General features: G+C 46.3%; 1 protein-coding gene and 1 long non-coding RNA gene across 2 annotated transcripts; one reads left to right on the forward strand and one right to left on the reverse strand.

The window, feature by feature from the left end:
* Positions 1 to 24,643: 24,643 nt before the first annotated feature.
* On the reverse strand, positions 24,644 to 29,005 carry PPP1R3C (protein phosphatase 1 regulatory subunit 3C). The gene is made up of 2 exons (XM_006267634.4): positions 28,873 to 29,005; positions 24,644 to 27,359 (listed from the first exon to the last, which is right to left on the reverse strand). The coding sequence occupies exon 2, from the start codon at positions 27,356 to 27,358 to the stop codon at positions 26,411 to 26,413; it is 948 nt and encodes a 315-aa protein (XP_006267696.1). The 5' UTR covers position 27,359; positions 28,873 to 29,005; the 3' UTR covers positions 24,644 to 26,410.
* On the forward strand, positions 28,483 to 59,242 carry LOC132251188 (uncharacterized). Its single transcript, XR_009463077.1, has 2 exons — positions 28,483 to 28,881; positions 58,740 to 59,242. It is a non-coding gene; the product is annotated as an uncharacterized LOC132251188 (long non-coding RNA).
* The last annotated feature ends 2,620 nt before the right edge of the window (positions 59,243 to 61,862 follow it).

Raw genomic sequence — 61,862 nt, forward strand, 5'->3', positions numbered from 1 at the left:
CTACCAGACAAGAATGCTAATCAGTTTAGGCTGTGTATGTTAAAGTTTGGAATTTTAAAAGTGACTAAAGCAGCCTGACAATTTCTAGGTACCCTATGCTAGAAATATATACTTCAGTTGAATCTATTTGGAATTAGTATTGCAAATGCCTCAATAACTTCTTATAAACTAGTAGCTGCTATATATGATTATAGCATGAATCTTAGCTCAGTTGTACTAATGCATGTTTCTCTGAATAACTAGGCTTTCTAGGGGAAAGAAATCAGTGAAGAGGTACAGATTGTTCCTCATTTCCTTCCCCTTCCACAATCCAGAGGAAGTTAACTCCTCTTCTTCAGCCTTTTTCAAGGTCAGTGGGTCTGTGCAGTGAACAGACATCCCAGCCCCTGGCCTCCAGCCCCCAAGCTAGCCAGACACCGCTTTGTACATTCCTCTGGAAGGAATGTACAGAGGCCACTGAAGGGTGAGCTACACTCCTGAAGGGAGCTACAGATCCCTCCTGCACAGCCTTCCTCTTTCTTGGTCCTATTCCAAGCAGCAGTTCCACACTTATTTGGCTCTTCCACTGTTGTACAGGGGCAGCTGGGATGTATGACTTGCTCTCACAGTGTGGCAGCTAATGGCAATGGACCCATTCCAGTTCCAAGTTCCTTGGAACAAAGCAAGCTAGTATATTTTGGAGGAGTGCAACAGCAGAGACAGAGAAGCAAGCTTACTAACAGAGGAAATTATGATACAATTGAAAGGGAGATTTGCTCCAGTTCAGGACACAGTGATACATGGGAGTGGGGTGCTCTAATGATGTTTAGAATTTTAAGAGCATTGCTTGGGCATGCAGGGATGAAGTTAGGAAGGACAAAGCACAATTGGAGTTGCAGCTAGCAGGGAACATGATGGGTAATAAGAAGGGATTCTACAAGTATGTCAGTAGCAAGAGGAGGATCAGGGAAAGTGTGCGTCCCTTACTGAATAGGGAAGGCAACTTTATGACAGAAGATGCAGAAAAGGCTGAAGTGCCCAATGCCTTCTTCACTTCAGTCTACACAGGCAAGGTCAGGTCTCAGACTAGTTACACAGCATCACAGTTTGGGATTGCAGTGAGCAGCCAACAGTGGTAAAAGAACAGGTTAGGGACTATTTAGAAAAGCTGGACATATACAAGTTCATGGGGCTAGATGGGATGCACCCAAGGGTGCTGAGGGAGTTGTCTGTTGGCTGATTAGATTGGGAGTTGGCTGATAAGATTGCAAAGCCATTGGCCATCAAAGCCATTGGTGGTTCTGGATGATTGGAAAAGGGCAAATGTAGTGCCTGTATTTAAGAAAGGAAAAAAGGAAGATTCAGGGAACTACAGAGCAGTCAGCCTGACCTCAGCTCCTGGAAAAATCATGGAGCAGATCCTCAATGAATTCATTTCTAAGCACTTGGAGGAGAAGATGATTACGAATAGTCAGCATGGATTCACCAAAGGCAAGTCATGCAGGACCAACCTGACTGCCTTCTATTACAAGGTGACTTGGATGCAGAGAGACCAGTGGATGTGGTACAACTTCACTTTAACAAGGCCTTCGATACTGTCTCCCACAACATTCTTGCAGGCAAGCTAATGCTGCATGAAGGGACTGTAAGGTGGATAGAAAACTGGCTGCAGCATCAGGCTTAGAGGGTAGTAATCAATGGCTTGATGTCTAGTTAGCAGCTGGTATCAAGTGGAGTGCCCCAGGAGTCGGTCCTGGGGCTGGTTTTGTTCAATATCTTCATCAATGACCTGGAAGATGGCACCCTCAGCAAGTTTGCAGATGACACCAAGCTGGGGGGAGTAGTAGATATGCTGGAGCGTAGGGCTAGGATTCAGTGATATCTAGACAAATTGGAAGATTGGGCCAAAAGGAATCTCATGAGGTTCAACAAATACAAGTGCAAAGTCCTGCACTTAAGACGCAACAATCTCATGTACCAACACAGGCTGGGGACTGACTGGCTGGGTGGCAGCTCTGCAGTAAAGGACCTGGGGGTTACATTGGATAACAAGCTGGATTTGAGCCAACAGCGTGCCCTTGTTGCCAAGAAGGCTAACAGCATACTGGGCCACATCAGTAGTAGTGTTGCCAGCAGGTCAAGGGAAGTTATAATTGCCCTGTATTCGGCACTGGTGAGGCCACATCTGGAGTACTGTGTTCAGTTTTGGGCCCCCCACTACAGAAAGGATGTGGACAAATTGGAGAGGGTCCAGCAGAGGGCAAGAAAAATGGTGAGGGGCTGGGGGACATGATTTATGAGGAGTGGCTGAGGGGGCGTATTTAATCTAGAGGAGAGGCTGAGGGGATTTAATAGCCTTCAACTACCTGAAGGATGGTTCCGAAGTGGATGGAACTGAACTGTTCACAATGGTGGCAGATGACAGAACAAGGAGCAACGGTCTCAAGTTGCAGCAGTGGAAGGTTAGGTTACATATTAGGAAGAATTTTCTTACTAGGAGGATAGGAAAATGCTGGAACAGGTTACCCAGAGAGGTGGTGGAAGCTCCATCCTTAGAGGTTTGTAGGACCCAGCTAGACAAAGCTTTGGCTGGGATGATCTAGCTGTGGATGGTGCTGCTTTGGGCAAGGGGTTGGACTTGATGTGACCTCCTGAGGCCCTTCCAACCCTCATTTTCTTTGATACTATTATTCTAATTCAGAGCCTTCTAACTCCAATAAGGATTATTACATAATTTTTGCCAGGAGCAGATGGGGCTTTTTAATGCTGATGTGAAAGAATTAAATTATTTTTTCAAATGTAATTTTACTAGACTTATAATACTGGCTATAAATAAGGTTTGCCATGGAACAGTTATCTAACCTCCCTTCTAAATTAGTTCTGTGGAAATGTTAAACCAGAGATTTACAACCCCCAAGGAATTCTGAATGAACACACCCCTAGCAGTATTAGCTGTTTTCCCTGGCAGACATGATACAGTCTCTTGTTGTGAGATTACATTGCATTGTGTATAATGTGTCATGTTTTGGGGGAACATCAGAGAGCTCTGTAATCTGTTACAGAGATGAGTAAAAAATACATCTGTGTTAAATGGTCCTTACTTTTCATCTAAATGAACCATGACTTCTGTTTCAATAACACTATTGCTATTATGTATGGAAGGTAGCTGTCTGTCTTGAGCACATCATGTAAAGTTTGAAGGGTTTTTACCATTTTCTCAAATGAAACCATTTTTTATTTGAGCAACTGTTCCCCACAGCCCTTGTACCTACTGCCATCTAGTAAAGATGTTGGTAGCCTGCTACTGATGGCTGTTTTCACAGGCATCTGGTTGTCTTCCTACTCTTTCTCCCAAAGCTTCTTGAGGAAGGAAGATCAAATGATGGATAGATCCATATATTCCTCAACAATCTTAAACTAAAAGCAATGGAGTTGGTAAGTGTTCAGTACTTAAACATCTGATCACAAAGGCCAAGATACAAGAAGGCCTACATGCCAAAAGTGAAACTTTGGCAAGGTTTGGGTGATACTGAACCCCCACCCCTTACTTAGCTGCTGCCTAAACCCAGAGGAACCTCAAGTCTGTATGAGTCTCAGTTTTCAGCATTAAAGTTCCTCAGAAATACTTCAGTCATGACTGGCCTGAGCAACTTAAACCCTACCTCACACAACTTTATTAGTATTCATAAACTAGGTGTTTCTCTGCCTCTGGCCAGCTCCAAGGTCTGTTTATGCATTTTATTTGATGACTTTTATGTAAAATTTATCAGCAGTCCTTGGAGAATACTGGAACCTCAGATTCCTGCCACCGACTCAGGTGACAGCCCTGATGACTGCTGTAGGAACTCTACACTCATGCATGGTTGTGTCTTCTTGCTCTCTCTCTTTATCTTCTCTTTGCAACAAAAAGTGAACCAGTTCACAAAATGTGAATCAGACAGAATCAGGGTCCTTCTGTGACTAGCTCCAGCCAGGCCATCACCCTGGATCACATTCAGGGACTGACCTTGTACACTGACCCCAGATTGGATCTGGCCTGCAAGCCACCCCACCCAAAGAATCCAGTCTGCAGACCAGCTCCACACTGCTCATCTGACCCACAGGATCAAAGGTTGAGCACTGCTGCCTTCTATTATTAACAGCAGTGTTTTAAGAGTTGCACTTCCTAGTGATAGCTCAGCATTAGCCAAGTAGATTGCACAGTCCAGAACTAACTGTTCCTCTTTTCCAGAATACTTGGCACCCAGTTCTGTTTGTTTTTGTTTTTAAACTTGCAGCCAGACCCTTTTTTCCTACCAGGAGTAGATTAATCGTGTGGTACCTTAATTATGTAATACCTCAATCTGTTCTGTTCGGGGGCAGATAGGAGATGTCATGCTACAGTTTGCCATCAGAATGGCCTGTCTCTGTGATGCCTGACTGCCCCTCTCTGAATCTTGCCCAAGTCACATAAGTTAAAGAGCAAGTAATAGGAGAAAACTTATTTTAGCTGTTAATAGTCTAGGAGGCATGCCAGCCAGCTAAAAAGGCTTAACTGCTAATGACTCTGTTATATCAGGATACTGATGTCTCCTGACCCACTAAAATAAACTGCTTTCTAATTATACTCTCATATACTTGCAAAACAGAGACAGCTAGTAAGTGTGCAAAACCATGAAGATGATTCACAGCACCTAGGATACAAACATATGGGCTAGGGATAAAAGTTTCACATAAACTGGTTCAAGTGATTAGAAACCAATTTAAACCTATAACAAAGCAGAAGTTCAGTGTACATAAACCACTTTCAAAATGTCTGAAACTAATTTAAGATAAACCTGGTAGGTTGTAGTATTAAACTTAACGGACTTAGGTCAAACCAGTCTATGGAACTTCTGTCCCAAATTCCCTCCTGTGCCCCCCCCCCCCCTTTGCTCAAGCTGGCAGGGATGGGAAAAGCCTCTGAGGGAAAAGCCTCACCAGGAAGACTTCAGCTGGTGTCAATGCAGACACCGGCGCTCACACCCCATCTCTCCGTTTGAGCAAGGAGGGGGAGGAAAGCTTTTGAGGGCTTCCCTCCCAGCTTCCCCACCTTCAGCAGTGGCTGGCAGGCTGGGAGGCATGCTCTAGCACGCCCTGCCTTCTGGCCTGAGCCACTGCAGGCATGTGGCCACATTTCTGGAATCAAAAGTGAATGTCTGTTCACTTGCTTGTCAGTTCAATCTGTGTAGTTTAGACTAACCTGCAAAGATTGAATTGATTCAGCCTTGGGCTTTTTGACTATGTGTACTTCACCCAGAAGTTCAGTTCACATAAACCACTTTCAAAATGGCCAAAACCAGTTTAAGATAAACCTGGATGAATGTAGCATCAGACTGAACTGATATAGTTTAAATTGGTTTATTGAACTTCTGTCCCAGATTCCTTTCAGATTCATGTTAACTCTGTCCCCCAGCATCCCAGGATGCTTTGCACCTCCCCCACAGACCCCCTTCCCCCCCACACTTTGCAGGGTGGGCAGGCTAGCCTTGACAAGCTGTCTTCTCCAGTCAAGCAGGGAACCATGCTCTAGTGCCCCTGGCTTCTGGCCTGCCACTGTGGGCATGTGGCAGTATTTCTGGAATCAAAAAAGAATGTCTGTTCTCATGCCTGTTGGTTCAATCTACACCACTGATAGACTGATCATTTCAAAAGATTGAGTCTATTCAACCTTGGGATTTTTGACTGTCCATACTCAGCCCCAAGAAATGTATCAGGGGGTGGAAGGAGGCAGGGATTTACTGTGTATCACTTGTTCCATAGTAACTACCTATGTGCACAGTCTTACCTCATGGGAAATGAAAACTTCTGGGATAAGCTACTACAGTGTAGCTCTCGCTTACTGCAGAATGAGAGTGTATGCCCTGGCAATTATCCTGGGGAAATAAAGCCCTGCCCCCCTTTCACCCAGCAGTAAATTGTTCACATGTCTATATGAGGGACAGTCCCTGCTTTTCCCTAATATTGTTTGCAGTTTGTACCTGTAACAAGGCAAGCTATTTGGCCTAGGAGAGGATTTAGAGACCTACTTCTGGGTCATCATGAACTTTCATAAAGACATAGAGTAATGACTGCTGACTCATGGCAGCAGGTGGCTCTTGTCAGCTCCAGTCAGGATAGAAGATGGCAAGTTGTTGCTCGCTAGGAGTATTGGAAATTAAAGGCCCCATGGAAGACCCAGCAATAAATAAATAGGAAAGTAAGGAAGCTTCAGCTGAATTATGGTGTTACCTGGGTTATCCATAAAACCAAACCCCAGGAGCAAGGCAATCTGAACTTATTTACAGCATGTCACAAGAAAAAGGGTACTTTCTACTCCAGAAACAGACTGCCCTCAGGGTTGTTGCTATAACAACCTGTTTGACATATTTCAGCATGCCTGCAAGAACCTGGAAGTGAGCGAGAAGATGGAGATTAACTTAACCACACACAGCAGCCTCCTCCCACTTTTGTTTCCGATGAAATCCATACAGGATGTGCTGGCCCTTGCTGGAGGAAAGGAGCAAAACTGCTATGAAATACTGAGAAAAGGTAAATCTGTTTCTCAGACACATTTCTAAATCAGCAAAATTAGTCTGGGGCTCAGAATGATGTGTCCCTATCCGCCCTCTAGTATCAGAGCCTCTCCAGTCAGTCAGTCAGATTCTGCCAGGTTCAATGAAGAGCTATTACTGGTTCAGCATCTTGGGTGCATTGCAGCAGGGGCACAGGCTGCCCTGCTCCCCAGCCCACTCTTGCCTTCCCCTCACTGCAGTGCCTAGCAAATTTTACTCTGTTTTGTGTCTGGTGCGAGCAGAATTAGTGCTTGGCAGTCAGCGTGGGAAGAGAGAAGCTGGTGGTGAGTGTTAAGGGACAAGACACTGGAAGACTTCCAGAAGCTCTTGTCCACCCTCCATCATTCTTCACTGTCCTGTTACTTGCCAGTAGCAGAAGCAGTTACAGACATTCCCAATTTTTTACAGTACAGAGAGACTCAGTTTTAGCCATTGTGCAAAGGAATCTGCAATGCTGGGGGACATGATTTGGGATTGTAGTTTTTAAAGCAAGTGTTCTTTGTAGAAGAAAATCCTGGGCTGATAGTTTGAACACAACAAGCCAAAGTCACCCCTGTGGCATGTTACTGATTCAAAAGAAAATACTCCAGAGATTATTTTCCTCGTGTAATACTGGCAGTAGTGTCAATCAAGGGTTACTTATATACAAAAACAGCTAGCCACAATAACACAGTTACAGGAGCCAGAATCACCTTTAAAACCTTGCAAAGAAGCATAAGGATTTGGGCTGATGAAGAACAGATGCATACAGCATGGAAATGTGCTTTAAGGCCCCTTTGCAAAACTTGAGACTCAAAGCAAGAAAGGCAAGGAGAAAGTCTCTGACAAAAATGTACTTTACGCCAAAAGATTCCTGATAATGGCCATTCTGGATGAAAAAACTTTCACCAGTTTATTTTAATTCTGTGATGATCGTGCATGACCTAAAGCATAAGGCATGTGCTAAGGAAAATTACACTGCTCTTTTTTACCAAGAGGCTGTATAAAAACTAAAATATTAGCAGTTTATTCTGGTTTAGTCTTGCAGGGAGAGGCAGGAACCTAGCTGTCTACAGTGTGACCTCAAAAGATTTTTTTATGATAGTGGCTTTTTGTGCGAGTGCAGTTTTTAATAGCTTTGCTTTGCGGGGGCCAAAAGATGCTCAGTAAACAAGAAGAATTGGGAAAAAGGGTCAGTGGTGTCTGGACAGGGTCCACAAGGCCACTTCAGAAAGTGACACAGCAGAGCTCTTACTAACGTCCTGTTAGACTGGAGAGAACTGCAGCTCCAACTCTTAATCCTTTTTTAGCTTTAGCTAAAGCTTTTGCTTTAGAACCATCAGATGAAGAACCCAACATTTCTGCACTCCTTTATTCAGCTATTTCAGTTGCTGACAAATCATGAAAGCATTAGTTCAGACTTTTGCTGACTATAAAGTCAAAGATAGGAACTGTCTCCCTCTCACGTTCTTTATGCAGCACTTCAGAAATGGAGACCCCATGGACCCTTCATCCATCTGCATCTTTCTCCTACGTTAGTGACTTTGGCTCTGCAGGTACCCCTTGTCTTCCTGACAAATTAGGTGTTTCTTCCAACCTCACATGTAATTCTGAGCTGTGTCTTATGCTATCACTTGCTGCTGGGCCTCCACTGTATTGTTGTGTTCTGCCAACCTCCTACCCCTTAACAACAGAGCTGAATTTCTTAAGCAATCCTGGCCTATGTAAGGCACAGGAAGAGGAGGTCAGCCTAGAAGAGAAGGTAGCAAACATACTTTTTGATATAATCCAAAGCATAAGCATTGTGAGCTTTGAAAAGCCTCCCAAGAGAACCACGCAAGGAGCCAGCCTTAAGCACTGTGGGGGTAGAATAAGACAAGACAATTTGGGCTGCTCGTGGGAGACTAACTGTTCCTGTTTGCTACAAATTTGGCATTCACTATGCATGAGTCTTGCTGTATTAATGACTTACATGCCTTTCCTTAATTGTCCCTTTTGATGACATTAGCATTCCCCATGCTCTACATGGGCAGCTAGGAAAGATTTTGTGATGTATCTGTTAGCTGTAGATGTTCCAGGCTAAAGTCCTACCTCTCCAATGGATTCTTCAGCTCAGGGAAAATGGGTGGTAACTTAAAACAACCTAGACAAAGAAGACACCCCCCAACACACACACAGATGCACAGGTAGAGAACAAAAACTTTCCAGTTCAAAATAAGTAATATAGGAACCTGACTTCCACCAAGGGAGATAGTTTCTTTTTTTGTTAATATAACCTCCCTTTCGCAGGGCCAGCAGGCTACCCTTAGCTTGCACTCGTCGTCTGCTCTGGACAAGCACCAGGGTGGCCCCCCTGCCAGGCTGTCACAAAGCCTCTGCTCACCAGCCCAGCATCCTGCCTGCCCCTGTCAGCCAGGCCAGGAAGTGGAAAGGGGTGGGAAAGGCCCCCTCCCTGCCCCCACCCAAGCCACCACAGCTGGGGGGGAGGGCATGCATTGGGGCTTTCCCTGCTGCCTGACCCAGTGCTGTCAGTGGTGGGGGGGATATGGGGGGAAGCGAGACCCCTGGCACATTCTGACTGGGTCAGGGGGGCTGGGTCTGCATGGCAAGGGCTTCCTCTCTGCTCCCCCCCACTGCTGACAGGTGTTGGGGGTGGGCTGGGGAGAGAAGCCAGGCTGATCAGAGGCAGCAGGGGAAGGGGAGAAGCCCCCGCCATGCATTCCCCCCCACCCCCCAAGCTGTGCTGACTGGAGAGGGGACCCAGGTGGGGACAGGGGGCAGGGGCCTCCACTTTCCCAACTCCCCCACTGCTGGCAGCCAGCCACTGGTGGAGGGCAGGGCCAGGGAGAGATTCTGTTCTGGGTCCCACTCCCTGCACCCGATAGCAGAGGGTTGGAGGCATGTGCTGGGCAGCCAGCTGGAAGTGGCCAGCCACTTGGCTGCATTTGGCTACCCTCTCTGACACACTAGGACATGTGCATGAGAGCCCCCAGCCTGCTGGCCTTGGTCAGTGCAGGTATCTTCATGCCATGCTCCTCCCTCTATCCCCCACAAGGGCAAACGTGTGTTCACTCCCAATCCAATGTACGCAGCTTAGGAAATCCAGGAAGATTTGATTAATTCTGCCTCAAGCTTTTTGAGTGTCTGTACCTAGCCTTAGAGTATGAATTATGACTTCAGATCAGGGAGAAACCCAAAGCAGCCTCCACAGGTGATCAGCTTGGTTATATGGGATATGATTCTGGCATCTGTGGAAGGATTTTCTTCTGCAACTGATAACTCCAAGTTTTTCCTGCTAATGAGCATGGATGGGCAAGCTGGTTTGGATAGAATTAAATACCCCATATCCCATCCTAGACAGAGGTGCAGAAATACAATGAGAGTTCAGCTATTGTCATGTCTTTCCTCCACATGTCCCAGAGAGGTTGAAAGTCCATGAGAATATCTGTTCTTGAATTATTTCTATCTGTTCCCATACTTGATTAGTGGGATTAGATTCACCATGCTACAGTCCTCTGTGAAATGGAACTTGAAAAGGGTTTGCTGATCACCTCCTAGAAGAGAAAAGAGAAGGATTAGACTTAGCAGTTCCATATTTTGCCCTTAGCTATTTTTCTCACTGATTTATTTTCTGTAGCACCTTAACACTATTACAAGGAATTACAAATCTAGCATTCAGTTCAAAGAATAAAAACTAGAATTGGAAACAAATAGGGAAACATTAAACAAATTGAACACATCTTGAATCTTGTTCTGAAAGTTGATGGAGCAGAATTCTGATTGACTGCCAAAGTGAGCAACTTCCAAAACCAGACCTGCCACCTGAAATAAGAGAGCTCAATACATGATCTACATGGTGTCTCTTGCCATTTCTCTGAATGTGTCCTAAGTACTAATAAAAAAAGAAAAAAGTCATTTCCATCTTACTCTCACTGGGTCAGAATTTTTCTGCTTCAGCATGGCAGGATGGTTCCTTTTGCAGGCTGAGCTGAAGTTTCTTTTATTCAATTGCTCTCTTTTGTTTTTAGGGGGGAAACAGGGTTGTTTTGTTTTTGCCTTGTCCAGCGTGTGTTGTGGTTTTTGTATTAAGTTTTGGATTTAATAGTCTTTCTTCAGGAGCATTGCCTAGAACCCTTGTATTGGATGAAATGCAGAGAGAAATATATTATTTGTGTAAATCAGCCTACTTGAGGCTAATTTTTTTTAATAGTGGAAAAACTTATTCTTGATGAGAGTAGCCATTGACTATATCTTTTGCTGTTGGTTTTTGTTTTTTTTAACTGGATAAACTTGAAATACTCTGGAAATACCAAAATATCTTTTCTAGTATTATTAGCTAAGATCAAATGCAGCCTCTATCAACTTGTTCAGTTATTAACTGAATATAATATAATCAAATAAATGAATTTGGGTAGCAACATCCATCTACAATACAAACTGTATTGGTGGTCCATGTCACAGTCCCTTTTGCAAGGATAAACCCTGTGAAACTTTTAGAACAGGCCCCATCTGCAGCATTTCCTGTGCAAAGGGATTATGCCAGGGACCACAGTCTGTTCAGCATTCAGCTCTGGCCTGTGAGTTTCCTAAGCACTCTCTGCATGATCTTGGATCAACCTGCTGGCACTTCACAGCTCCTGCAAACAATTTTGTACTGCCAGTTCCATTGGCTGACACAGAAGGAGGGGATGGCAAGAAAGCCAAGGCAAGATCACTGAATTGAGGAGTTTCTGCTGCCCTCAGCCAAGCTTTTAGCTGCCCTCAGCTGAGCTTGTCCAGGTCCACCTTAACACCTTCCAGCAGCCAGGTGCTTTTCTGAGTACTCTGAGAGTTCAGGATGCAAAGCTCTCCAGCTCTTGCTGCTTTGCTGGTCATACTGTGATGCGTAGAAGTTATGCCTTCATTTGAGCCAAAGTACAGAATGCAGCAGATTGGCCCCTGGTGACTAAAGCACACATCCTTGTTGCTGGATTAAATGCCTGTGAGGTATTTTATCTTTTATAAATGAGGAAAGACTCTCAGGGTAGCATGAGTCCTCAGTCAGTATTTCAGCCAATAGGTAATGCCCCTTCCAATCCATCACTCAATCAACATTTGAGGCTCCTACTTTCCTGCACTACTGACAATAAGCACACAGCAGACCAGTCTACTGCTCAGAGGTGGTAGGGGCCTTCAGTGTCTCATGCTACAATCCCAAAACTGGATCTCTGAAACCAGAGTGGAGAAAAATCCTTTTCTAAGGGATTACTTTTATTTCAAAGTAGGTTTAGAGGAAAGCTGCTAGCCCTGCTCTTCCTTGCCACTTCCCCATCTAGCATTCAGATAAAGGGGGCATAAACAGGCTAGCATGGAAAAGATCAATTAATATTTGAGGGTTTTAATATTATATGAACAATAACATTCTTTAGTTGCAATCCCTGTCCTATTCCCCATACTCTAGGTGTCCTACATTGTCAGACACTGTACCAGCTTATCCTTCTACCTCTCTCTCTTGGCTTTGAGTTGTAAAATTATGGCCTATGTTGTTTTGCAATTTGATGTTGCTCTGGTTTGTATGTTGCTGTGGGGAATGTGGGCAAGTCTTTGTTCCTTAGAGGAAGGTCCTGCACAGGAAGGCCTGTGTGTTGTAACATAATGCTCCTAGCCCAGCCTAGCCACTCCAGTCATGGCTGTCATTTAGCTCTAAATCAAGGAGCAGAGCTTATAACTTTATTGCAAATTTGAGAGTAAAACTAAGTAGTAAAAGATACTGTTATACAGTCAAGTTGACACAAACTAGTAGGTTGATGCATCTCCACCTGAAAATTTAAAGGGATTTGATTGTCCTTAGGAAACAGTAAAAGCTAAGAGCAGGGGCAATGGCATCCTATTGAGAAAAGCCTTGGGAATAGCCAAATTCAGGAGGCAGTTCAGGATGTAGTTTATGTTATTTCCATATTAACTATAAATTTCAGTCATAAGTAATGATTCATGATTATTTGATTTTTGTGGAAACTGTGAAATTCAGGTGGGCTCTGTGAAAAACAGTGGGGTCGCTAAAACAAACAAACAAACAAAAAACAACTTACCTGCAAGCATAGAAAAGGGAAGAGCCCTGCAATCTTGGAGCAGGTGAGTGGGAGGGTGGTGGGCAGGTGCAAGAAGGCTGCACAAGCTGTGGTTACAAGCTGGCTGTGGCAGGCAGCCAGAAGGCTGCAAGCAGGTGCACTGGGGTCCATGGAGCTCCAGCATGGCTCTTTGTGTGCATTAACCTGCCTCCAGCAAAGAGCCGTGCCGGGGTTTCACGGGCTCTGGTGCAGCCGCTTGAAGCCTTCCAGTTGCCTGTCACAGCCGACCCAGGACCATGGTCCAGCTTGGGATAGCCCAGAACCACGGCTTAATTACCTTGATTAGACCTGGGAAGCCATTAATCCACACTTAAGTTAATAATGTGTAAGTTAATGGCTTCCCAGAGCTTAATCAGAGTAAGTAAACCGTGGTTTCAGGCCATCTGGCAATCTGCAGGGAGGGGCAGGAGTGTCAGGGCCCCTTAGCCAATCAGAGGCATTGTGGGGGGGAGGTGCTGCACTCAGCCCACAAAAATGGCAGCTGGCCCTGGGATCTGTGTGCAAAATTAACTAGCTGCCTCCTCGAGTCAGTAGAGCCCTAGTCATAAGATACTTATTGTGAAGGATGTAGAAAGCGATGTCAGATGGATCAACTCTTGTTCTTGCAAAAATATTTTAATGTGTATTACTATCAAAGCAATTCCCTGGATTCCCTATTAGCTGTACTCACATAAAGTTAGTAAAAGAAGTGTAGGACTTGCCATACTGCTTCTGATGTCTGGCCTCTCTAGCCCTGTGTCTTGTCTCTAAAAGAGACCTGAACCAGATGCTTGAGGGGAACATGCAAGAAGCCCTGAACATCTGAAAGCACTTCCCAATGATCACTAAAAATGAGCAGATGTGTAGGAGGAATCTTCCTAACATACTTCGTACTGCAAAGCAATGGTTTACCTCCCCTGATAATTGGGCTGTGCGAAATTTCACCGGCTGTTTCGTTTTGTCGCTGTTTTGACTCGTTTTGAGCTAAATCGAAATGAAATGAAGGGCTTCGAAACAGCCTCAAAACAAAACGAGGGGCAGTTCATAAACCCATCAGTGAAAAGTGGTTTGTAAATTCCTTTTGGTGATCAGGCCTGAGAGATTGGAGAGAGGTGGTGTTACGTTGTTGTCTTTGATAGATTTTTGGTGTGCGCTCATTCTGGTGTGCAGCTGTTGCTTGGTGTCTCCACATATTTTCTTCAAGGCACTTGGTGCCCTGCTGGAGATATGTATTGTATTGTGTTGATATCTCTATACTGGAGATATTGTTGGCAGGTTTCGCATGTCTTGTCATGGCATGGCCTGGATCCATTTGGTGCGTTTTGAGCTGTAGTTGGCTTCTGGTGCTTTTTTGAATTTACAAATCACTTTTCACAGATGTGCCTATGAACTGCACTTCATCAACCTCCTAGGTACAGACACTCATGGACTCAATATAGACACTGGAATTCTGACACGCTACAACCTGCCAGACATCTGACTCCCCAGGTACCTCTTCAGTTTTACCTGTGCTGCTATATCCCCCTCCCCTTCCCCTCACCCCCTCAGCCTGTCCCTCACCCCCTGACACCTCCATTTCCATTTACTGGCTTTCTTGCCTGCATTGAATGCCAGCCTCTGGCTTCTTTACTATTCCTTCCATCCAGGAACAGCGCGCACACACACACACACACACACACACACACACACACACACACACACACACACACACACACACACACACCAATTGCAGGTGCTTTCTCAGCCTGACAAAGGGTTTTTCAAACCAAAAGCTTGCTAAGATATATTTCTCTAACTATTCAGTTGGTCTACTAAAAGATATCAGATTAGATTGACCCAAAAAACCTTGTCTGCCAGTGCCATGTCCTTAGACCAACACCCCTAGCACCTGTCCCCAGTCAGCTGACCAGAAGGATGCAGGGCCCTGGGCACATGCAAGGTCCAGGGCTGGGGCTGGCAGGGAGAGTTCTCTGGCAGCTGCTGGAAAAGAAGCTCCTGCAGGAAAGGAAAGAAAGTCTCTGTCACAGTTTGACTGCCTGAGATGCTGCTGGTGTTACTGTGTGGCTTACTAAGTTATTACCTGTTGTTATTTAAAGTGGTGGACTGGACTGAGGCTGTAGGGGATCAGGAGACCTCACTGAGGGCGCGCCTTCTCTCACACAGTCACACGTGACGAGTTTTGCTTGTCAGCAGTTTGAGGTGCAGTTTCCCAGAAACCCCTGCACCTATCTCCTCGAAACTTGGCAAGCTTCATACCCTCAAAAGGTACTACCATCCCTGCTGTTTTCATCCAAATCTGCCAAAAAATGACAACGTTATAGGCAGTTTTGTTCTTCCCCATTATTGCCTAAGGTCAAAACGTCGAAACAGATAAACCCTTTCAACGAAATGAAACAGAACAGTGCTTTGAAACTAAAAAAAAACTTAAAATGAAACACTGTCCCATCAAAATGGCGAAACAGAAGTCAAAACGAAATGGTGCTGTTTTGCACAGCTCTACTACTAATCTACTTTTCTTTTTGTCTTCATGCTTCCTTGTAGTTGTGACGAAGCTCAAAGTAGTGAGCTTGGAGATTCCTTTGGACTAGGCTTGGGTCTTGAGGCCCCTTTCAGCCCTATGTTCCCCTGTGGTGGTATAATAGACCTACCAATCCTTTGTCAAGCTTCCTCCTTCTGGTATAGGTAAAAAAGTGCTAATTTTCTAATTCTGCTCCAGTTATTGGAAAACCATAGAATTGACAGGGTTCTCTCCTTGTTCAAGCAGATTTGTACCTGATCTTTTCCTGTTTGGAAAATGGGTTTAACGAGATCAGGACAGAACAGCGTGAGGTAATCCATGCCAAAATAAATGTTGATATCAGTCCTGCTACTTTTTTAAAAGGTTTATTGTTTGTCAGAAAATGAGATAGTGTGTGCCTGTGTAAGGGATCACAGGCACACATGCAATCAGTTTTTGCATATTTAGCATGAAGGGTGGCCTGTGTAGGTGAGTGCCATAATATTTACCCTTGTTTTTCATCTTTCATCTTTCAGAAGCTAGTCACCTTCTTTTTTGCCACCGAAAAAGTGGTTTTTTAGCACTCCGCAGCAAGTTGTCAGCTTTTTTTGCTGCCATTTCCCCTAGCAGTAGTGAACCTCCAGCTGCTGCAGCATTCATTGCCTCTGCCCAGGGCATAGTGCTGGCCAGTTACGCCTCTGCCCAGAAATACAGTGAGAGAAGAGATGTGCAGAAGCAGGAACTAGCAGACTAGTGGTAGGAGAGGACTTTGAAAGGCAAATGCATTATAAGTTAAATGATGTCCCTGGGAAAATTGAGTCAATGAGGTAGCTCCACTTTAACCAATTTATTCATCCAGCTTGAGCTCCAATGGTTTGACTATAAACAAGAGATATGCATGCTAAGAAACATTCCCTGAGGTCAGTATAGGGGTCTGTATGTTATTGGCACGTCTTGCACTAATTTTAGGAGACCGTACATTGAAATAAAACAGGCTAAACCAGAAATACAGCAAAAGACAATTAGTATGTTGTACTACATTTTGATTCCTAAAGCTGCGGACAGAATTTAAGGATGTTATGCCTAGAAATTGGCTGAAAAAAAGATTTTTTCTTTCCCAAAGAAAATTCCAGGATATTAAAATTTGGTTTTATTCCAGATTGGGAATAAAAAATCAAAATCTCAGAATCTTTTATGAAAAAAATATTCTGAAATATTTAATTTAAACCTTATCCAAATATTTTGTGCTGGATAAGGTCCAAAAGTTCTTGTTTTAGCTTCATAATAAATTCATAGATTTATAGATGTTTGAGGTCAGAAGGGACCTCAGTAGATTATCAAGTCCGACTCCCTGCCCTGGGCAGGAAAGAGCGCTGGGGTCAGACGACCCCAGCCAGGTGCATGTCTAGCCTCCTCTTAAAGACCCCCAAGGTAGGGGAGAGCACCACCTCCCCTGGAAGTCCATTCCAGATTCTGGTGACTGTTACCTTGCAGAGGCTGAAGAGATCCAGGTCCTTCAATCTCTCCTCATAGAGGTTTTCGTGCAGGACCCTAATCACATGAGTGGCCCTTCTCTGAACCCCCTCAAGGTTGTCCACATTCCTCTTGAAGTGCAGCACCCAAAACTGGATGCTACTCTATTCTAGCTGTGGCCTGACCAATGCTGCATAGAGAAGTATCACCTCCCTGGACCTGTTCATCATGCACCTGCTAATGCATGATAAAGTGCGGTTAGTTTTACTGATTGCTTCATCACATTGATGACTCACGTTCATTCCCATAAAAGTTGGAATAATGCCAATATTATTATAATCATGTAAAATATAAGAGCCAAACCAAACAAATTGCTGCCATGATCTCCCTGCTTTACCTGTGGCAGGTTAGGGTGTTATGGCTTGTGCTATGTCAGGGTAAACTGTAGTTTTACTGGGAGGTTAGATTATGGATTTATATCGGTTGGTTTGGATAGGGATGGTCCTGCCTCAGGCAGGGGGTTGGACTAGGTGACATACGGAGGTCCCTTCCAGCCCTACTTCTCTGCAATTCTATGATCATTTCCTGTGAAAATTCTGATGCAATCAGTATGTTCTTAGAAAACATTTAGATTTGGTTGAATCTGAATTTTGGATGGAATTTTCTGTTAGAAAAGTAGTGTTTTTCTGGCGCACAATGTTTGACACCGCCTTGCTTAATAGGTAGCTATGGCACTACAAAATATCAGCAGCTTAATTATTCGTTGCAAGACTGGCCAAATTTTCAAGAGTGCTTGATGATATTAGGCTTCCTTCCTAAGTTAGGCCCCTTTAAGGCCAGCCTTTCAGAAATTTTTGAGCCATACCACCACTGTAGCTAACTTTTAGGAATCTCTAGCCATACAAAGTTACTGCTTGTTTTTTAGTAGGCTGTGTTGCTTGTGTTTTACTCCTTTGCTCTGTCACCTCAGCTATTGAAGTTAAAACAGCATCTGAGAAGGATGTCCTGAGGAATAGTTTAATGAAGTCACAATTGGTGACAGACAGGGGGGACAAGACTGACCTCTTCAATGAGTTCTTTGCCTCTGTGTTCCTAAGCGAGGGGCAAAACAAGTCTCACAATGGGATCGTAGAGAGACAACAGCAGGGCACCAGACTACCAAACGTTGACCTTGAGATAGTGCAGAGTCACTTGGAAGGACTGGATGCATTTAAGCTGGCAGGCCCAGATGAGCTCCATCCGAAGGTACTGAAGGCACTGGTTGATGTCATTGCACAGCCACTGGCAAGAATATTTGAGCATTCGTGGCGCACAAGCCAGGTCCCAGAGGACTGGAAAAGGGCCAATGTGGTCCCTATTTTCAAGAAGGGGAGGAAGGAGGATCCAAGCAACTATAGGCCAGTCAGTCTCGCCTCCATCCTTGGTAAAGTTTCTGAAAAGATTATTAAGGCTCATATATGTGAGAGCCCAGCAGGAAATATTATGCTGAGGGGAAACAAGCACGGGTTCGTAGCAGGTAGATCATGCCTGACTAATCTAGTCTCTTTTTATGACCAGGTTACAAAACACCTGGACGCAGGAGTAGGGGTAGATTTTGTTTACTTAGACTTCAGGAAGGCCTTCGATATGGTATCCCACCCCGTACTGGTGAGCAAATTAAGAGGCTATGACTTGGATGACTGCACAGTCTGGTGGGTGGCAAATTGGCTAGAGGGTTGTGCCCAGAGAGCGGTGGTGGACGGGTCAGTATCGACCTGGAAGGGTGTGGGCAGTGGGGTCCCGCAGAGCTCGGTCCTTGGACCAATACTCTTCAATGTCTTCATCAGTGACTTGGATGAGGGAGTGAAGTGTACTCTGTCTAAGTTTGCGGATGATACAAAACTGTGGGGAGAAGTGAACACACTGGAGGGCAGGGAACAACTACAGGCAGACCTGGACAGTTTGGACAAATGGACAGAAAACAATAGAATGCAATTTAACAAGGAGAAAGTCAAGGTGCTGCACCTCAGGAGGAAAAATGTCCATCACACCTACTGCTTAGGAAATTACCTGCTCGGTAGCACAGAAGCAGAAAGGGATCTCAGAGTCCTGGTGGACTCCAAGACAAACATGAGTCGTCAGTGTGACAAAGTCATCAGCAAAGCTAATTGTACTTTATCATGCATCAGCAGGTGCATGACAAACAAAACCAAGGAGGTGATACTTCCCCTCTATCGGAAGCTGGTCAGACCGCAGTTGGAATACTGCTTGCAGTTTTGGGCACCACACTTTAAGAGGGATGTGGATAACCTGGAGAGGGTCCAGAGAAGGGCCACTCATATGGTTAAGGGCTTGCAGGCCAAGCCTTATGTGGAGAGACTAGGGCACCTGGACCTCTTCAGCCTCCACAAGAGAAGGTTGAGAGACGACCTTGTGGCTGCTTATAAATTCATCGCTGGGACGCAGAAGGGAATTGGTGAGGCTCTACTCACCAAGGCGCCCCTGGGGGTTACAAGAAATAATGGCCACAAGCTAGCACAGAGCAGATTTAGACTGGACATTAGGAAGAACTTCTTCACATTTAGAGTGGCCAAGGTCTGGACTGGAATGGGCTCCCAAGGAAGGTGGTGCTACCCTGGGGGTCTTCAAGAGGAGGTTAGATAGGCATCTGGCTGGGGTCATCTGAACCCAGCACACTTTCCTGCCTATGCAGGGGGTTGGACTCGATGATCTATTAAGGTCCCTTCCAACCCTAACATCTATGAATCTATGAAATAGTCACACTGTAGGCTCTCTTCTGTAGGTTTAGTTTCCTGTGAAATAAGTCAAAGCAGATGTAGAACAAAATCCAGGTTTGTGTCCCTCCTATGAGAGACAGAATAAGCAGTAACTATCTCCTTATTTAGCATGTTGGTTAAAAATAGGATCCTTAATTGAGCCACATTGTGATCTTAAGCCACATCTATACATCAAATTTACTGTACCAGATAACAGTAGTCTCAGATACACTATGCTGCTCCACACATAACTGGGAGCAGCATAGGCATGTTTGCACAGTGCTATAAACAGGCTGTTTAGCCTGAGGTGATCTAATTGGCACTGTCACTCAGAAGTGTTTATTAGCCAGGTGAAATGCCCTGCAGATACATCCATGCTGCACCAGATTTAGGAGGCAATAAATGCAGAACATCACAATGTGTTTGAGAGCAACAGCAGAAGCCTTAATCTACTGGGAAGTAAATAACTGTCAGTAATATGAAGGGTCCTGCCACCACCAAGGAGCTTGGGGAATGGACATGATCAGAGTTTTGCTGGCAGCATTTGAGTTTTGCCCACTAACTCCTGACCTTTGCCACCAGAAGTCCCTTCCCTTGCCCCAGAAGTATTCCTTTTGGGAAGGGGGTTTGCCACCTTGCAACCAGAAAAAAAAAAGGTATATTAAAAATCAAACGTCAACAATAACATATTTTAATTTTATTTTTTAAAAGATATTTTTGTCCTGATTTGTGTGTGTTTGTCATGTGTATAGTGGTGATTGCATAATAGATCAAAATGAAGTCTTACTCTTGTATATTGTGGAGGGGTGGAGGGGATATGGGGTTTGTGGGGGCTGTGGGTATATGTGGGGTATGGGGAGGGTGTAGGGATGTGTGTGGATGTGGGTAGGTGGGTGGGTATGGGGGGTTTGTGGGTGGTGTGTTTGTGGGGATGTGTGGGTGGGTATGGGGTATGAGGGGGAGGGTGGCTGGGGGTGTTTGGGGGGAGGGGTTTGGGGGTGCATGCATGTAGTGGGGTGTGTAGCAGTGAACAGGGCTTCCCCCAGAGACCCACAGGTGTGTGCGTGGGAAAGGGTGTGGGTGGGTGTGGTGTTTGTGGGGTGTCTGATTGTGTGGGGCAAGGGTGTGGTTGTGGGGCTTGTGGGAGAGGATTTGTGGATATGGTGGGGTGTGCATGGGAGCCCCCTAACCCAGTCACCACCCACCTGCACCCTGCAAGAGCCCAGAGTAGGGCTATGCAAAATTTCACCAGGTGTTTCGTTTCAGGGCTGTTTCAACTTGTTTCAAGCTTGAAACAGCAAAATCAAAATGAAATGAAAGACTTCAAAACAGCCTTGAAACGAAATGAGGGTACTTGAAACATTTCAAAAGCTGGGCTTGCTTGCAGGGAAGCAGAAACTAAGGAGAGGGAGGGGGAAGAGGGGAGAAGGACTGCTCTGATATTGACTGTGTAGCTGGCCACTGACTGTGATCCTTCCCTGAGGTCCCTTCCAATCCCAGTGCACTGGGGGAGGGACAGAAAAACAGCTGCGCCTTAACACACACACACACACACACACACACAGTCATACATGTCATGAGTTTTGCTTGTCAGCAGCATGAGATAGTTTCTCAAAAACCCCTGCACCTATCTCCTTGAAGCTGGGCAGGCTTTGTGAATTCCGAAGGGGCTACAATCTGTGAGTTTCATCCAAATCAGGCAAGAAATGACAAAGTTATAGGCAGTTTCGTGCTTCCCCACTATAGCTTATGGACAAAACATTGGAACAGCGTTGAAACAGCGAAACAGTTCCAACGAAACGAAATGGAACAGTGCTTTGAAACTAAATGAAACTCAAAACGAAACACTGTCCTGTTGAAACGGCAAAATGTAAGTCAAAACAAAATGATGCTGTTTTGCACAGCCCTAGCCCAGACCACACGGGCCCTGCAGTGCCTCCCCACCACCGCCAGCAGCGTACAGCCCCAGCCTTGCCCCACACCTGCTCCAGACTTACCCCGGCAGAAACAGATCAGCCAGACCACACACACAGCCCTGACCTGGCCCCCATGCCTGCTCCACAGTGCCCACCCATGGCGTGTCTTGCTGTCCTGTGGGCACACAGCAGGGCTGGGGTGGCTCCACACTGAACTGCCTGTCTACGCAGTCCAGGTGGCGGCAGCCACTGGCCCTAGCCCCACAGTACTGGCAGGGACATGCGTGCACCCCCACCCTGCACCATCCCACCCTGCGCCTGCTGCAGACTTGCTTCTCATGCTGAACAATAGCAGCAGCACTGGCAGGGCAGAAGTGGGCTTGCTGCAGGGGAAAAGTAGTCCTCTTCCCTCCACTGCTGCCTAGCACTTCCTGCAGCAGCCTCCCGGAGCCCACACTGGGCTACCCTGCTACTCCACCACTGTCATTGCCACCTCTGGGGGAGCGCAATGGAGCCATAGGGTAACCCAGCGTGGGCTCCACATGGCTGTAGCAGGGAGCACCAGGCAGTGGTGAGTAGGGCGGGGCTGCTTTTCCCCCGTGCTGAGCACACTTCTGCCCCACCAGTGCTATTGCAGCTGTTCAGTGTGAGCAGATGAGTCTGCAGCAGGTATGAGAGGGGGGGAAAAGCGGGAGGGGAGGTCAGGGCTGCGTACAGGTCCCCACTAGTACCGCAGGGCTGAGGCCAAGGGTGGCTGCAGCCAGAAGGAACTGCTGCTGCTCAGGCTGCCTAGAAAGGTAGTCCAGCTGCAGAGCTGCTCCAGCCCTGCTGTGTGCCCAGGGGGTAGCAGGATGCATCATGGCTGGATGGTGCCTGGGCCAGGTGAGACTAAGGGGCCTGCCACAGGCTGGGCAAAGCTCCACCCCTGTGCTAGGGAAACTGTTCAGTGTAGACTATGCCTGAACAACTGCTTCAACCACTGAAATACCATAGAGGAGAGGGGCAACCCTTCTTTCCACTGCCCTTTGAACGACAACAGTGGCCACCACTGCTTTTGGTGCAACACCAGATTGGGTAATCTCAGACCAAGTCTGGATCCTCTACTAAGATGGTGAAATGCCTCTTTATGGACTCCAGCAGGAGATTAGGCAGAGAGAAGCAGCTCAGCCATGTCGAGACTGAAGCACTTACGAACATACGCCCAAAAACTTTAGGCACCTGGGGATCTTTAATATAATTACCTGCCTCCTGGGTTAGGCAGCAGGTCTGCAGTGTTGGATTTAGGCAACTGAACCCTACCAAAGTCCTACTTTAGCAGCTTAAATATTTTTGTGCATCTGGGTCTTATTGTCCAGCCTATGGAACTCTGCTATAGAGCAAGAAAGGAGAACAGAGAGGTACTTCTTTGCTGAGCAAGGGGGTTGTTTTGAGACTGAGCACAAGGAGGACATATTTTGGTTTCTTTTATGGCAGAGGACACTGGGGCTTAAGCCTTGCCTTAAGATCCCTACAAGACACAGTTAACTTGTCTTGCATAGGGAAAATCCAAACCTCACAAGATAATTTTCCAGGGGAGCTGATGTAAAGGCCGTGCACTGCAAAGCATTGTTTCTATAAAACGATCGTGTTTAAAGAAAACTGCTTACTTTGGTATTTTAAGTGACATTACAGCTCAGTGGGAAGAGAGTAAGCAAACACACCCACATACATATGAAGACCTGCCAACTAACCTTTTGCTATGCCTGGGTGTAGGAGAATGGCTCTCTACTCCCACCACTGTGGCATAGCACTTCCATTCTAGACGTTCCAGTGATACTACATTTATTTAGCTAGAGACAAATCACAAACTGATGCATAACCTGGGCCTTTGGAGAAAAGCCCTCAAAGGCACATCCATACTTCCTCCCAGCTATCCTAGGGAATGCTGCTAGGAAATTAAACCCTGCCTATCCCTGTTAGAGTAGTGCTGACCATCTCCCAAACAGCAGAAATGCATTAGTGGAGCACCCTCTCTAACAGAGGCAGTATGGATATGCCCCAACTCACTCAGCTGCAAAAACCTCATCCTAGTTCACCTTCCTCCATGTGGAGGGAAGTTGGTACTACTTTGCTTTGTAGAAAGGTAGGTTTTTTAAGTTAGCTCATAAGCACACAGTGGCCTGGCCACATAAAGCAAGTCTATACCATGACTGAGGCAAATGCGGCTCGGATAGCCCTAAGTATACCCCATCCATCCACTCTCATTCCCATACTCCAAACCCAGCAACACAACAGTGAAGCTGTTCCAGGGTCTTCCCCAGTGGCTAGTCTAAAACACACTGGAGTCTGAGGTCTTGGAAGCGATGTAGACATGCCCATAGCAGTTGACAAGTGTGTGTTAAGGCAACTTTTTCAAGCATAGGACACAGAGGGTTACTTTTTGAGATGCAGAGGGTTCCTGTTTGATCCCCAGAGCAGGGAGGGCACTCTTAGAATAGCACTCTCGTAAAGTTTCCAAAGGGAGTGCCTTTGCTATTCAAGGCTAGTCAAGAATTTTCTATCATGATGGGCTTTGGACAGTGTGGCTTCTGCAAGACAGGAATAGGTGTTCCTATGATTTGCTAAATTTTATTTTCTAGTGACAAACAAAAGAGTTTAGGCTGAGGTAGTTGCAAGTCAAAGTACTGATCAGCTTCTTGGAGGTAGAGGAAGGAAGCTTTATATTAATTTGTCTGTGCCTGGCTCATCACAGAAAATAGTTGGGATACCTTATTCCCCTTTTCTCCTTAATGGTGCAACTTCCCAACCTTCCTGGACTCCCTCCTTCACATTGCATTGCTGTCACCTCACCAAGTGAAAAGCTGCAGTGCAGCATCAGATGGATATCCACAAGGCACTCAAAAAAGGTGCGACTGCAGCTCACATAGACACACCTGCCCTAACTTTCAACAAGTTAGTTTGGGTACTGATAGCAGCAGGACTACAGCAGTTATATAAAGCTTGTCGTGGGCTCCAAAACTTTCCTGAGACCCAAGGTAAACACTTCAGTGGTTAGCCTATGGTCAGGTTGAGCCAAGCAGTTGTTTCAGTTGTGAAACAGTGATTTAAATATTTGTCAAAAAAAACAAACAAACAAAAAACAGTAGTCTGAGCTATTATGAAGGGTTTCAGGACTTCTCACACAATGAAATTTTAAAAATTTCATCTTAGTTCAAGACCACATCCACCACTGAAGTTCTTCTGCAGGACAGAAGTACCAGTTTTTCAGCCAGCTCTTGCTGTGCTTCTTGGCAGAGCATGAGTGACTCGACCAAACCTTCCTGTACACTTCAGTCCCAGACAATGACAGAACAGTTGCCAGAAGAAGGAAAGTTGGGAGAAGTTTTGACTCTTCAGGAAACAAATATATCAAAATATGATTTATTCATAAAATAAACTACATTACATAGTACAGTGACAGTAGAAAATATGATATAGCAGAAGAGGCTTGTTTCACCTTAATGTTTACCTTTACATTGCATTGCAAGTAGTTTCCAGCTCTGAAGCTCCATATCTGAATGACAGTTGAACATAAACAGTACTCGTAAATTCATACCAATCATCATCTCTGCATGCTTAATAAGTGAGCATGGATTAGTGTGTGTTATGTTGTAAGTATTTTTAGATTGCTTGGTCCAATCCAATACATTCCTAGTTTCCCCCACTTCCATCTCACAGGAGAATAAATCTTTCCAATTCGCGAGCTTGGGCAGCTTTGCTATAAGCATACAATTACAAAAATACACTGGCTTGCTCAAATCCATAATCAAACATTTCAACTTCAAAGAAAGTGAAGTATGAGAAAATAGACTGTACTATTTATGTGCAAGATTTTAACTATTCATATATTTTCTTCAAAGAAAACTAGTGGCAACTCTGCTTTTTTTTTATTTGGACTTCAAGACATGCAGCTAACTCACCATCTTCAATATGAAGGAGTTCAGTTGCCTAAGCTTAGTGCTTTGAGAAGCTATTTCTGAAGGAAATTGTTATTCACTCTGCAATAAGCAACAGGACACTAAGAGTCACAGTTGTAAGACTAGCTCAGTAGACTATTCATCAGATTTAATATATTTACAGATTAGGGCATTTCATAAACCACTTGGCCTGTTAATATATCAGACACTAATTATGGCATCCATGAGGATTTTTAAAGGCCCACTTTACTTTTAAAATGGAGAAAGCTAACTTCCACTTGGTAAGGCATGGGTACAAGTGACCGCCCATGGTGTAAAACAGGTATCACTTACAAGACAAAACTGGCAAACTCAACATTTCCTCCTACCCTCCCCCCTTCCCCTCCTGAATCTTTATCACTTATTTTGCATAACAGAAGTAGTCTGAACAAAAAGGTTGCCATTTAAGATAGCTGCATTTACTTTACTGCTCATTTTCACCCCTTAAACTTCCTGGAAGACCAGCTTTCAAAGACTTCTGTGATTTCTAACATACACAGTGCATCTTACCTCTTCCCCTTCTCTCACTTCTCTATTATCCGACTCCCCACAAAAACCATACTCCTTGTCTTGTGTTTGTTACAGAATCCTAACCTTGCACTTTGTTTCTATGAGGATGTAGAGAGGGTCATGACAAGGGCCAGTCTCAGCAGCAATACCTCTTCTCTACTACATACTATATTATGAACAGAAAATATTGTGTCTTTCTGTTCACGTACCCCACACTTCTTAAGATGCGTGCACTTTGTACTTCCTCACTAGTGTCTTTCTTACCTAATGATTAAAGGCAAGTAAATATCAGAAAAAGTTTAGTATGTTTAACCTAGGCATGCTATATGTACAGTAGGTAACAAACTGAAGGGCTTGCTTTTCGTTTTTAAAAATGGGCTTCTGTTTATCCATGGGTAAGATTTTGGGCTGTGAGGTTCTTAAAAAACAAAAAAGAAAAAAAAAAGTAAGAAAATGTAGAAGTTAAGATGGTCATTTGCCTGAAAAGATGGATACAAATAAACAAACTTCATACACACACAAACAAAAAACTTAAGGCCCAAGTAGAAGTGAATTTCGATTTGAAAGAAGAATCAAAACCTACTCAGAGGTTTTGTACTATGTGAAGCACAGGTAGACTAACATTCTTCAGTTGTTGAAAGCAGGAATGTTCATTGGCTTGTAACTTATCACCAATATGGGGCTGAGTTTTCAATCCTGCCCCAACTCTGCCATGCAGGAAAGAGACCATTGGACATCCTTGGACTTCCAAACCGCTCAGCTTCATTTTCCTGTGTTTTCCTTGGAATGTTGTCAATGGCACGGTCTTTTTTGGTAGATGCTGGTACTTGGACACCATCAGGTTTCCATTCTGCATGGAGAATTTTATAGTTCTGACCCTCATTATTGTCCCAGAAGATGTGCTCTCCACTTTGGTAAGAAATGCAAAATTCAGTCTTCTCTTGAATGGGAATGGCTGTAGGCAGGTCAATGGCAAATGAGAAGGTATCACTATCGGAGTCTCCGTACACATTGTTCATGTAGACACAGTCAACATTGGTGTAACTTTTCCATGTATCAAAGGTAATCCGAACCTGAACCATTTTCTCAAAGCTGACATTTTTCACTTTCACTGTCCCCGATACTGCCCTTTCTTGCAGTGTACAATTTTCGAGGCAGACAAAATTCTTTTGCAACCGATTCCGGAAGTCTAAATAGTCAGCTGAAGGCTGAGAGAAACCCAGAATCAAGTTTTTCTCTTCATGTAGTTTTAAACTGGCTGTTATGTCCTCAAGATCTAACAAGTTAAATTGAAGATCCCATACAGGATGCTCCTGGAATTCAGAGAAGACGTGTATTGCGGTCAAAGAAAGCCCTTTTGAGTCCGCAAACACAACTCGTTTTTTGGCTCGGCTTGGTGAACGGTTCCAGTCGTTACTCTGAGACTCAGATTCTCGTTTCAAATTGAGACACGACCTTAGAGGCTTAAATCTGTTAACAAAGTTGTTTCTTTGACAGTCATCAAGGGGACTGAGAAAACTCTTCAGAGGTGGAGAATGGGCTAAGCATATTCTCATGGCCACATCAACAGGCATCATAGAGGTGGGCAAATGTCTTGGGTCCAAGATCTGTATCATTCTGAAATTGAGTGGGGAGACAGCATGTTAGGTTGTTTGCTACATCAGGTATACATTGGAAGAGAGCTTCCTAAGGAGCTCCGCATGCTTGACTTCATACAGTGTCCTAATTATTCAATGCAATACAAAAAACAAACTGTGGTTCAGTTGGAGCTAAGGAATTAGCATAAATCAATCAACCATTCTTGAGAATTCTGGATTGTTTGGATTTGGCCAGATTCTTTCATTTTTCCCAACAAACCTCTCTGCAAGAGAGGATTTTAAATTACACAATTATTCAAAATATACTTTCACCCCCCTTCCCCTAGCAGATATTCATATCAAAATATACTTTCACCCCCCTTCCCCCTAGCAGATATTCACGCATGAAAGAGGATTTTCATACACTAGTACAGATCTTGCTATTCATAATGAAAGGGTGCATCTGATTTAGAAAGCTCCAGTCAAAAAGGTACTAAGCAAGTTTCCATAGATTTTGGCAAATTGGTTCATCTGGAAATAACACTATATGACTCAGGTTAGATGCTATGTTCACATCATAAATAAAAATATTTTCAAGCCCGTTTGAATTATTCTAATGCACAAGAGGTCAAGCTCATTTGATTAACAACACTTTTTCACCTAGCTCTAAGTACTAGGGGCATACTGTACCTTCTTTTGGCTAATTTAAGTTATGCAAAAAGAATGTGATTCTCCCTATCCCCCCTCCCCCCCCACCTCAGTGCAATGAGATAATATAGCAGCTCTTAAAAATGCTTTCCTTCTGCAATCATCTTTAAATTCATGTGTAAGATCTACCACTGACCTACTGTAAGACTATAGGGGTTTTATGCTACAGTCTAATTATAAACCATCTCATCCCCTAGTGACTATTCAGGAAATACATCCTGGACGTATAGGTTTGTGAGCTGGGCTTCCAGTGCAATCCTTTTGACAGCTGTCGTGTATTCTGCATTAAAATCTAAAATTCTGTTGCGTCATAAGAAGTGAGAATATTTGCTTTGTCATGTTCAGAAACAGGTTTCTCCTTCCAGCACTTTCACTGGTACGGCAGAGCAGTGCGAGAAATAGGTGGGGGAGGATTTTTTTTTTTTTTTTTTTTTTTTTTTTTAACTAGGCTCCAAGTCTCATGGCTCTGGGCTGTTAGGGCAAGCAGTGGGGGAAGACAAGCAAGGCAGCACTCTTAGCTGAACGCAGCATATTCTCAGTCTCCGGGGTGGCATACACCCCACCGCCCTCTTGGAAGTTCCCAGCCCAGTTTTCTTCCCACAAACCAGCAATTCAAATCCCGACAATTCTGCTGCTTTTGCAGCCGCCTCTCCCTCGTTATGCTAAGAATGATCGAGGAGCAAGGAGAAGGCAGGGCGGGCCCCCAAGTCAGGGCCGCCTGGGACGGGGCGCTTTCGGGCCCTGGGCGAGAGCGGGGAGACGAGAGAAGCCGGGTGTCGGGCCGGCCCCGCCGCGCTGGCGGTCACAGACGCTGCCTGCCCCGGGAGCGGGTCCCCTGGACTTACCTGGCGCAGGTGATTAGCCAGCGCGGTGCGGCGAGATGCTTCTGCTCCGCGGTCGCTCGGGTGCAGGCTCTCGCTTGCGGCTCGCCCTGCCCGGCCCTGCCCGGCCCGGCCCCGCTCTGCTGCAGCGCCGCCCCGGCCGCTTATCTAGAGCCGCGCTGCCCCTTCACGCGGAGCCGCCCGCAGCCAACCCCGCCCCGCTGGCTCCGTCCCGCTGCCCCGCCAGCTGCCGCGGCCGCCCCTGCGGGACTGGGGGGCGCTCCCGGCCAGCCCCGGGGGCCCGCATGGCGGGCTTTCTGCCGACGCACATCAGCAGATTTCAGGGGGCGCATTGCCTTGAGGCGCCTCCCGGGGTGTGGGGATCATCACCGCACTTCCTTTACAAGCAAACTGCATTTCCTAAACGTGGAGTCGGGCCTCCAGGGGTATTTAGTGGTGGGAGCAGCTGTCATGGATATGGGCTGAAGCAGCATAAGCCCGCGGGGGAGGGCGCGGTTCTGAGGGGTCCCCACTGCCCGGTGCCAGAGGCGAGGGTCCCTTGTAGGCTACTGAGGAAAGCCCTGATCCGAAACATGGGAAGGGATAAAGTGCTGCTCCCTGTCAGCGCCCCACTGCTGTCGGTGGGCTTCCCCCTCCACGAGGGGCCTGCCCGCAGGAGCTTGGTTGCGGGGTGAACATCTATCCCCGCTTATTTTGTAGGACTGGACTGGGAAGCCCTGGGCTGCTGGAAGGAGGAGGTGTCAGGAAAGCAAGGGCTGTTTATTCTCTCCCCCCCAACACCTAAGAACATACGAAAAATAGCCCAACAAGCAAGTTCACTTGGTTTCTAAATGTAATATTTTTAACCAGCTGCAAAGTGAATAACAGCCCCTCTCCAGACAGCAAGCCAGGCAAATAGCTGCCATTCGTTTCCTAATAGAAAATGTAAATGATGAGGTAGCTCCCATGTTTGTATTTTTATATATATTTAACCTTAAAGTCTGCAAATACCAGCAAGTACTGTAGGATCGGGTGGAGGAATTATTTGCAATATATTTAAACACATTGACAAGAGACAGCATGTTGTGATATTTTGGTTTACAAAGACCTCCTGTCTTGCACAGTTTTAGCAGCTCCCAGTTTGATATCTTCTCTTTGAGGCTGCATTAAGGACTGAACCATTACCCAAGTGGGACCACACTTCTAGGATTAAAATGTAGCTTTTCTTAATCCCTTCTAGTCCCCTACAAACTGCAAAACTCCACCAAAGTTGTTTCCAAAACCACTGTTCTTGAAGAAACTTTTATTTTTTTAACATCTCTTCCCCACCCCTCACCCCTTTTTTTTCTAAGTCAGGGCACTTGAATCGTTTTATGTTTGAGAAAACATTTTTCGGAGCTGATTGCCCATGGAACTGCATCAGTGAAGGTGCTGAGCACAGATCTCTGAGAATTGACACTGTCACCTGGAGGTTCCCTGCTTAAGGAGATCCTTATGGCGATTAGCCTGGAGCTAGCAGTCTCCAGGAGTGAAGGAAGGAGGCAGCAGCAGAGTTACTGGCTGGATTTTCATTTTCAAACTTGAAGCAAAGTTTGAAAGCAAGAGGGCTAAGAGGAGTCTTTTTCAAATGGCATGTCCACAAGCAGCATGGAAGCATTCAGGGTTTGCTGTATGGGTACCCAAAGTGAAGTGAATTTTGTTTAAGCCACAACAGTGATTTTTGGAGTCCCAGCCAGAAGGGTCTGACATACTTAGAACAAAAGTAGCTTCCAGTCCAAGTTGTAGAAAACAAGCTTTACTGAAGAAACACAAACTCTGGTTGGCAGGGTCAAAAATCTCTTTGTAGCTGAATATAATTCCTCAGCCTTTGTGCAAGGTTCTCCACAACTCTTAATCAGTTAGGAAAAGTACTTTGGCATGTTGTAGAGGAGTAGACATGATTTTTATTTTCACATGTGGGTCAGCGTTATGTGAGAGTGCTACTGGATCTACAAAGGTAGTCAAGTTTCATTTACTATCTTTAGGTCATTTGCTTTTTTTAAAATTGTAGAACAAAATAAAATGTGTCAGAGAAATCTCATACAAAAAACTAGAACTCTTGGTTCCAAAATGATACCTTTTATTAGACCAACTAGAGAATGGCAAGAAAATTGTCCTTTTCTGCAAGCTTTCGGGAATCAAAGTCCCTTTGTCAGGCTCTGGGAAAAGTGTAGATGGTACAAGATGGTAAAAAGTCCCCATAGGTCGGAAATAAACTTCATTTTTGCACAGAGGGAGCTGAAGATGGAAGTCTGTCCCTCAGAGAAATCTCAACATATGCAGAATGAGCAGAAGAAAATTACTTTATTATGATGTGGTCTCCTTGCCTTTACACACCACAAAAGGCCCTCTAGCTGAGATCATCAGAGTAGTTGTGCATGTGTGTGCACATGGGGTAGTACTCACCAGGAGTCTCACCATCAGCAGGGAGGAGGTTTTGCAGAGTGTTCTGCAGCGCTATTTGCAGCAAAACCAGAATTGCAGGGATAGACCACAAGCCAGGTATTCCCCCAGCCATATGGAAGCAAGTGATGACATCTGTCTGGAAGTTGGCAGTCCCCAGTGGCAATGCCTCCTAAGTAAACCAGATCCGTATAGGCAAACCTCCCGTGGGTGTTGCCATGCAGGAGGTATATTCTACCAGAAAGCTACTGTCCCTATGTGTTAATGACCCCTAGGAAGCTATCAACAGCTTTACACATATGGGAACATGCTGGAATGTTCAGACGCTGCCCCCTAGGTTTGATTCAGACTCTGATTTATGGAAAACAGCATTACTAAACTATGAATTGGTTAGACTCAGAATTGACATTGCTGCATTATCAGCAACTTGGCTTTCAGATACAGGTTCTCTCCAAGAAAATAATTACATTATATTCTAGCATGGGAAGGTATCAGGAGAAAGGAGAGCGCAGGAAATAGGCTTTGCTATTAAAAACTTACTATCTTTCTGTGAAAGCCCCATTGCTGTATCTCTTAGACTTATGACACTCAGAGTGCATACACAGAACAGCTTCATAACGTTGTTTAGTGTCTATACACCTACATTTTCTACCAACAACTTGAAGAAGACGTTGAGAAAACTCACAAAAATTAGACTGTAATAATACTTGGCAACTTCAGGGCAAGAGTTGGATGTAGTTTTAAGAAATGGCCTCATATTCTGGGTGAACACAGAATTGGTAATATGCATAAAAATGGCCAGTAAATGTTAGAACTTCATGCAAGTCAAAAATCTGTGCAATTAAACTAACCCTGACTTTGCTGAAAAAATCACAAGAAAAACATCATGGAAACATCAAGATCAGGGCACTGGCACCAATTAGGTCTAGTACTGCCCAGGCATAACAACCTGAAAGAAATCCTGAATTATGAGGTTGTGTCACAGTGCTGACTGTGACACTAACCATGCTTTAGTCTGCTGGAAAGTCAGAATCAATGTGAAAAGATTCACCATAGCAAAACTACCAGTTGTCCTCAGATAGACATCAGCCAAACTAAAGGCATAGAAAAATGTTGATTATTTCATGAAGAAATTGCGATAGCAAGTTTACCTAAGCTCAGTCGCCAAGGCTTGAGAAAGTTTAAAAACCAACATGTACAATGCTGCTGTAACCACATTTGGCAAAAAAATTCAAGAAAAATGCAGACTGGTTTGACAAGCACTCTGAAACCCTTCTACCACTGGTTAAGAACAAAAAAAGAACAGCACTAACCAACTATAAGAAATGTCTCAGCACCATAACTCTGGAAAATTTGATTTCATAGATTTCATAGACATTAGGGCTGGAAGGGACCTCGAAAAATCATCGAGTCCAGCCCCCCGCCCAAAGGGCAGGAAGTCAGCTGGGGTCATAGGATCCCAGCAAGATAAGCATCCAGTTTCATCTTGAAGGTGTTCAATGAAGGCACTTAAACCACCTCCAATGGCAGGCTGTTCCAGACCTTGAGGGGATCACCCTCACCCGGACTTCCTGGCCCTGTAGCGGGCATGGTCGTCCCATGGGGCTGATGAAAGACTGACGCAAAGTACCTATTTAATAGGTTGGCTTTTTCCTGGGCGTCAGTTGTCAGTTGCCCCATCTGGTTCAGCAGGGGTCCAATGTTGCCCCTGCTTTTCCTCCGGCTCCCCACATATCTGAAAAAGGACTTTTTATTGTCCTTGATGCTCAAAGCTAGCTGGAGTTCAGTTGCAGCCTTGGCTTTCCTGGTCTGCTCCCTACAGGACCAGACCAGTGCAGAATAATCCTCCTTGGAGGTGACTCCCATCCTCCATCCTTTGTAGGCCTTTCTTTTTAGCCTCAGGAGGTCTGCTAGGTCCCTGGAGAGCCAGGGGGGCTGCTGTGCCCTCTTGCTGCCTTTCCTCCAAGATGGAATAGACTTAGTTTGTGCATTGAGGATCGCTCCCTTGAGGAGCAACCACTCTTCTTGAACTCCCCTCTCCCTGTGGTCACAGTCCCTTAGGGCCTCACTGACAAGCCTCCTGAGCTTGTCAAAGTCGGCTTTCCTGAAGTCAAGGACTTGCGTGTTGCTGACCGACTTGCCAGCTTTTCAGCGGATGTTGAAGGTGATCAGCTCGTGGTCACTGTCACCCAGCTTCCCATCGATCACTAGATCGCCGACTAGGTCATCCCCAGTAGCCAGTGCCAGGTCGAGCAGCGCTTTGCCTCTCGTTGGCCCATAGACTTCTTGAGTCAGGTAGAGGTCATCCACGCATGAGAGGAAGCTCTGTGACTGCTCAGATTTTGCTGAGCGATCCTCCCATGTCCCTCCCAGTCTTTCTCTTTGAGAAAGACTCAAAGAGAAATCCAAAAGAAAACTAAGAGGCGCGTCCAAGATTTTTGGCTGAAACTCTGTGATAGTTCTCAGAAAGCAGCTGACGCAGGTGATAGCTGTGGAATGTACAAAGGCATCAAATGAGCAATTGGTCTAGTCATCTCTGTTGAAAGACTTAGAAGGAAATGTCATTACTGATAAAAACAACTCAAGCATTGAACCAAACAGTATGGATTTCTGTACAACAGTGAGACAAATCAAACACAAAGAGCTTGAAGGATTACTACAGTTTGAAGTTATGATGGATTTAGACAATGAGCCTACATTAGAAGATGTGCAGAAAGCCATTTAATCAGTTCCTGGGAACAAGGCATCCTGCAATGACTGTTTACTTGCTGAAATCTACAAATGTGCCAACAACAAATTACTTTGAAATCTTGCTGTACGCCTTCCTCTTTCCAACAGAGCAGTATAATGGGCTGCTCCAGTGGGAGTGGGTGGGGCTCAGCCCCATATGAAGCAGCATGGGCCAGATCCAGTCAGTTGGCAGGCCAGATCTAGCCCACAAACTATATTTTGCCTACCCCTGCCATAGGGGAACTTTTCCACCTCAGTCTAGCAAATCCAAAAAACACATGGACAAAGAAATCTCTTGTAGTTGTCATGACCCAAAGGTCTGATTTTTTTTGTGTGTGCTTCGGCACTAAGAATTATCCCCGCGGGTATACAGCTTCGTTGTACGGAGGAGTTCTGCTGCGCAGAGAACCCGCGTGCAGGGAAGTTTTCCCGCCACTTTGCAGCGATCTTTGCAGGGTGCATTTCCTTTGCAGCACAGAAATGCACGGTGCAAAGGTTTCCCGCTCGTCGTATGCAAATTCGTGCCCCGCAATTGGCTAGTTCTAAATTATTCACACGTGGCGGCTAGCGATTGGCCTGCTGGCCGTATAAGAGGCTTGAGCAGTTTCCGCCCAAGCCGAAGAGGACTCCACATCCATCTCGTGGGGACTCTGGGTGTGCGCGGCAGGGTAATAGAAACCCTGTGTGTCGCTCAGAGGAGTTTGGCGGCCTGATCCACCGCCCACCTCTTCCCGTCCTTGAACGGAGCCTACTATAGGACGTAACGACAAGTTTAATGCGCGCTTGTCCTGGACATCCGGAGTTTGCCGTGTTCTGTCTGCGTGGAGCCTTGCAAACTCCACGTGTGTTCGTGTTTTTTGTTGTAACCGCAACTCAAGCAAGTTCTCAGCCTACACCACGACCATCTCGGTGTAAGTAAAATAATCTTAAAATCAACCGTTACGTTTCATAGATGTTAGGGTCGGAAGGGACCTCAATAGATCATCGAGTCCGACCCCCTGCATAAGCAGGAAAGAGTGCTGGGTCTAGATGACACCAGCTAGATACTCATCTAACCTCCTCTTGAAGACCCTCAGGGTAGGGGAGAGCACCACCTCCCTTGGGAGCCCGTTCCAGACCTTGGCCACTCGAACTGTGAAGAAGTTCTTCCTAATGTCCAATCTAAATCTGCTCTCTGCTAGCTTGTGGCCATTGTTTCTTGTAACCCCTGGGGGCGCCTTGGTGAATAAATACTCACCAATTCCCTTCTGTGCCCCCGTGATGAACTTATAGGCAGCCACAAGGTCGCCTCTCAACCTTCTCTTGCGGAGGCTGAAAAGGTCCAGTTTCTCTAGTCTCTTCTCTTAGGGCTTGGTCTGCAGGCCCTTGACCATACGAGTTGCCCTTCTCTGGACCCTCTCCAGGTTATCCGCATCCTTTTTGAAGTGTGGAGCCCAGAATTGCATGCAGTACTCCAACTGCAGTCTGACCAGCGCCCTACAGAGGGGAAGTATCACCTCCTTGGACCTATTCGTCATGCATCTGCTGATACACGATAAAGTGCCATTGGCTTTTCTGATGGCTTCGTCACACTGCCGGCTCATATTCATCTTGGAGTCCACTAGGACTCCAAGATCCCTTTCCACCTCTGTGCCACCCAGCAGGTCATTCCCTAGGCTGTAGGTGTGCTGGACATTTTTCCTCCCTAGGTGCAGCACTTTGCATTTCTCCTTGTTGAACTGCATCCTGTTGTTTTCTGCCCATTTGTCCAACCTATCCAGGTCTGCCTTCAGCTGTTCCCTGCCCTCCGGCGTGTCCACTTCTCCCCATAGCTTTGTGTCATCTGCAAACTTGGACAGAGTACATTTTACTCCCTCGTCCAAGTCGCTGATGAAGACATTAAAGAGTATCAGTCCAAGGACCGAGCCCTGCGGGACCCCACTGCCCACACCCTTCCAGATTGAGACCGACCCATCTACCACGACTCTATGGGTGCGACCCTCTAGCCAATTCGCCACCCACCGGACTGTGTAGTCATCCACATCACAGCCTCTTAACTTGTTCACCAGTATGGGGTGGGATACCGTATCGAAGGCCTTCCTGAAGTCTAAACCTGGTCAGAGAAAGAGACTAGGTTGGTCAGGCACGATCTGCCCGCCACAAACCCGTGCTGGTTTCCCCTCAGCATAATCTGCCCTGCCGGGCTCTCACAAATGTGAGCCTTGATAATTTTTTCAAAGACTTTACCAAGGATGGAGGTGAGACTGACTGGCCTATAGTTGCCCGGGTCCTCCTTCCTCCCCTTTTTGAAAATGGGGACCACGTTAGCCCTTTTCCAGTCCTCCGGGACTTGGCCCGTGCACCACGAACGTTCGAATATTCCCGCCAGTGGCTCTGCAATGATGTCGGCCAGTGCCTTCAGCACCCTCGGATGGAGCCCATCCGGGCCTGCTGATTTAAAGGCATCCAGTTCTTCCAAATGACTCTGCACCACCTCAGGATCTACGTATGGAAGTCTGGTGCCTTGCTGCTGCCTCTCTACAACCCCAGTGAGAGACTTGTCGTGCCCCTCACTTAGGAACACTGAGGCAAAGAACTCGTTGAGGAGTTCAGCCTTGTCCCCCCTGTCCGTCACCAATTGTTTCTGCCCATTTAGCAGTGGTCCTATTCCTCCCTGGGCCTTCCTTTTACTCCCAATATATCTAAAAAACAATTTCTTGTTGTCTTTTACTTGGGTTGCCATCCTCAGCTCCATGGTAGCTTTGGCCCGCCTAACTGCCTCCCTACAAGCACGAGCAGAGGAGGTATATTCATCTTTAGTGATCTCACCCTGTTTCCACTTTTTATGTGCTCCCCTTTTGGCCCTTAGGCTGCCCTGGATTTCTCTGGTCAGCCAGGGAAGCCTTCTGGCCCCTTTCCCTTTTTTGCCTCGCTCGGGGATCGTCTTGCTTTGTGCCCTAAGGATCGTTTCCTTTAGGCACAGCCACCCTTCTTGGGCTCCCATCCCTTCAAAACTCCTACTTTGCTGTGCTTCCTTGACTAATAGCCTGAGTGCATTGAGATCAGCTTTCCTAAAGTCTAGCACTTTCACCCTACTAGTTACCTTACCCACTCGCCGTCTTATGTTGAATTCTATTATAAGGTGATCACTGTCTCCCAAATAGCTACCGATCTGGAGGTCCCCTATCATGTCATCCCCTGTTGCCAATACCAGATCCAGTATGGCATTCCCCCTAGTGGGACCATGCACCTCCTGTGTCAGGTGGAGGTCCTGTATACAGGTTAGAAACCTGCGTGAGCGATGGGACCTTGCTGTCTGCATCTCCCAGCAGATGTCTGGGTAGTTTAGGTCCCCATGACTACCGCCTCTTTAGCTTTTATGGTCTCCGAGAGTTGCCTCAGGAGCCCCGCATCTATTTCTTCCCCTTGGTGTGGGGGTCTGTAGCAGACCCCTACCACCAAATCCCTTTCTCCTTGCCCCCCATGTAGCCTAACCCACAATCCTTCTACTTCCTCAACCTCAGATTCTGTCTTGATGAGGGTTGATGTATATTGCTCACTGACATAAAGTGCAACCCCCCCCCCCCTTTCTTCCCCGACCTGTCCTTTCTATACAATCTATAGCCCTCAATATGTACCGCCCAGTCATGGGATGAATCCCACCAGGTCTCTGTTAGCCCCACTAAGTCATAGGTGTTTAGTGCAAGCAGGAGCGCTAATTCATCCTGCTTGTTCCCCATGCTCCTAGCATTAGTATATAGGCACTTGAGCCCTGCGACTGGTGCCTTTGCTGCCCCCCCGCTCCAAGTCCCAAGAGGCCCATTGTTTCTTACCTTCTTGTTTCTTACCTGTTCTGTAGTGCTGGTCTCCCCATGGCTTTCAGGTTCCCAATGCTCTCTTTCTTCAGGCTGGGCTGTCCTTGTGGGTGCCACATGGTTTGGTGGTCCACAGCTTCCCCTGCCCTCGTACTCCCCTCCCCCCGACGAGCCTAGTTTAAAGCCCGCCGGAGGAGATCCGCCAACCTAGTAGAAAACACACGCTTACCTTTGGGGGACAGGTGAAGCCCATCCCAGCTGAGCATGTCCCTCATCGTGATGTGTGGGTCATTGTCCAGGAAGCCGAAGCCTGCCTCGAGACACCACTGCCGAAGCCGCCAGTTGGTCTCTCTGATGCAGTTCTCCTGCCATCTTCCTCGTCCGGTCACTGGTAGGATGGAAGAGAAAACCACCTGTGCACCGAACTCCTTCAGCATGCCGCCCAGAGCACTGTAGTCCGCCATCAGGTGATAGGGGGTTCTCCTGGCCGCATCATTAGTACCCACATGGACTAGGACCATGGGGTGATAATCGGTGGGCTTGATTCTGGCCTGGATTACCTCCGTCACATCCCGAATCTTTGCTCCAGGGAGGCAGCATACCTCTCGTGCCGAGGGGTCCTGGCGACAGATGGGTCCTTCCGTACCTCTCAGGATGGAGTCGCCTATGACGAGCACTCGTCGCCTCCTCCTCTGGGTCCTCATGGATCTCTTGTTCTGTTTGGAGTGTGAAGAACGTGGTGTTTCTTCTTGCCCAAGGGTTTCCTCCTCCCCTTCCATCTCCTGCAGGGTCGCCAGGGCCTCGTACCTGTTCACCAGTCGGACTGGAGAAGCTGGTACCGGTCTGTGCCTAATTCTAGCTCGGCGCCCACCCTCTCCGACCCGGCCTGCCCGGGCTGCTGGCCACAGCCCGCGTGCAGAGCAACGTAAGCGACCCGGGGTCAGACCCGGCGTGCACAGTAGTAATTTCTAAGCTCAGCTCTTCCCTTGTGATATACAGAACAAAAAGAACCTTGTAAATTAACTAAAATCTAGAAATGGACCACAGCTGCTTGGTGGTAGAATAAGTAAAAGAGCCTTATTCAGAAACTGTAAAGGCCTCTTAAAAATCTCTGTTGGTAAACATTCATATTGTAAGAGTTCAGTGCAAACCCAAGCAAATTGGACTGCAACAAGATATAGAAATATTTGCCTAAATGCTCTGTATCCAGAGTTCTCAGTAGAACTCAGACAAAAATCTTGGGGGACTATTAATCATTTTGACAAAACTACTATACCTGCAAGATGATCAGGAATTGTCCCCTTATGGGCAAAGAAGTGTCACAGTTTGGTAGAAGAAGTTGTAAACAATTAGTAGCATTCACACAGAGCTGGAGGGGAATCACAAACTCTCATTGGAGAGACTTTTTCTTTCCAGGGAGAAGAATGAGAGATGACAAGTGGATGGTGTGTACATGGTAATCAGGTAACAGATTAAATAAATGTTTGCCAAACGGAAACTGTGCTAACTATATAAACCAGGGATTCTCAACCTTTTTAGGCTCAAGGAATCCCTCAGAAAATGCCAGCTCTTAGGTTTTTCCTTTTTTTTTTTTTTTTGGTTATGGAAAAACAATAGAGCAATTCTTTTGTTGCAAAGCACTCAAAAACCCACAGCAGGTCAGACTGTTTTTGACACTATGGGATGAATTCCCACAAGCAGGAACATGCATTTCCCTGGGGACAAATAGCAGCAATGCTGCTAGTTTTCCCGAGGCATGGCCTTACACACACACTCTGGCGCGCAACAGATTGCCCCGGGGTGAGGTAGGGGAGGCTGGGCCAGCACCTGGGCTGGCCCCAGCAGCCTTATCTGGGGCCCTGGGGGCCTCTCGGGGCTGCAGCAGCAGCAATCTGGGCACACCAGGCTCTGGCCAGACTGGTTTCAGGTGGCCCCACGCTACAGCCATGTGCACTGCCCCCACTTTTCTCTGGCACTTTTTTTCACACCGGGATCTTCCAGTGTCAAAAAACCCACCGCACTGTAAATTAGTAGCATGGCAAATGCATTCATGTGCAATAGGTGCAATTTGCAGCACTGCAGATTGGGTTTGTGGTGTCACAAACTGCACATGTATGGTCATGGGGACATGCCCATGGATTCCTATTTGAAATCTCTGGACTTATCTTGTGAATCCTGTGCAGGCGTTTGCACACCTAGGTGCTAATATTGGGTAACACCCTATAGAACCCTTAAAAGGATCTTATGGCACCCAAGAGTGCCACAGTACTCTACTTGAGAGCCACTGATATAGACTCATGATTCAACTTTTGTGAATGGTTATGGGGGAAAACATCCAATATCCAACAAAATTGAAATACTATACTCCAACACCTCTGAAGGGCACATCTGTCTTCTCAGCAAACTGATGGCTACATAAACCAGTTACAGCGTCTTGTCTTCTGTGCTCTTATGAATCATTCCTTTACAGTGCAGACTGGTCCAAAAGTAAACATACATATTCCTGTTCTTTGGGGTAAGGCAATTCATTAACATAGAGTGCAGACAGAAGATCAGCTCCCTGTTGTAACTCAAAGCACTTTGCAGGAAGTGCTATGAGTTGCAGTGATTTCCCAGACCAAACAGAAGTTCGCTATTGGGTCCGGTAGTTGGGGATATCTGTTGCTTGCTGTGAGCCTGCAGCCCAGTCTCCATAGCAATGCCACTCTGCTCTCCCAGCCCAGATACTGTTTTCAGAATGGGAGGGGAGACAGGGAGCAGAGGGAGCTCATTCTTGGGGTTCCCCAGCCGGTGCTGAAGGGTAGGGTGAGTAAACTGGACCCCCCACACACACTTTGGAGGGGCTCCAATACACCAATCTCACCCTCCAGTGCTGGCTGAAAAAAACCTAGACTGAATTCCCTCCACTCCCTTTCCTCTCTCCCATTCTGAAAACAGTGACAGGCTGGGAGCTTCCTAGACACAAGTTACAGAATGCACTCTATTTTGGAGCATGTTCAGATTTTTGCAGGATTGGGCCCTTTTAAAGCAGTCTGCAGCCATGCACTTCTGTTTGGTCATAGCTGTAGACTGCTTTCTGGGGCCAGATGAGGCAAAAATTGTCACTTTTGTATGTTCTCCATGGTTCATGAGCATGTACTAAGTCAGAGGTGGCCAAACCATGGCTTACAAGCCACATGCGTCTCACCATCACAGTACTTGTGGCTCTGGGGGACAGCACCCCAGAGCCCTGCCCACTTCTCCCTGAGGTGGCTCCAAGGGACAGAGCAGCCCAGCACCTCCCACTGCTCCGGGACTGCCAGCTCAGGTGCCGGGCTGCTGCGGCAGGAGCTGCAGCTGTGCCATTTACCCCAGAACATGCTCCCCATGGGAAAAGCCAAAAGGATTTGGTGGTGTGTGTGTGAGGGTCGCTCAGCACCCCCTCCAGGTCGCTCAGCAGCCCCCCTCCCCTCCAATCCAGGATGGTTAACTCCCTTCCCTCCCCTGCTCTCCAAATCTTCAAATTTGGTGGAGGATCAGATGTGGCTCCCAGGGTAAGTACCTCTGGCCACCCCTCTACTAAGTGATGCTGCGTACCCCAAAGATTATCGTCTAAGTGTGCCTCCCCCTAGATGGAGCCTGTTTTACGATTCCTCATTTTCCACAAACTGTTTTTCATCACCATCTCAACAGAAACACCACTGCATGTTCTCAGGCCGGTTTATAGACCTGTTCCAAATCTTCTTGAGTATTCCCCTTCTTCTCCAGCCCCTAAATCTCTTTCTTCACCATGTACTCTTGCGACCTTCTTGCTCCATGCCAAAAAACCATCTCAGTTTGCTCTCACTCAATTTCTCCTCTACTGACATCCAGAAGTAGTTGCAAGATTTTGCACTGTATGGGTGTGTCCACACATACAGACACATGCGCTTGCAGCAGCTGAAATAGGAGCAGCACAAATTTGAGCTGGGGATTTTTGCCTCAGTGCATGTGCCCGGACATGCACTTTGGTGTGGGGCAAGTTGTGCCATTTGGGGCAAAATAACCCTGCCCAGCTCCTTCCAGATCTGCAGCCAGAGAGAGCTAGAGGCTCGGGCCAGCACCTGTGCTGGACCCAGCAGTATAAAAACCTGCCCTGTGCTGGCCCCAGCAATACAAAAACCTGCCCTGGTGAGCAACTCAGGGCTACTTGCCCTCAGGAGCGTCTGAGGCCTGGCCACTCTGGGGATACTACTCCTTGTGCCAGCCCTAACCTGGGGTAGCCCCTGCACCCTCTACCCACTGCAGCAGTCTGGCAGTGGGAGCTGCTGCCTGGCTGTGACCTGCTGCAACCTGCAACAGCATCCACTATGCCTTGGACCTTTGGCCCCAAGGCTGCACCCCTGCCAGACCCAGATGGGGTGCCCCCACTCTGCCATCTGGGCAGCTATTGCCCAGATGTGCTCCTTGTGATGGCCCACTTTGAACTGTCAAAGCATGTGCTCCTGGCCCCAAATGGTCAAGAGGTCAGCCACCTCATCTGCCCTCCAGCTGAGTCCCCAGTGCTGGCTCTGGACAGGCTCCTCTGCACAAGTCTTGCCACTTGTCTCACCAGCAGAGATCCCTGGTATTCCCTGTTTATGAATTGCAAATTATCTGATAAGAAACCCAAATTCTCTCATTAAAATACCCAAAATAGTGGTCTTCTGCTATTAAAATGAAATACTACTATATATAGAGAGGGCAATGTTTTATTGATACTTTTGGGCAATGTTGGGCAACGTTTTATTGATATATTTACACATGTAAAGCAATTTGAAGTTGGGGGACATGCACAGCCACCCCTCTCCCCCATCCCTGCAAACCTTCTCACCCCTCAGTCCCTACTTACTGGGGACAGCGCCTGGGCCACAGCCTTGCACCTCTCCTGCTTGCCTTCCAGCAGGGGGCACCATAGAGATGCTCTGGCTGGATGCCAGAGTGTCTCCAAAGGTCTGAACCCCAGCTTGCCTCAGGGCAGAGTGGGGAACCGTGCCCTGTGCTGCTTTTCTCCAGTGTTTTTATTTGATACTGGGAAATTCAGGTATCAAATTTTGAGCCTGCACTAGGAACATTTTTTTGTTCTCGGTGTGCCTTTTGTGGCGTCTCAAACTAGTTTGAGATGCTGTCACTGCTATGTGTGTGCTCGTCTGGACGCGCCCTATGGGTGATGTCCCAATGGCCCCATGGGCAAAAGGAACTCCAGAGCCCCTTCTGCCCAGCTCCAGCCAAATTGCAGAGGGGTTGGACACAGCATGGGACAGTGATGGGTGGGTTCCCCCTCCCTCCACCTGCTCTAAGCCTGGCAGGGAACACCCAGGGGGACCAGGCAAGGAAGGGGATCCCGTGTGCTGCTATCCTGGGTTGAGGCCAACCCATGTGCAGCTGGACTGGAGCACACAGCCTGGCTCTGGAACCCCTCCCCACCCCCGGATCAGTGGGGGCAGTGGCAGTGGTGGGCAGGGAAGTAAGGAGGGGAGGAGATATGCCTCTGAGCACAGAGGACAAATGAGGAAGTGGAATTCTTATCTGCTTGGGGGATTCAAAATGTCCATGGCTGCTGAGTGATTTGAAAGGGGGATGCAGCCCCAGCACTGCACCTTCTCTGGATCCGCCGCAACTGACATCACCTTTATTGCCCAAAAATACATTAAGCAAAAGTCAGAGCTTCCTTTTGAGAAGTAATTTTTTTTAGTTTCAAATTTACTTTTGGACTTTCCTTATTAAATCAGAAGCTGTTACTGCAAGTTGGATACTCTGTTAACCTCCCATCCTGTAAACAGCAGCAATTTGTTCCCTGGGTGGATTATAAGGCAAGTGAAGTCAGGAAATACACAGGGGCAGGCAATTATTTTGGGCAGAGGGACACTTACTGAGTTTTGGCAAGCTGCCAAGGGCTGCATTTCCCTCTCTGGTGCAGGGAAGTAGGAACAGCCCCACAGTCCCAGGCCAGAAGTCTCTGCTAGGCAGGGGTGTCTGGTTGGGGGGGGCAGGGCTGGGGGGGCCTTGCTGCTGGGTCCTATTGTCCCTGGCTCCCGTCATCTTTGACAGGCAGTCAGGAGCAAATAAATATTAATTTTCTAAAATTTTTAGGGGCCCTGTGGGCCAGATAGAATGGCCTGATGAGCCAGATCCAGCCCCCGGGCCATATTTTGCCCACCCCTGAACTACACTCTTCTTCTCTCCCCCTTTTTCTATGGATGTGGGTATGTTAAATTTGTCCTGAGAAAATGGTTGCCTTAGCTTTACTCAGCTGCTTGCTGGAGGCCTATCCTTCAGTATCCTCATGTGCAGCACAGCTCCCTTCTTTCCTCCTAAAATTATGGAGACAGAGCAGCACATGCCCAGCAGCAGCACCCTAAAAGCAATTTAAGCAAATAAAGAATCCCAAAAGCTCATTTAATTACTTAGTCTGAGCACACTGGTTAAAAAACAAAAGAAAACAAAAACCAGGTCTTTCCTTTGCTCCCTGCAACAAACCAGGAAACAAATAAGCCATTTGGTAGCTGTTAGCTAACATTCAAACACAAACATGTTAATGTGCTGTTAATGGTGCTGTTGTTAGAGAGAGGTGTTGGGGTTGTTTTGGTTCTTTTTTTAAGAGTTGATTCATTTGAAAAATTCAAAGCCAGCAAGAATTGTGGTAGAACTCACCTCTAAATATTAGGGGTGCACTATAAAGATTTTCTTGGCCAATACCGATAGCTGATTATTACTGATTATTATGTACCAGCCATATCAGCTGATACCTATCTGATAACTGATTTACATGAATGCAGCCTGCCAGTGTGGAGAGCAGCTCCCTGCAGGTAAATCTGTGGAGGGGAAAGGGTGTGGGAGAGGTCAGACTGAGGCCCCCATGGTGAGGGAGGGGCCTCAATGGTGGGGCAAGGGCCGGGGGCGCTGTCCAGCCAGGGTGGTGAATGGGACCCAGGGAAGGGGCAGGGAGTGGGACATTGCCGTGGACGGCTCATCCATGGGATCAGCATCCTGGTGCTTAAAAATGGTGGCAGGAACACTTGAACTAAAGCTCGTCAAATGAGCTTTAGTTCAAGTACTGCCACCACCACCATTTTTAAGTGTAGGGATGCTTTTAACCAGAGCTGAGCCGAGCTGGGTGAGGGCGGATGCAGGCTGCCTGCTGTGGGCTCTCCTCCCTGCTGCCTTTGCCCTGGGAACCTTGCGCTGGCCCCACACCCCCTGCCTGCACAGCAGTGGGAAGCACAGCTCACTGCTCCCACTGCTGCTGAGCAGGCAGGGGGCACACAGCTTCCATGGGGCTTCTAAAGCAAAGGCAGCAGGGCAGAGAGCCCTGAGCCCACAGTGAGCAGCCCACATCTGCCTTGCGCACAGATCTGGGCAGGGAGGGGGCACATGCCCCCCCTATGACTCCCCTGGAGGGTGCATGCAGTGGCAGGGTGCTGCCCCCCCCCCAACTCCCTGGATAAGTCTATGGCTTTTCCCACTCCCAACCTAGGCCCTGGATCTGATTCACTGCCCTGGCCCACTCCCTCCCTCACTGTGGGGACCTTGATCTGGCCCCCCATGTCCCTTCCCTCCCCCACACCCCTTCTCTTCCATAGACTTAGCTATGGGGAGCTGCTCTTCATGTTGCTTGGCTGCATTCCAGGCCATATGAATGTCTGCAGCTGTGCACATGCACATGGCGTCCAGGAGCCCCCACCAGAAGGCATAATGAATTATATTAATTAGTGAACATTATCAGCTACACCGGCCAAAAAAAGCCAATAGCCAATAATGTAAATCTCCCTTTTATCAGTGCCAGTCCTATATGCAACCAATATATTGGTGCATCTCTACTAAATATATTATTTGTGCAGTTGAGACTTGTCTTTGAACAGAGCAGCTCTAAATTGATTTGGCTGCTTGGCATAGAACATGCTCTGTAAACTCATTTAAAAGTTACCTCTTCTTCCATATGCTCACAGAAAATCTAAACTAGAAACTTAAGGAAAATCTCTAGACTGCAGATTGGTTGCAACTGTCATCACAACTCCAGTTTTAAAATATCTTGGCCTTCCCCTCTCATTTCTCTCCCCCGCATAATAGACAGATCCAGTGGAATCTAGTCAATTTTGTTTTAAGCACAATATAATTTGTTTCGGGTACAACACCTGCCAGCGTTCATATATTTGTAATCATATTCATCTCTTCCTACAATGCTCTTACGTGCCTGTGAGTAAAACCTAAGCAAACTGGAAAAGTAACCCATGCAAAATACTGTCAAATGCACAAAAACAACAATAAAGATTTTTTTCTTTAGTATTCCCATTTTGAAGGTTCAAGATTGGTGAATGGGGGAGGTCAACAGTGTCTTTTTAAAGAAAATGAGCCAAACTGAAATCATTGGAAACCTGAGTGCTCTATTTATAAACAGAACGAGGACAACTTGGGCATTGACACTGCAAATTGCCCTGCAACCTTACATGACCCTGTAGTTTGCTTAACAAACATGCCCCATATACGTGTGCCCCCTGCTTGATCACCCTCCTCCTGCTCCCCGCAACCCCAAGCAGTCCCTCACAAGCTGGAACTCTGCCAGCTGCAAGGGAAAAGCCAGTTTCCCACATTTTTCTCCTTTAAGGAGAATCCATTTTTTAAGTTTGTTCATGGCCCTTTCATATATTCTTGCAGCTCACTTTTGGGTCACAACCCACAGGTTGAGAAACACTGCTCTAGCCTTCAAGCTGTCTGAAGGCACATAGAGATCTCTAATGTAACCCTCTGGTGCTTGTATCCTGCAGGTGCTTGGTTAGTAGTTAAATAATTCTTTTCTGCTTTTGAGGTGCCCAGTATCAGGCCTTGAGAGGCACAGCAGAACAGGTACACAGGGTCACCAGGTTTAAACAGGGCAATGGTTACATCAGATATCTCTGTGGTGGGAGCTGTGTACCCCCTGCCAGGCCACATTCCCTGTTTAGCCGGTGGGCAGAAGGGCAGGCAGGAGCATCAGTGCCCCCACTGTGAGTGTCACCTGAGGAGCAGGGCCACCAGCAAAAGCAGCTGCCCTGCTTCCAGAAGTAGCTGCAGGCCTCACCCCCAGTCAGTGGGATCGGCCACCGGGGCACCTCCCCCCACCGGAGGACCTCCCTCCCCCCCCCCCCCCCCCCCCCCAGTCACTGACTGGTATAAGATACAAAAGAACCCTCTCTCCTCTAGATTTTGTCTGGTATTGAATAATGTGAATCCTAAAATGGGGGGTTAGTAGGCACTACTCTATTTATTCTAGCTTCCTCTGTATTTTTCCCTCCTTCCTCTCCACCTCAACCCTCTAGGGTCATGTTTGTTACAAAGCATAACTTCACTTTCATATTTGCTGGTAAGAATAAAGCTTCTGTTAAATACTAGTACAGGAGCATTCTTGTTTTAAACAGTGGGTAAGAGGAAAATTGTGAGGGCTTCCGAGTGTGGAATTCAAGTTGCTCCTAGGACTATTGCCTGGGTAACACATTTGTAATGACTTTGCTTCTCAGTTACTCATGTGTGCTACTTCCCAAATCATGGAGAGCTGATCATTGCTAAGTAGTACTTGCTTCTTACAAGGAATATAAGCAACAAGCTCTGCAAACTCTAAAATATAGCATATTGTTTTGTTATTTCATAAACAGTTGGGTCTGGCAACAAAACAACCATTATTCAATTCTCTTGGGAATTACCCTGTCAAGATTAGATCTCAGGATAAGATTTTTGTTTTCCCTTTTAGAAGAATCTGAACACAATCCTCTTTTATCTGTTTGTTGAAGCAAAGACACTATGTTCAAGCTCAGGCTCCCTCTACACATTACAGGTATCATGCAATTAACTGGTTAACTGTGAAATTACCTTGACAGGGGTGGGAGATTTCACAGATTTCATAGACATTAGGACTGGAAGGGACCTCGGAAAATCATTGAGTCCAGCCCCTTACCCCAGGGCAGGAAGTCAGCTGGGGTCATAGGATCCCAGCAGGATAAACATCCAAATTTTTCTTGAAGGCGTTCAAAGTAGGTGCTTGAACCACCTTCGATGGCAGGCTATTCTAGACCTTGGGGGCTCAGACAGTAAAAAAGTTCTTCCGTATGTCCAGCCTGAAACGGTCTTGGAGGAGTTTATAACCGTTTGACCTTGTCATCCTTTGGGGCGCTCTGGTGAACAAACGTTCCCCCAGATCCTGGTAAACACCTCTTATAAACTTATAGGTGACCGTCAGATCGCCCCTGAGCCTGCACTTTTCCAGGCTGAAGAGTCCCATAGCTCTCAGCCTCTCATCATAAGGTCTGTTTTCCCGACCTCTGAACGTGCACGTGGCTCTTCTCTGGACTCTCTCAAGCTTCTCCACATCCTTTTTGAATTGTGGAGCCCAAAACTGGATGCAGTACTCCAGCTGCAGTCTCACCAAGGCCGAGTACAATGGGAGAATGATGTCCTGGGATTTGCTTGAGAAGCATCTGTGGATGCAAGCCAGCATTTTGCTCACTTTACTAGCCGCAGCATCGCATTGAAGGCTCATGTTCATCTTGTGGTCAATCATGATCCCTAAGTCCCTCTCATCCATAGTACTAGCCAGCGTAGCACTGCCGAACCTATAAGCATGCTGCAGGTTTTTCTTCTCAAGGTGGAGAACCTTGCATTTTTCAGTGTTCAACACCATCAGGTTCTCGTCTGTCCATTTCCTGAGCCTGTCAAGGTCAGCCTGGATTGCCCTACTGTCCTGAGGTGTGGATGCTTTACCCCAGAGTTTGGTATCGTCAGCGATCTTGGCCAGTCCACTTCTGACTCTAACGTCCACTTCATTAATGAAGATGTTGAATCAGGAGTTCTAGAAGATCCATGCCAGGGGCTGAGCTATGATGCTAGCCAGCTCCTTGAGTACCCTGGGGTGTAGATTGTCAGGGATGGCTGACTTGAAGGTGTCCAGCCTCTCAGGCTGTTCCTTCATGAGGTCAGCATTGATGGAGAGTAAGGAATCTCCCTCACCTGGGCCTCCGTGTCCCGTAATGGGCAGGGGCATCCCATGGGACTGATGAAAGACTGACGCAAAGTACCCATTTAGTAGGTTGGCTTTTTCCTAGGCATCGGTTGTCAGTAGTCCCATCTGGCTTAGCAGGGCTCCAATGTTGCCCTGCTTTTCCTCCAGCTCCCCAGGATTTTTATTATCCTTGATACTTGTAGCCAGTTGGAGTTCCGTTCCAGCCTTGGCTTTCCTGGTTCGCTCCCTGCAGGTTTGGATCAGTGCAGAATATTCCTCCTTGGAGGTGGATCCCGTCCTCCATCCTTTGTACATCTTTCTTTTTAGATGCAGGAGGTCAGCTAGTTCCTTGCTGAGCCAAGAGGGCTACTATATCCTTTTGCTGCCTTTCCTCTGAGATGGAATAGACTTAGCTTGTGCATCTAGGATTGCTCCCTTGAGGAGATCACAGCTGCCAGGAACTCCCAGCCTTTGGAGTGCATGAAACCCTTCAGGCTAGGCGATCCTGGCAACTGGGATCTTGCCTGGGCTGTCCCTGCGCCAGCAATAAGGCGTTATTGGATCTAAAGCATGATCCCATGATCACACCTCCTGCCATGCCTATATGGTATGGCAGAAGGTATAATCGCATGGGTCATACTTCAGATCCCATTGCACCTTTACCTGAATGTCTGGAGGGGCCCTGATATACAGAAACTTGTGCAATTCCTTGGATGCTATTTGGTATGTTCAGGAGATGTTTGTCTGGGTGACAGTATTTCTAGGTGTAATAAGTTGTATTTACCTGTAACGCCTTGAATAGGCACTGAGAGTACAACACCGCCCCCTAGGTTGGGGTCCCCTAGGTCGGGGTCGACTCACCTGCCATGACTTGTTGGTATATGAAGAGAAGAAGGGAGTTCAGTGCTGTTCTCTTCCCCTATAGACCCGAAGACAGGGTACTTACAAGTGTGTCACAGTGTTCCTCGGGGCTCTGCCTCCCCTACACCCCGTCCACTCTCCAACCGCTTGGGTATTCCACTCGTTGCCCCAACAATCTACGTTGGCCCCCTTAACTACAGCATCCAGCATTGGCTTCAGTAATCCAGCCCATCGCCAGGATGTTGATACACCTGGAGCCTCAATCCCTGGTCTCAAGGGTCTGAGCCATAGGTGTCTGGCATCTTTCACCAAGAGGGACACCTCTAGTAAGCTGTAATGCTGAGGGGCTGGGGATTGCCTGTCCCCAGCCTGATGCCAGGCACTGCTCCCCTTCCTTTGCTGAGGGGCAGTATCTTCTGTGCTACCACAGCCAGCGCCCTGAGCCTCCACCTGGCTGGCATGCTCCCAACTGGCTTCCTCCCCACCCTTGCCAGCTTCCAGCAGGGTTTTAAAATTTCCCGTGGTGGCAGCATCAGCTGCTGCAATCAGCTGGCTGCCGCCCTGCTCGGGAAGCAGCAGCTTGAAGAGCCGGCAAAATGCCAGCTCGCATGGCTCCTGCTCCGCCCCTGCCCATCCAGACGGTAAGTTTCCTAGGGTGCAGGGTGCTCTCTCTCCCCCTCTGGGAATGCCAGGATTTGTCTCCGGCATCTTTGGCACCTGTGGGGGCTTCTCGCCACCACATTACCTTACTTTTTCACCTCTAAAACCAGTATTTTGGCAGATGTTCTCTATATTAAATTTTAGCCTGCTTTCCTGAAGGGCTGTGCCACTTTGGTACTGTCTACTGCAGACTCCCTTTCCCTGGCTGTCAGGACTTTTGCCTTAACATCTGCCTCCATCTCCTACTACACCAGGGGTGGGCAATTATTTCAGTTGGGGGGCTGCTTAACAAGTTTTGGTGATCTGTCAAAGGCCACATGGGTAGCCCTGTCCCTTGAGAGTTGCCCTGCCTCCTGGTCACTATATTGGGACTGGAAATCCTGCCCCTTAACCCCTAACGTTTGCCTCCAGAAGTCCTTCCCTGTCCCCATACCCCTGCATACCCCTTTTGGGAGGTGGGGTTGCCATCTTAGAACCAGCACAAAATAAAACCCATACACTAAAAGTCAAACACCTATCATATATTTTAATTTTATTACAAAATATATTTTTATTGTGATTTGTGTTTGCATAGTCTATATAGAGCTGATTGCATAACAACTCAAAAATAAAGTCTTACTCCTGTATATTGTGTGTGGGGAGTGTGGGGTGTGGTATAGTGAGGTGTGTGGGGGTGTGTGCATGGTGAGGTGTGGTGGGGTATATGTGTGTATGGTGGGGTGTAGATATGGTGGCCTTTGTGTGTAGGGCAGTTGTGGGACTGTGGTTGTGTTTGGGGGGGCATAGGTTATGTTGGGGTGGGTTATATGTCGGTGAGGGTTGTGGGGGTATGTTGGGGTGGGTTATATGTCGGTGGGGGTTGTGGGGGATGGGTGTGGATGTGTGAGGTTTGTGGGGTGTGAGGGAGGATGGGGGGTATGGGGACACCCCACATGGCGCATAGCCCATGCTGCCAGCAGCAGCAGGTGGGGGTGCTCAGAGTGCTCATGCCCGGCACAAATGCTGCCACCTGGCAGGGCATGGCTCTGGCCAGTGCTGCATGCAGGGGCAAGGAGCACAGCCTGCCTGACCCGCCTCTGGTGCAGGGGCTCCACACTGTGCTCCTGCAGCTCCCACACTCACGCCAAGAGAAGCCCTGTGCTGGACTCCACATGGAAGCAGGGGGCAGAACTCCCTCCACTCCCCACAGAGTCTGGGAACCTGTGTGCAGGGGGTGGGGCAGGCAGCCAGCTCCAGCATGGGGCTTCCCCCAGTGCAAGTGTGGGAGCTGCAGGCGGCAGTGCGGAGCCCCTGCAATAGAGGCGGGCCAGGCAGGCTGCGCTCCTTGCCCCCCACCACACACAGCACTGGCCAGAGCTGTGCCACACCAGGAGCCAGCACCTACACCAGACACGAGTGCCCTGAGCCCCCTGACTGCTGCTGCTGCTGGCAGCGGGATCTGCGCACCACATTGGGGAGTGTGTTGAGGGATCCCCACAACCTCTACCCTCCCTCTCACCTACACCCTGCCCAGCCAAGCTCTGCACTTCCACTGCCCCCCTGGGTGCAGGCTGTGTGCAGCTCTCCACGCTTCCACCCAGCTGCAGCTCTACTGCCCCCACTACTTTACTTTGCCCATTTCTCCAGTTACATGGAACCCACCTACAAACCACAAACCTCTTAATGATAGAACTTATATGTGTTTTAAGAATCCTTTCCTTGCCTTGAAAGCCCTGCACATTCTTGCTTCTGCTTTCTTCACTGCTTTAAACTCTCTGCAACTCTTTTTGCCTCCGTTAAGTTACATTATTTCTTATCACCACAGTTTCCATATTGTGTTCTCTTTCTTTATGCATTCTTCTCTGCTTTCTTTCTGGATAAAAGTCATTCTCAGCTGATTCACTACATCTTCCTTTTCTCCTCTTTAAAGGTTTTTTTTTAAACCTCACTTTACCTGGAAGGCCTGTTTACGCCAGCTAAAACCACCAACACTTCATTACTGCTCCACCTTGAATGATTTTAATAGAGCAAAGTATGCATCCAAGCTGGCAATTTGCATGTCAAATTTCAGCTTCACACTATTTAAAACTTGTTTTACACCCATTAAAAATATAGTATGAAAGAGAAAGTGACAGCTGCCCTTTAGCAGTGCTGGTCTAATACCACACCAACAAAAACTTTGTTCAACCTAGTCAAAGTTGCTTAAGCGCCAAACTGACCTACACAAATCCTTTGTGGTTTTCTTAATATTCATATTCACGTTAAGCAACCTGACAAGAGTTTGCACTTCCAACATATAAAGAAATATAATTCATACACCTCTTTTCTCTGATTTGCAGTCTAATGCAAAAATTTAACTCTGACCTCAGTAATATGGAGAAATATTCACTTCTTACATGAGTTTATGATGAGTTGCTTGGGGAGCAATGTGAGATTAGAGCTGGAATTAAAGTGCAATCTAGACGGGGGGAGGTAGTGAGTATATAGGGACATTAACACAAGTTACATTTTTCATGTGATTGGGTCCCTGAAAGCACTCTACAACAGTGACATAACACACATGCATGACTGCAGAGTACTTTTAAAATGCCGGATCACATGAAAAATTAACCCTCATCAAATCAGCTATTAGCTGAAGGCACTATCAAACAGAGTGTCTTAGGAAGCTTCTGTTCCCTTGAGGGTTAATTTTTAGCACCTTTGAGGGGCTGGGCTGGTGCTTATGCTATAAGCACCAGCTAACCCCTGTCCCTGGGGCTGTCAGTAGGGGAGGGAGAGGGAGGGAAAGGGAGCAGCAGGAAGCTTCCAGCTGGGCTTTGCCTGGCCAGAGTGGAAAGGTGGGGTGAGGTGGAACAGAACCCCCTCAATTCCCCCCCCCCAGCTACCCTAGCTCAGGTATTGGGGGGAGTCAAGTCGGACTCATGAGACAAGGGGGCTCCATTCCATGGACCCTCTCCAGCTCTGGCCACTGCAAAACCCAGTCAGCAGCTGCTGCTGCCATGTCAAGAGGCCTGGGCAGGGGGTAGAGGAAGGCAGCTGCTTCCAGGGGGGCCCGCAAGGCAAGGAGGCTCCGTTCTAACCCCCCCCCTCCCACCCCCATCCCCCAGCTCTGGCCAGGAAAAGTTCATCTGGCATGTACCTGCTGCTCCTTCCCCTTCCCTCTCCCTCCCCTGCTGACAGCCCTGGAGCTGGTAGGGACTGGGGAGAGGGATAGTTCAGCAGCCTCTTTGGCAACTGATTCTTGGAGGCTGCTGGAGTATCCCCATTTGCTGGCCAGAGCTGGTGCAGGCAAGCTCAAGCCTGCCTGATGCAACAGATGAATGCCTATTGAGGGGGAGGAGGGGCTGTAGCTCATGCCGCTTTGTGTAAAGCACCGTGGGTTAGAGCACAGCCCCTAAATGTCTGTAGGCACCCAGGGAGATAGAAAATAATGTTCGTTCTTATTCCCAGATTAGAAAATAGAAATTTTGCTTTTCTTATATAAGTGGTCAGAAATTTGGGGGCCAAGAATTCTTTCCAACAAAAGCTATCCCATACTAGGAAAGAGCCCAGTGGTCAGGATACTTGTCTAAATATTAAATTAGGGTTCAAAACCCTATTCCAATTAATTTTCATTTATGCAAAATTCAACAGGTCCAACAGACGACATTGAAAAAAGGTCTACTGACACTGGCTAATAGTCTGGGATGTGGCAGAATCACAGAGCAAGGACTTAAAGTTAGGTTCTATGTCCCCAGTGGATATCTCATCACCATGCTTTTGGCTAGTTGTAGAGTGGTGAGTAGGAGGTATATGGCTCATTTTTTGCAAATGAAAAAGATCTTTACGTGTTGGTTTCATCCAGTTCAGAGCATGAACATTTTTTAAATCTTAGTTTTCCTGTCCCATGAAATTTTGATTCCTGCCCAGCTCTCTTTCCAGGCTAGTCATAGTCACAATGCATTTGATAAGTGAATGCTCGTTATATATAGTCAATAGCATATAAATAATGTTTCCAATTTATTATGGCCGTTACCTTCTACATATACATTCATTTGTTTTCTCTAGATAACAGCCATGTTCTTAATGTAGTCATATTGTCCTCATCTGGACAAAAAAACATGTCTGATTTCCGAATTGTAAAGACTCAGTTGCCAAAGGGTTGTTTTTGGAGTGTAGTTCTTTGTATGTCTATATTTAAATGGATCTAGCTGTAAGGGTAAATTGACAGTGTAAAATCCATCCTAGTGAAAAACTGGTCACAGTGCTGTTCTGTCTTGCATTGTCGGTAGAAATGAACCTCATTTTAGCTGTGCTTCTGACTGATATACAGCCTTGGAAAGTTCCAGGTTTTAACACAATTTGAAAGTACATTTAAAACATGATTTGATTCAGTCTGGTACTTACTCCAGAGGCTAGGCTCAGGCTCTCGGTCTCTGGGTGATCCTGAGAATGGAACTGAAGGAGGGGACTTGGGTCTCTCCCAAATCATTTAATCTGCATAGTTGCTGGTCCCTCCCTGGTATGACCAAAGAGGAACAAATGGGTGTGTCTTTTGTGGTAAACTGTGAATCCAGGGTTGGGAGACCCATCCTTTGAATTAACATACTTTCTAAATGTGTAACATGGTTTGTATCACTATAGAGTTCACACATCCCCTTACAGATCTGTGTTTGAGCCATTATCTTTTGATGGTTAGTCTAAAAAATATAATATTATATTTCTTAAAAATAGAAACCGACCCAGAAAGGGCAACCACTGCCATGCAGCAACCTCAAGGATAGACACTGACACTTCACCTCTTCCTACTGTTTCTTTTAACCTAACTTTCTGGATAGTAGTTTCTGCAAGACAAATGACTCCCTCAAACATACCTTGAGAGCGTGAAACAAATCTGCTTTAATTTATACTTGTGTATGACCACTGGCCAAAATGGGGTTGCACAGATTTAACTGAGAGCACTGTATGACTAACTCCAGCTTTGCACCAAGATAGTCAGTTAACTTCATCAGTGGCACCCACGTAAAACTGATGTGACACACACAAAAAAAGCAATCAGCTTTTAGTTTTTTACAAAGTAATAGAATCAAACAATGTGTGTAATAAAATTTACTTCCCATCTCTCTGCTGTTCCTCAAAGCAGGAACAGAATAACTGAGTAACTGTTTTGTTTATGGGTTAGTATTAGTAATAGGAATAAGTAATATTAGTTAAGTTAAATAAGTTAAACTCCTTGAAGTTGCACAGCTTATAGCCTGCTTGGCAGTCTATATTAAAATAACATTTTTGTGTCTTTGCAACAGACGTATTATGGTGGTCACACTTCTGGATCTTGAAGCTACAGTAGTAAAACAATATTGTTTGGACAACAGGAAGAAGATAGTAGGAAGATTAATGGGTCCAGGCAGGATGTTATGCTAAGGAAGAAGAAACCTGAATAACCTCAAAGTATACTTAAAGACAAGTATTCCCCATCTAGCCATTGAGCACTAAGACATGGGTATTCTCATGTTATCAAAACATCATGTAGAAAGACTTTTACATCATCCTCAAGTCCTACCCTGGAATACAGGTAACCTGTATGCAGAAATACCAAGGAAATGTAAGGAATTTCAGTACAAACAAGGCATGTCTACATGTTCATCTACGCCAGCTTAAATTTACCGCACAGTAAATTACTGCGCGGTAAGCGGGAATAGGCCGGTGACTACACTTGCAGGCATTAAGATGCATTAACATGGTGTGTGGACTGATGTGGGACTAAAGTTAGTCCTATGTCAGGCCACATACAGTGTTCCTGCGCACTAAGGCATCTACACACACGTTACTACAAAGTAACTAATCAGGCATAAATTTGATGCAGGTATTAAATTTACGCTCAAGTCAGTGTAAGTCACCATATTTACTACACAGTATGGGCATGCACGTGTAGATGTCCTAACATCATTTTCCTTTAGACATGCGAGTGCTTAATTAGCTAAGCCACACCCCAAAGCTATAACAGATCTGGGATCCACATCTTAATTTGTTAAAACAAAGCAAGAGAATTTTGTATCTGACAAGACAGTCTATAGATCAGGGGTAGGCAAAATACTGCCCAGGCAAACTACTGCACACACCCCTTTTGCCCCCCCCAATTAGCTTTTCTATTGCTAATTATGTAATGGTTATGTTTACAAATCAGTGGCATTAATCCAAAAGATCTGGCATATAATATTTAAGACTAGCCTGTTGAAACTTCACCTCCAGTCATTCATGTACTTAAAATATTATTAAACTGCCGGAACTCACCATAACTATGTTGGTGAGGCATGGTGCCCCAAATCAATTTCTTGTCTTGTAAAAACTTTCCCAGCTCAGTTAATCATTGAGACTTCATTCATGCAAATAATTGACTATGCATCCTTTTCTAAATTTACGTTTGTACAGCCTGTTTTCAGAAGCAGGTGATAAAATTTGTAATGCAGAAGGTATGTGCATAGGCTGAGAGACAGCATGAAAATGAGAGACTGATGCACTGAAATCAGTGCCTCAGCCTTTTTTTTTAAATCAGAGAAAATGACTGATTGTTTTCCTGAAAGAGGTACTATTTAACTGAAATGTGATGAAAACTACCTGTTATACTATGAGATAGACCAAGCTGAACAATATAATAGGGCTGCAGGACCAAAAGAAAGGGAAAGTTGATAAAAAGAAGTCTGATATCAAGATGGTATCAAGCAAGAAAATAAGCCAAAATGATGGGCAAGTGCCACAAATCTGCTCCTGAGGAGTCTTTTAATGGTGCTTATTGTAATAGTTTACTCTGCCATCATCTATGTTCTAAAGCCTGAGGCTGATGCTAAATCAGAATTGAAAACCCTGGTACATTAAGGGAATCTTTGCTCGGTCTGATTTTTTTTAAGGTCGATCAAAATTAGGCTATTAACACATTTTATTAATGAAACATAGCCTGTCACAAGGGTAGAGGGAAGCAAAAGATGAGTTGATTCATATTTATTATCTAAATATCAGTGAATAGATTAACTTCTCGTCTATTGCCACCTATTTTAGTGAGGTTAATTGTGTCATTGTTGTGCAGCTATCACTTTACAGGCACTTCCTCTTTGATTTGTATCTGGAAGAACATCTTCTCTCTGTGTTCTTGAGGGTTGATAAACAAAATGGGCCAAGTTCAGAGGTGATGCATTACTGATGTAAACCAGATCCCCTCCTTCACTCCTTCCCCTTGTGCCTAAAATGGCATAACACAGATACAAGGATGGGATGTTAACTAAATACTGATAATTCATAACCTAATTTAAAATACACATTTTTCCATTTCCTTCTCTTACTCCTCTCTTCTGTCCCTTCAATAAAAGAGATACAACAGTTTAGGCTCCCATTTGGTCATTCAGCCAAATCTTAAACTCATGCAGCTTGGTGTAGCTCCACTGATTTAAATGGTGCTAAAAGTTTTCACTGGTTTATAATCCAGCCCACTGAGGCCTTGTCTTCCCTATGAAAATTCATTATGTAATTAAATAACATAACATTTTACTGTAGTTTCACAGGATCAAAATATGAAGTAGTGCCAGACCCAGTAAGTCTGCTACCTAGACATAGATGTTTCATTTTTTCTGTGACACAAAAATTCATCATCACAAATCTAATGATTCCTCTCTCAGATCAACCTAAGTTAAGAAATTAGTGCTGCATTGCAGGGTGCTCTGAAGGAGGATCAGCAGTAAGAGACAGACACAAAGGAGTGGCTGTCAAGTGCATATATGCAAACATATGTTTGTTTTTCTAGCAGCAGATAGATTTCTTGGAACAAGTCCTTTAGATACATCTCAATGAAAGGGAAGGTAATTCACTTGATTAATACATGTATAACAATAGGGCAAGAAGCAAATATGTACTACCTCATATTTAAATATATGTCATCAAACATCTAGCGTTAGGGCAAAAGTTGACCCTACTTCAAGATACCTCCATTTTCCCAGGCCCCTTCAAAGAAGAAAGTTTTAAAGTATGCATTATTTGAAAATAAGGATGAAGCAGGGGATTCACATGATCTTGCTCTAGCCCTGACATTTGCAGCATTATCTCCTTTTTCTAGTGTATGTTTGTTTTGCATTTTCAAAAGCAAATTCTTTTCCTTGAGCATGGCAATGCAATTTTCTCTAAGAAGCAGGCACCTTCCAAGGAAACAGGCCTCTGCATCTGTGCAATTCCATAGAAACTTTGTAGGTGTAATTATAGGTGTTTATTCCCATTTTTTTGTAAAAGACCAAGGCACAAAATAGAATCGGCATGTGGTATTACGGGGTAGGTTCTTGGCCATATTTTTAATGCAGCTATTAAAATGTGAGCATCGTGTTCTCTGACAATTAGTCTCTTGCTGGTTTTAAATAGTTGGCTTTAGTAGCATGTGTTGACACATAGTGAACATTGTGTTTGTGGTACCTTTTCAGTCAACTTCATTTTCTCTTTTGCAGATTTATGGGCAAAAGGCTGGGCTTCGAAATGGCATGGATTACATTCTAAAATATAAACAGATTTTCTGGCACCAGGGGGATGAAAAGAACACCAGAGATTGCAAGTACTCATAATAACCATGTTCTTGGATACTTTTCATCAATCCCCCAATATAGCTGTAGAAGAGTTACTATCTAGCTTCTACTAAAGTATTAAGTAGGGACACTCTGTCTGGCAACTATGAAGTCACTTAAGCCTTTGGATTTGTCCTAGGAGCAGTTGGCACCAGAAGCATGGGTTTAAATGAGGACACTGTGGCATCTTGTCCAAGGAAAATAACCTGTAATAAACTACATATTTGAAATCATCTCTAAAGTATCTAAACCAAGTGTATTTGCAAGCTTAACCAACAGACACCGGCATTTTCAAAAACATAAACAAAGACAAATTTGGATTTCTGACTGGTTTCTCTAAGAAGTGTTTCTACGTTAATAAAACTTTCTCACTCAGAAAGTAAAATATCCATTTGGTTCTCCAGTCTTAGCTCCAGTGTTAGTTTGTGGTAGAACTCAAATGCTCTGACTCCCATATGGATACACATGCCTCTAATTCAGGTTTGGTGATGCTTTAAATGTGACCTAAGTGGCCCATCAGGAGGCATGGCCTGGAACTCAAGAGCTGCTGATGCTCAGGCTGGAGACTCTGTGCTGCTAATATGCTCCTGCAGCTCAAGCATTGTTTTGCGCAAGAGATGTTAATTCAAGTGCAGGTGTTAGCTCTGTGGTGGATGTAATTAGTAACATGGTTTCCTACTGTTCTCAGTTTTCATCAATATTTTAGCTGGTGGGTCCCAGTGTTATGTTTCTTTTCTTATTATTTTGAAGTGTGAAGTCTTCTGTTTTCATAAAGTAGAAAGGAATTCTATACAAGAGCTTAGCTATATATTTAATGTGTTATGCAGAGTCAGCATCAAGTATGTCTTACACCAAGATATAATTAGCACAGAGGAATTGTTAGCTTAAGGATAGCTATAAAGACAGATGTTTGTTTGCTCATTCATGGCTTCTGCCAGTACAAAGCTACAGCCCTCTAATGGTGGCATACCTGTTTCATACGGAAGTACCACAACCAAGCAATGTGTGACCTCCTAAGACAGGGGTGGGCAAAATGAGGTCCGTGGGTCAAATGCAGCCCACTAGGATATTCTATCCAGCCTGCGGGGCCCCTAAAAAAATTAGAAAATTAATATTTATCTGCCCCTGGCTGCCTGTCATGCAGCCCTAGATGGCTTACCAATACACAGGAAACAGCCCTCTGCCCGAAATAATTGTCCACCCCTGTCCTAAGAGGACCCTTGGGTGGCCACCACTGCCACCTAGGAGCTTGATTCAGTGGGGCAGTTAAGCATGGGTCTGAAATTTAAGCACCTGAGTAGGACCATTGGAGTCAAAATAGCTGCTCATGTGCTGAAGTGCCTTGCTGGCTCTGACCATTCCAGCTGAGCGATTCACTGATTCAACACATATCCCAGGTAGCCTGTGCCAATAGGACTGAGCAAAGCATCTGACAAAAAATAAATCAGCCTGCCTCTGGGGATAATTTCATTGTTCACATAGGGCTCCTATACATGTGCAGGGGGGCTGCTCCAACATACTGTAATTACAGTGCATTAGAGAAGACTTAATTAATCAAGTCTGCTGGAGTGTGGAAATTACCACACTTCAGCAGCCTCCCACATCTCATGTATCATAGTTTCATAGTTGGTAGGGTCAGAAGGGACCTGAGCAGATCATAAAGTCCGATCCCCTGCCATGGCAGGAAAGAGTACTGGGGTCAAATGACCCCGGCTAAGCCTCCCCTTGAAGACCCCCAGGGTAGAAGCAATTACCACTTCCCTTGGAAGTTCGTTGCAGATCCTAGCTGCCCTGACTGTGAAGTAGTGCTTCATGATGTCCAGCCTGAACCTACTCTCAATCAACTTGTGGCCATTATTCCTAGTTACTCCTGGTAGTGCTTGGGGGAACAGGGTCTCTCCCATTCCCCGCTGGTCCCCCTTGGTAAGTTTATAGATGGCCATCAGATCCCCTCTCAGCCTTCTCTTGTGGAGGCTGAACAGGTTCAAGTCCCTCAGCCTCTCCTCGTAGGGCCTGCCCTGCTGCCCCCTGATCATGCAAGTGGCCTTCCTTTGAACCCTCTCATTGTTGCCCACATCCCTCCTGAAGTGCGGCGCACAGAACTGGACGCAGTACTCCAACTGCGGCCTGACCAATGTTGCATAGAGGAGGAGGATCACCTCCTTGGACCTGCTCTTGATGCATCTGTGGATGCATGACAAGGTTTGGTTAGCCTTACTGACCGCGTCCTCACATTGGTGGCCCATGTTCATCTTGGAATCAATAATGACTCCAAGATCCTTTTCTGCCTCTGTGCTGACGAGAAGGGAGTTCCCCAGCCTGTAGGTGTGCTGCTGGTTCTTCCTCCCTAGGTGCAGTACCTTGCACTTGTCAGTATTGAAACCCATCCTATTCTCATCCGCCCACCCTTGTAACCTGTCCAGATCTAGTTGTAGTCTGTCCCTCCCTTCTAGTGTGCCCACTTCTCCCCACATCTTAGTGTCATCCACAAATTTGAACAAGGTGCTTTTCGCCCCCTCATCCAAGTCGCTGATGAAAATGTTGAACAGCGGGGGCCTGAGGACCGAGCCCTGCGGAACCCCACTGCCCACATCTCTCCAGGTCAAAAATACCCATCCACCACCACTCTCCAGCCAATTTGCGACCCATCTGACAGTGTAGGCATTGATGCCACAGTTACCTAATTTTTTAATGAGAATGGGGTGAAAGACAGTGTCGAAAGCCTTCCTAAAGTCCAGAAAGACTACATCCACTGTGACACCTGCGTCTAAGGATTTTGTGACCTGGTCATAGAAGGCAACCAGGTTGGTCTGACAGGACCTGCCTCTAATGAACCCTTGTTGGTTGCCCCTAAGCATAATCTCCCCTGCTGGCCCCTCGCAGATGTGCTCCTGGATAATTTTCTCAAAGAATATCCCTAGGACCGAGGTAAGACTAACAGGCCTATAGTTTCCTGGGTCCTCCTTCCTCCCTTTTTTGAAAATGGGGACAACATTGGCCCTTTTCCAG

The sequence above is a fragment of the Alligator mississippiensis genome, chromosome 6 (assembly GCF_030867095.1).
Source record: "Alligator mississippiensis isolate rAllMis1 chromosome 6, rAllMis1, whole genome shotgun sequence".
NCBI classification, from domain to species: domain Eukaryota; kingdom Metazoa; phylum Chordata; order Crocodylia; family Alligatoridae; genus Alligator; species Alligator mississippiensis.

Excerpts from the sequence above, each read along its gene's own strand:
- PPP1R3C (XM_006267634.4), bottom strand. The coding sequence starts at position 27,358 with ATGATACAGATCTTGGACCCAAGACATTTGCCCACCTCTATGATGCCT.